A 70,896-nucleotide genomic window follows, 5' to 3' on the forward strand; every position below is an offset into this window, starting at 1 on the left:
GAGTGCAAGAGACAACCGGATTTTTTTCCGTGGTTTCGATGTGTTGGCACACACCCCTAATCCATGTTGTGACACTCACTAAGAGTCTTGTCACCTCCCATGTCACCGAGACTGGGCGCTCACTAAGAGTCTCCGTTCACCATCCCGGCGTGGTGGAGCTCAAGCCACGTACAATCTTCTTCTCCGGGCTCCCACAATCCTTGGCAAGCTCCGCGAGAAACACCTCGATCACCAAGATCGCCTAGGTGATGCCAATCACCAAGAGTAACAAGCTAAGGCCTTCACTTGAGCAAGAACCGATCACCAAGAGCGGATGCACACAAGCTTCTCTCTACTCAAGTCCTTAATCTTGCTTCTTGATTGATTGAATGAACAAGTATGTGAATGATGAAGCTCAAGGTGGCTCTTGACTATAGTATGAGTGTATGGATGTTGCCTGGTGTCAAGAGTGGCAAAATGACCCATTGGAGGGGTATATATAGGCAGCTCACACGAATAGAGCCGTTGGACAAAAGCTGCCAGAAAACTGCGTAGCGCCGGTTAATCCGACGTCCCTCCAACAGTCATCGTCGGTTTAACCGGTGAATGTAAACTGCCCCTTCTGAAAACTAGCCGTTATGACTTGGGCAGATTAACCGACGTATCATCGGTTTAACCGGTGAGTGTAGTTGTCCACTGATCAACTGAAAAACCAAGTCTCTGGACAACTGCACCGACGTTAACTCAAACCTATCGTCGGTTTAACCGGTGAGTATAACTTCTGAAGTCCTTGGAAAAACCATCTCACTGGTCAATTGCACCGACGTCCCATTTCAAACATCGTCGGTTTAACCGGTGTATAGAACTTGAAATACCCTGGAAAAACCAACTCTGGACTAATGCACCGACGTTAAATTCAAACACGTCGGTTTAACCGGTGTATTGACTTGTCCAGACTCTGCTGACTTCGTTTAACCGACGTATAGAAAATTGAGGTCGTCGGTTAAACCGGTGTATAGACTTTTTCTGATTTTGTCTTTTCTGATTTGAGTCTTTAAATGAAATCCAAATATTCTTGAGATATAGTTTGAGAACCACTTATTTGAACTTCTAGAAACCTGAGTGACCATTGTGTGCATCCATTTTCAAATGACCATGTCCACGCTCAAGTTACTTAGCCTTAACCCCTCTTAATAGTGCGATCACTACAAAACTATAAAACCTATACTAACCTAAGTGTCCTCAACCTTATGACACTTAGGACTAGAAAGATCCTTAGTCTTGACATATATAAGAGTTGAATACCGAGATCGCCTTTTTGAATAAAGAAATTGAGGGGCCTCTTTTGACATATGACCAAATGAGCGATAATGATCTATTAAGCTGCACAAACTCATTAGTCACAATAATGGTTGTCATTAATCACCGAAACATACCTTGAGGGCCTAGATGCTTACACGTACCATATTTGTATGCTCAGTAAGGGTCTCCAGGTAGCTATTTATGACTCTGCATTGCTTCCATGCAATGTTGCTTATGAAATATGCAATGCAGGTCCTTAATTGTATCTTCCAATCTGGAACTTTGTTTCTTAATTGCAATGATTGTTGTGCATAACAATTCGGTGACAATGAAGTAAGATTAGTTTATTACAAATGGGCACACTTTGGTGACAATGAAGTAAGTATTTTATTACAAATGGGCGTGTGCAGCTTCTGATTTGTAGAATGTCGCAAAAAAAAGCTTCACGATTTGTAAAATAGCTCCTGTTCCTCAAAAGCATTGATACTAAATTCCTCTTGTTCCTGACAAACTGCTCCTGATACACACAAATATTAAAATAAGCTTCATAAGAAGTACAGTAAGAGCAAACTAAAGATATTAAGAGAAAACTGAAGATATTTTCATAGGTGCTGCACAATCGTAAAATCTTATTACCAAAAATTATATGAAAAATGCTTCATCCGGTCCTTCAACTTTTGAATTCACAGGTGCTACATATCCATCATCAATGTAGTTGTCGCATGTGTCATCTTCGTCTTCGTCAGCCAAGAAGTCATTTGCTGGTGGTTCAGGAACAAAATCAGCAAGTGCTTTTTTAATAACAGATGCATCACCAGTAACACCTTCGATCCCCGACCTAGTCCAATTTGTCAACTCCTCATCCCGGCATAAATATTCCATGTCTTCCACTCTGACGTCTAGTGAGTCAACATCAATTTGTCCCTCATTTTCTGTACGTGCTGACTCTGGCATGGCAAACAAATTCCTAGGCTTCATTCTTATAACAGATAACAAATTTGATTTCTTGTTGCCTTGCACATAAAAGACCTGCTCCGCTTGCGTGCCCAAAATGTAAGGATCATTCACATATCATTTTCGAGTTGGATCAATGTCGATTATCCCATACTGATCCCTTTTAATTCCTTTGCCTTTGCTCTTACTAGTAGCAGGTACGTCATACCAGTCACATTCAAACAGGACGACTTCCTTCTCTCTTGGAAAATCAAGTGCGTAAATCTTTTTAATAACACCATACCATGAGACGTCGGCAGCACTATCATCACCTTTCACTACAACACCACTATTTTGCGTAGTCAGATTCTTTTCTATGTGAGCTGTTCGGAACAAAAAACTATTTATCAAGCATCTATTGAAAACACGTGCACGATAGTCTGGCCCTTGAGAAAGTGCATGTATCTCAGCACTTGTTTTTCCGTCTGCATATAATTTGTTGATCTGCAAGCAATAAAAAAAATATGCATCAACCAGCTAGTACACATGTGCACTCCAAAAGATATGAAAATAATTTAAGCTCACCGTACGCTCGAACCAGCCTACAAACTGTTCCTTGTGACGCTGCTCAACATTTTTAGGTGACTATTTCCTGAGAATATCCAAGTGCTGACTACAGTTTAATAAAAAACAGTTTTAAGCAATCAGTTAATAGAAAAATCAAAAGATGGCACCAAAGCAACCAGTTAATTACAACTTACTTGACCCAGGGAATGGCCTCATCACAATTTGTTAATATCCAGTGCCTCATACGCTGCATAACTACCTTAGGAATGCTCTCCAAGGTAAATCCTTTCTTAGTATAGTCAACTTTGCCAAATATGCTGAGACCACATGGTGGCTCATTTACAGCGGCACTTTCATGTCTCTCTGGACGGTTAATCTTAGTGTCAATGTCTTCCAAGAAGCGAGAGCAAAAGGTCATGCACTCCTCTGAGATATATCCCTCGGCTATTGAACCTTCAGGGTAAGCTTTGTTCCGCACATAGCCTTTAAGTGTACGCAAGTACCTCTCAATCGGGTACATCCATCTATAACATACAGGTCCTCCAAGTTTAGCCTCTTCAGCAAGATGAACCGGCAAATGCATCATGATGTCAAAGAAAGCTGGTGGAAAGACCATTTCAAGACGACAAAGAGTTTCTCTAATCGAAACAGTCAATTTCTCTAACTCTTCAATGGTCAACTCTTTTGAACATATTGCATTGAAGAACCTACTAAGCTGAATCAATGGGATAATGACCTCTTCTGGCAAAATGTTACGGACTGCAATGGGTAATAGTTTTTGGAATATAACGTGACAATCATGAGTTTTAAGTCCAGAAATCTTACACCTCCACACGTCCACGCATCTCTTGATATTAGAGGCATAGCCATCTGGCATCTTCACACCGTGAAGAAATTTGCATAAATATGTCTTGTCCTCCGGATCCAAAGAGTACAATGCAGGAGGCAAAGTGTATTTGTCATTCTTGACCAAAGGATGCTGATCCTTTCTCATGCCCAATTCTTCCATGTCAAGCCGAGCCTTTTCGCTGTCCTTTGATTTGCCAGCCAAGTCAAGCAAAGTCCCAAGTAAGCTCTCACAAATATTTTTTTCAATGTGCATGACATCCAAATTATGCCTTACAAGCAATGTTTCCCAGTAAGGCAGTTCAAAGAAAATACTTTTCTTCCTCCAGTTGTGCCATCTGGTTTCTTCGTCACGTTGCTTCCTTTTTTTTGAGGCCTTCCCAAATGTCACTTGCTCAAAGCTTTCATACTGCTGCAGCACCTGCTCACCAGTTAAGGGGACCGGAGGATCTCTGTTCTCGACTTTGTTGTTGAAGCTAACCTTGTTCCGGCGCCACTTGTGGCCCTTTGGCAAAAATCGGCGATGACCCATGTAACAGTGCTTCGACCCATATTTCAACCATAAATAATCTGTATCCTTATTGCAGTATGGACATGCAAACTTGCCTTTTGTGCTCCAACCAGATAACATGCCATAAGCAGGAAAATCATTAATTGTCCAAAGCAGCACTGCACGGAGAGTGAAATTCTTCTTCACCTTCGCATCCCACGTTTGTACACCTTTTAACCAAAGATCTTTTAGCTCATCAATTAGGGGTTGCAGATATACATCTATGTTATTGCCCGGAGATTTTGGCCCTGGTATCAACATTGACATCATCCAAAATGATTGTTTCAAGCACAACCAAGGAGGCAAATTGTAGGGTATTAGGATCACAGGCCATGTAGTGTATGTCACATTCAGCATCCCAAATGGATTAAAGCCATCGGATGCAAGACCTAGTCTTACATTACGTGGATCCAAAGCAAAATCCTCAAACTGTTGATCCACGTGCTTCCATGCCATTGAGTTTGCAGGGTGTCGGATTTTTCCATCTTCGACCAGTCCCTCCTTATGCCAACGCATATATTCGGATGTGTTCGCTCTCATGTATAACCTTTGCAGACGAGGAGTAACCGGAAAATACCTCAAGATTTTCTGTGGGACTCGCCTCTTTGGTGCAGCATCATCACTACATGACCCCTCCTTCTCATCTGAATTAGATGTTTTCCATCTAGACTCACCACATGTTGGACATGTATCCATGTCAGCATATTCCTTCTGAAATAAAACACAGTCATTGATGCATGCATGTATCTTTTCATAGTCCAGGCCAAGATCACGGACTACCTTTTGCACCTTCTCTAAAGTGTCAGGAACACAGTGACCTTCAGGGAGCAAAAGCGAGAACAACCCAATAATAGCTTCTAATGCATTGTTACTAAGACCATACATGCACTTAATCTGAAATAGCCTGACAATGAAAGATACCTTAGTAGCCTCCTTGCAACCTGGATAAAGTTCCCTCTTTGCCTCTGTTAATAATTTAAAGAATGTCTTGGCACTTTCATTCGGCTCCTCAGATTCAGTACCCATGATCTCTCCATGTATCGAACCACGGATTAGTGACTCCATCATATCCTTTACAGAATCACGGTCACCGGTTCCACCTTCATTGTCAACCCTTTCACTGATGCCCCCAAATGAATCTTTTTCTTCTCCTTCCCCTAGGATAAAACTTTCAGAAAAGCCTCTATGAAGCAAATGAGAACTAACTTCGTTAACTGTTTTGTAGGACATTGAACGACATCTCGTGCATGGACAGGGTGCCGTTTCTCCTCTCAGTGTTCCACCAAATTTATGATCTATAAATTTCTTAAAACCTTTTTGCCACTCTTCTTCTTGTTGTGGCAAGCGCATCCAAGACCTGTCATTGCCAGAAGACATGCTCCCCAATATCTTCAATTAAAATCACACACTAATTAAAGCGATCAAGATCGCCTGCACAAATGACAATGAAAAAGGCATATACTGTAATTAATGATCTGCACAACAGATGATGAAATATATAGAGCTGTTCTCATAAATTCCCAATTGGATCTTTAATGCTGATTACATGTACTACATATATCTCAATTCAATTGGATAACAGTCACTTTATTTAACACACGCACACAAATTGGATGCATGTTTATTTTATTTCCTATTTGATGCATATTGCCTAGAATAACAATCGAACCTCCAAAATCATAGTCCAGATTTGCATTGAAGCCATGCCCGAGCCCCAACCCTTTGATTATTAATTAGTCTTACTGCTAGCAAATTGCACAACTGTTTTGTACAAATCATCAGCCATGAGACATGCATTACTATGAAATAGAAATAAGATCATGAAGCCCCTCACTTCGTCCCTGCTGGTGGCCGAGGTTGAGCTGCACGCCCACAAGCAGAGACAGCCGCCGGCCGTGACGACGGTAGAGGAGTCTGCACGCAGCTTGTTCTTCAAGAGATCGAGGCAGGCCCCGGCGCTAGGAGGAAGACGATCTGCTGCCCGCCTGCCCGACCGCCGCCTGTTTTCGCCCGTCCGCCCTAGCTCGCGATCCTCCACGCCGATCACGACCCTCCCGCACGCATCTTTTTTTTCCTTCTTCAGGCCCACTTGGTTAATTGGGTCGACCCAATTTGACCCACGGCAGTTAACATGACTTATAGTTTGTACATATAGATTGAAATTCGTAAATATATCACAATTGAGCTGTGATGTGGTGGTAAGACATGCTTCTTTGGAGGGAGAGGTTGTGGGATCAAATCCCCCTCTCCCCAGATTTTTTAAACAATATTTTTATCTCTTGTCTAACATACTATGTACAAAAAATTAATGCCACACATTAGCAAAAAAAAATTCTAAGTTTGATCCTTGAGACCACGGTTCAAGCTCCATGTAGGTTTTTTTTTCTTCTCATTTTTAGTTATTGTTCCACATCTATTGTGAAGCAATGTAGCCACATCTATTGCAACGACCCAAGCAACCATATAGCAACAAAAAAAGTTTAGTGGCAATATCATGTTCTTTCTTGCAACCACTTATGTCTTTAGTTGCAGTATACCCACTAGTTTTGCAACACAGTACATTGGTGGCAATATTATTTATGAGTCGTGGCAATATCATGTTCCTTCTTGCAACCACTTATGTATTTAGTTGCAATATGGCCACTGGGTTTGCAACAAAACACATTGGTGGCAACATTATTTACGAATCGCAATGACTCTAAGTTTTGTGGCAAAAACACTTATATACTGCAACGAAAACAATCTTTATGACAACACCAACCTAATTGTGGCAAAAAACATCATCTTCTCACAACCAAGTTTCTGATGGTGGCAAGAGCATCAATGTTTTGCAACCAAATTATACAATGGATGCAATAGCACCTATCTAATGCAACTAAATCGGTGTAGTTGCAAAGGTTTCTGTGGCAATAGGCCTAAAATCTAGTAGTGACGTAAGGTGTTACACAACTCGCGGCCTGAACCTGTCTAAATCTTTGTGTTCCTTGCACCATAGAGTTCTAGAGCAGTCGATCCCTACCTACAAACCTTGCTGCTAAGGGTATCCCTGAGCAGGCTTGGCGGTAAACACCGATAGCTGGCGCGCCAGGTAGGGGATTCAGCGAGTTCATCGGTGAATTCGATGGCCGGATCAAGCGACGCTAACGACGTGCCTCAGGGCACAACCCTTGTTTTCGGTTCCTGGGCATGCACGGCTGACGGATCGGGAAGCTTCTCTAGCCACCTTGTCACGCCCAACTCGCCTAAACCGAAAGCTACCCAACTCGCCGACATCCGCGAGACTGTAGATCTCGACGAAAACAGAGTTCTTCTAGAGCTCAGTTTGGACAACGCAAAAAATATGTCGACTCCGACTCGAACTCTTGGGGCAGTGGAGTTCGGTGCAAACTCTGATTCTGAAAAACCTCACTTTTCCGAAATCCTCGAAAAATACGTGACTTATCTCAAATCGATCAAACGTCCAAAGATTAACAACTCAGAACTACTCGATGGAGTAGATCGAATTTCATGATCAATAGAGTGATACATCAAACTTGCAGAATCCAACCTTGGCTTATCTAAAGTACAGCAGAACCCAGAAGCATTGAACCCACCACAGGAACGGTCGGGTGATATACTCTCAGGGATCGATCGAGTAGACTCAAAGCTCGCCGAAAGCATTAAGATGGCCAAAGGTATTCTGCAAAACACGAAGCAGAAATCGGGAGGAGGAATCTGTGGGGGATCTGGAAAGATAAACCCCCGACTTGTTCGGATGGGACCGTCTTCCTCCAGGATACCTCAGAACCCTTCACCGAAACCTGCTAACGTTCGGACTCCTAAATCAGCCGAGTCCCCATTTGATCAAGACTTTGATCAATTCATGAACAGCCTCGACAACTTTGAACCATTCGATGATCTCGAAGACTGGTCAGACAACGTCGACTTGTTCATGGATGCTATGGCCAATCCACCCCAGCATGTTGACACCCTTTGGGAACTAGCCAAATTCAAAAAGGGAAAAGCCAAAGCTCCAGAACAATCCAGCAAGTCGATCTTCGACAATCCTTGGATTAAAGAGCCTCAAGGACTGACTCCCACGCAATCATGTCTACATTGGATGAATGCGAACGCCCTCCGCATTGAGATGGGCATCCCGCTTCTTGCTCACCCAAAGCACACATATTCAAAAATCGGTGGCCTAACCGATTCCGATTCTGAGTACTCTTCCAACTCGGAGGATGAGCTGGATGACCTAATCCAGTACAGCAAATAAGTCGAGTCCAACTCGACTAGGAATTCCAAGTCCAATCAGGACTCACTCCCAAACTTGGTCATATATGCAACGCCGCAAGGACGGACAGTGAGCCTGAAGGAGACAAAAGATCCTAACGCCTCCGGCTGTCAGCCAACAGATCTACCCTTCCAGTAAAGCACTCCACTAGACCCGTCCTCAAGCAAGCAAATCCAAGAGATTCAATACCTTTGCCGTGAAATCCTCATGGTTCGCATCTCTGAGGTCCAGGAACTTAAGGATGACTCCACGGAGCGTCTCAATCTCGACGACTACAATTCTGATGATTTCGACGAGTATCTTTCCGACAACATGGAAACTACTACCCCCACGATCACAGAAGCCCAAGCTACTACCAAGCAAGATCCCCTGCACCTCCTCCAGCAGTAACGGTCACTGTGCAATTGGAAGAGCAGCACCCAGCAAAAGATCTTTACGAGTGTCGTCGCCTGCTTAACCAGAAGAGGGCTTTTAGGTGTCAGCGCCTCGCCAACAGCTAGCAGGAACAGCAAGGTGACAATTACGACTACTCCAACTGCGACCTCCGCAATGTGATCAACGTTGGTCACGATGCACGCAATGTTATCATCTCAAGGAGGAAGGAGCGTGTGGAAATAGAAGCGTACAGCCCTTCTTCCAACTACTGCATCCTAGCAAAGGCTTCAGCAGCCTTCAAGAAGCACAAGACGGCAAGTACCCGTCCCCAGGGTAAACCGCTCACCTCACATCATGGAGAAACATCTCAGGGTGGAGACAGGATCAATAAGACGCTCCTACAAAAGTGCTTCATGCACCCTAAGAGCTCTTATATGATCTTCGAGTGCAACTCACTCCGCAAGGCCCTTGAGGCACCACTCCTAAAGGAGACCTTACCAGTAATCAAGTCGATTGCCGTATCGACTAAGTTTATCCCCCGAACAATTTTATTCAGTTATGTAAAGCATTGCTCGCATCTACGAGCAAGGGGTAGGTCTTAAGAGTCAGAGTCTGTCATTTTACAATTCCTATAATCTCGACAAATTTCCAATAAAAGTTGATTCCTTCATAAATCGACTACTTGGCTCTCGCTCACCTAGCCAATACCCCATTATAAACATCACTCTAAAAGCCATGCTCTGCACTGGAGCGGCAATCGAGTAGTTTTTATGGTTTACTTCGAGTGTTCTTACAACATTTTTGTCTTGGGTAACCCGACGGGGTTCATCCTAATAGACCTGTCCTAAGAATTACTCTTCCTCGGTTGAGGACACCTTACTCGCCTCGCTCGAGTAAGTTTTGGATACTCTTTTGACATTTTCGTCTTGGATAACCCTACGGGGTTCATACCTAACAGACCTGTCCTAAGAGTTACTCCAGTCCTGGGTAGGACACCCTACTCGCTTGCTCGAGTAGGTTTTAGATATCCTTTCGACATTTTCGTCTTGGATAACCCGACGGGGTTCATACCTAACAGACTTGTCCTAAGGATTACTCCAGTCCTTGGTTTAAGGGCACCCTACTCGCTTGCTCGAGTAGGTTTTGGATATCCTTTCGACATTTTCGTCTTGGATAACCCGACGGGGTTCATACCTAACAGACTTGTCCTAAGGATTACTCCAGTCCTTGGTTTAAAGGCACCCTACTCGCTGGCTCGAGTAGGTTTTGGTTACTCTTTTGACATTTTCATCTTGGATAACCCGATGGGGTTCATACCTAACAGACTTGTCCTAAGAGTTACTCCAGTCCTGGGTTAGGACACCCTACTCGCTGGCTCAAGTAGGTTTTGGGATATTTTTTTGGCATTTTCGTCTTGGGTAACCTGACGAGGTTCATCCTAACAGACCTGTCGTTAAAACCACTCCAGTCCTTGGGTAGGACACCTTACTCGCCTCGCTCGAGTAAGTTTTGGATATTTCTAAAATATTTATGTCTTGGTTAACTCGACGGAGTTCATCCTAACAGTTCTATTTCAGAAATCAATCCAGTCCCGGTATAGGACATGCTACTCGCTGGATCGAGTAGTTTGGGATACTTTCATAAAAAGTTGTATACTACTTGGGTGACCAATCAGGGTCTATCCTAACTGGTCAACTACGAAAACTCCCCAAGGAGCAGAAATTAGTTCTTGATACTCCAAAAGGTTGACACGAGTCTCCTGCTTGCTTAGACTACTAAGGGAGTTCCAACTACGAAGCTTTTTTGCCTCGAGTACTTGACGGGTGCTACTCGCTTGCTCGAAATGCAAAAACAGTTTTTGCTTTCCCTTAGTAATCTGAGTAGTTGTCGAGAGCCTCCTGTTCACCTATCTATCAAAGAACATCTTAAGCTTCTAACTTTCCAAATAAAGAGTTTTTCCCTTGTTGGAAAATATAAGTCCATAAGAGCACCGCTCTAACAAAACATTTCTTTCCACAATGAAATTCGGACTAAGCTACGGCTTACGATACTCTTTTAGTGCTTTTCCCACTTGGTTAATCCTACGGGATTCAATCCTAACCAGTCAGCACTAGAGTTCTGATCCAGAACCATACAACTCGATCCTATTCGAGAATACTTTGCTTTCTAAGGCACCTACGGATACAACTCTTCGTATCCACTATCATGATTGAGTAGGCGCGATGCTACCAAAACTCATGACCTTCGAGTACATTTACTCGACACAACAAAGGATTGTACAATCCAACCATAAAAATAAGTACTTGACATTACACAAATACTCAACATTTATTCAAAAGTACTTGTGGCCCTCACGCCAAAACAAATTACAACCAAAGTTCAAGGAGACTAAGGCTTGTTCAGGGACTCCACTATTTGGTCGGCCACCACGGAGGTTTCTTGTACATACTGATGGAATTTTTCATCAGTACAATCTGCCTTCGCGCCCTTCCCAAGTGCATCAAGAGGAGTCTGTGGCCAGTAGGACTTCACCAACCTGAGTACATGTCCTACGTACTGTCGGGTGGTTGTGGAGATGTACCTTTCGAAACTTTTGGGTACTTTATGAAGCCTCCCTGCCAAAGTGAGTGGTTCGTCTTCATTCCCTTCCGGGATCTCCACAATCTCTGCCACTTCTTGTGCAGCATCCCTCACTTGCCTCAGCTCTACGAGCTCTTGTTGCATCGAGTCCCGAGACTCCGACAGGTCCTTGAGTTGCTAAAGAACTGTCACGGCCTCCCGATTAGAATCTTCCTTGATCCTCTTGAGCTTTTCGATTTTATCTGTGTTTTGGTACATAAGAATCCTTAGATCCAGTACCAAGCTTTCCTCAATCTTTAACGATTTTGAGCAAGCAGTGTACTCGATTCAAAATAAAACCTTATAAACACCAGGCAAAACAACTAGTCGATTGCATCTTGTATGCTAAAGACTAACCTTTCTTGGCCTTGGAGAGCTTCTTAAGCTTCTCCTGAAGGGCAGCCTTCTCGGACGAGAGCATTTTTACTCGCTCTTTCAGAGCATTCAGCTCCGAACCATCCTGGGCTGGGCTACCCTCCTGCCCCAACACTTCCTGCCAAGAAAGTAAAAACAAAGGATCAGTACATACTGCTCGATTCATACTCAAGTACTCGAAATATTCGACTACTTACCCCCAGCAGCTTGAACGCAAGTTCCAACTTCTCTTGCGGCAAGACACTTCCCGATGAGACCTGGGAAGTACTTGCCTGCACCACAGAAATCGCCTTTTTTGGCGCATCTTCAATCCTCCCTACAGTATTCCCTGGATTTTGGGAATCTACAGGGAAAAAGCGCTACTTAATCAAATTAAGAGCAAAGAAGAAGTACTCCATCAGTACAAGGCTTTATAAGTTTACCTGTAGGGATGTCCTCAGGCACCTTCGCATTGCCTCCATCAGGAAGCTTCTCACCACCCTTCTCCTTCGGAAGCTTGTCACTTCCACTGTCCCTCGGGAGCCCTTCTTCGCTCCTCTCAGCATCAGGAAGTGGAGAATCCAGAAGCATGGCATCGGCCATGTCTTCTGCATCGCGAGCACTCATATCAGGAGTACTCGGGGGCTTCTCCACTGCCGATTTGGGGGCTGAGTCGTCCTCAGTATCCCCTTTGACCTCCAGGAGCGCGTCACTGAAAGGAAAAAGTTAACTACTCGATACAGAGACAAATCCTACAATTACAAGTTTCAAGGAACTTACGTAGGAGCCCTTTTGAAGGTAAGCTTCTTCGTGCCAAATTTCCGGGTAGGCCTCACGATGACGGCCTACTTACCCGTATCTCCAGCATTATCTACATTAGAACTACTCGCCGGCAGAGTAGTCCCAGTCCCCTTTGATGGGTCCATTGTGGTGGAAGGGACGGTTTGTCCCACCACAGTATCATCCCCAGATGCTGAAGTCCGTGGCATCTTAGCCGCCAGACTTGAAAAAGCAAAAACTCAAATCAAAACCAGTAAATCGAAGATGAAAGTACTCGATTGCAGATAACTAGCTACTTACCTATCGCTGGAAGTTTGCGAGCTGTAGCGCTTCCTCACCACCAACCGCGCACCCTTCGGATGCCCGGTCTGGGTATCTGCGCTTGGAGTAGGGCTTGGCTCCCTGTCACTCCTTCCCCCAGCCGCTTCCTCATCTGCATAACCAAGGTTCGACATCAGTACTGTTTATATAAAAATATGAACATGCTATGACTTGGTTGACAGCATAAGAGCGCATGGAAAAGTAAAAAGGTCGAATAAGTGCCTGGCAGTGGAGGACTACTTTTAAAATGCTCCACGTCCTCCTACAGAAAGCAAATTCTATCAGAATTATACTAAGGTAAAGTACTCGATGACTACAATTCGACTACTCTTATCAGTACCTACTTCGGAGGACTTGCAGCAGAAAAAGTATCAGGTACAATGGGAATTTTCTTTACATCCCTTAGCAGTCGCTGGACTCGACTAAAAACTTCCTCATCCGAGATCTCTTCCTCCGAGTATCTTGATGAGTCAGTTGTTCCCTAACACTGGAAACCAAGTGTTTCCCGGGCCTGCAGCGGCAGAATCCTTCTTTTCATCCAGTCAAACATGACTGCCTCTCTAGTCACATTCTTTTGCCTTAGATTGGCAATCCGTGAGAGTAGCTCAGGAAGTTGACTCTCGTCGACTGGTTTCTTGTTCCACTCAGACCACTGAATCGGAGGGCCAGGAGTAATCGCTGGGACGCTCTCCCCCTGGCTTTCGACATAGAACCACTTGGGTTTCCAGTCGATTACTTTACTACTAAGACTATAAGGGATATAAACTTTATCTTTTCTCTGTCTAAGTTGAAGACCCGCACCGCCTACTACCAGTGGCGGAGGCAAGGGGGGGCCAGCAGGGGCCATGGTCCCCCCCAAACAAAGTTGCAAAAAAATTTGTAGTACTCTTAATTCTATTCAATCCACTAATCTAATGTTATGGGCCAAAGAAAAACTCACTTGAGCCTTGGCCTTTTAACAATCTAATCACCCTTCCTCTCCCAATTCTCCATCGACAAGCACCAGGGCCCAACGACGTCTCGCCTCCCCTTCACGTTCCCGATCCCTGCCGCATCTCGCGACTCGCGACGCCTCCCCTTCCCAGCGATCTCTGCTGACTGCTGCATCTCGCGATCGCTCTCGCCTCCGGCCTGGCCGCCTCCCCAATTCCCCAATGTCCGCCTACGGCCTGCAGACCTGAGTGCAGAGCGGAGTGCTCGCGATTGTCGTTGCTGCCGGCCGGCGGCCGTCGCCTGTTGGCCAGGGCGCCAATTTGCCGTGCCAGGCAATTGGTCTCACCATAAACTCTGTCATCTATTTTCCTAGGTGAGAAATTATTTCATATTTTTTTATCTTATTTAACTTCTATTTTCCTACTAAAGTAGTATGATACTATGATCCTATAAATCCTAATATCTTGAATCTGATTGAGCTATTGATTTGTAAAGGGCATTAGGGCAATCATGAACAAACGTAAACTAAAGACAATTGAATCTTTTTTCAAGAAGAAAGACAAGGTGAATGAGGTAGTACAAGGACAAGATGTTCATGTTTCAGATGATCCATGCTCTGAGTCTGAGTTAGATGAAGTTGCTGCCTGGATCGCTGAGTTTGGCACTGAAGAAGAGGAGGAGCAGGAGGAAGCTCCAAGTCAGTCACTGCATACAGTTACTGGGGTTAATTCTGAAGAGACAAGTGTTTTATTAGTAGAACGAGATCCAGGAAAACGTTGTCAAATTTCGGATTATCCTCCTGAGAAACAAGATCAAGTTATTAGAGCATACATGAAACATGGTCCATACCGATTTGAGTTCAAGAATAAACTATACCCTCTTTCAGGACCAAAGAAACACCAACGCAGGTTTCAAGCTCATTGGTTCAAGGCATTCCCTTGGTTAGAATATTCGCCTAAATTAGATGCTGCATTCTGCCTTCCTTGCTTTCTATTTTCTAAGAAACCAGTTGGAAAAGTAGGATCTGATGTATTCACAGTGAAAGGTTTTAGGACTTAGAAGAAGGTTAATGATTCAGACAAGTGTGCCTTCTTGACTCATCAGGGAAAGGATGGTAACTCTGCTCATAACTATGCTGTTCAATGTTATGATAATTTAAAGAATCAGCCAGGCCATATTGTACATGTGATGGAGAAGCAATCAGATGAAGATATTAGAAAGAACAGACTGCGTCTTAGAGCATCAATCGACGCAATCAGATGGTTAGCATTCCAAGCGTGCCCTTTCCGAGGGCATGATGAATCAGCAGCCTCAAATAACCAAGGTAATTTCCTTGAAATGGTAAAACTTCTAGCTTCATATGATGATGAGGTCAAGGCAGTTGTACTAGGCAATGCTCCAGGGAATGCTAAGTACACCTCACCAGATATTCAAAAAGAAATCCTTGATCTTATGGCCAGTAATGTGCAATCAGCAATTCGTGATGAAATCGGTGATGCTAAATTTTGCTTGATTGTCGATGAATCTAGAGATGAGTCAAGAAAAGAACAAATGGGAATTGTAGTTCGCTTTGTTGATAAAGATGGCTTCGTCAGAGAGCGTTTTCTTGAGCTTGTTCATGTTCGAGATACATACTCTACAACTCTCAAACAAGAAATATGCTCTGTTTTATCTAACCATAAATTGGATGTAAAAAGTATTCGTGGACAAGGATATGATGGTGCTAGTAACATGCGTGGAGAGTGGAATGGATTGCAAGCAAAGTTTATGGAAGATTGTCCTTACGCATATTATGTTCATTGTTTTGCTCATCAACTACAGTTGGCTCTTGTTGCTGCATCAAAAGAGGTAACTGATGTTCATAATTTCTTTGAACATCTTGCTCTTGTAGTCAATACGGTTGTGTCTTCCAGCAAGAGAAATGATGACCTCAATGCCAATCAAGTTGCTGAAATTGAGCATCTTATTGAGCTTAATGAGCTTGAAACTGGCAGTGGGGCTAATCAAATTGGAACCCTGCAATGTCCTGGAGACACTAGATGGAGCTCTCACTTTGACTCAATTTGCAGCCTTTTAAGGCTTTACAAGCCAACATTTCTAGTACTGAAAGATATTGCTACTGCTAGAGGTTCAGGGACTTCAGCTTCTGGACGAGCAAAGGCTGCTGGTGCTGTGAAATTAATGATGTCGTTTGACTTTGTTTTTATTTTGCATGTTATGAAAGAACTTATGGGTATCACAAACCTCCTCTGCAAAAAGTTACAGCAAAAATCCCAGGACATTGTCAATGCTATGGATGATGTTGCCACTACTAAAAAGCCGATTCAGAATTTAAGAGATCACGGTTGGAGTAGCCTTATCAGTGATGTGACATCATTTTGCAAGAAACAAGACATTGCAGTTCCAGATTTGAATGCCTTTTATGCAGACTACATTCGATCACGTGCGCAAAATGAGCTAACAGTTGAGCATCACTATAGATATGACATTTTCACAGTTGCTGTGGATCAACAATTACATGAGTTAAATTCCAGGTTCAGTGAACAAGCTACAGAGCTTCTTGTTTTGTATGCTTCTTTGGATCCTAAGGATTCGTTCAGTTCACTCAAAATTGATGATGTGTGCTTGTTGGCTTCAAAGTTCTATCCTGCTGATTTCTCAGAACAAGAAATGGTTAATTTGAGGCATCAGTTACAACATTATGAGCTTTATGTACCTACCAATCCAAGGTTTCAGAATTTGTCAAATATTGCTGATCTTTGCCGTCGGCTAAAAGAAACAGGAAAATCAGATGATTATTATTTGATTGACAGGTTATATAACACCTATTATTCTCATTTTTAGTTGCTTACTATTTTGTCACTATATTTCAGTTTGTAGATATTAATTATTTTTTGTTGTCACTTGACAGATTGATTCGGCTTGTTCTAACTCTACCGGTTACAACTGCAACGACAGAGCGTGCATTCTCCGCAATGAAACTGATTAAGACAAGACTTCGGAGTAAAATGGGAGATGGCTTTCTAAGAGATTGCTTGATACTCTACATTGAGAAAGAGATTGCAATAAAGTTCACTACCGAATCACTTATTGACGGCTTCTGGGACATGAAGTCACGCAGAGTTCGACTCAAATGAAAAATGTTAGTGTCGCTAAACCTTTTTTTCATGTATTGTTTTTATGAATCGGATTATGCATTTGTGTACTTAAATGTGCTTTGGGTCTACATACATAGCGAATATTTGATGAAATATACTCATTGTATTCGTATACACAATATACTATGTTGATCGGGTTTAGTCGGCCCCCCCTATTCAAAATTCCTGGCTCCGCCCCTGCCTACTACATCTAAAACGTAGGAATCCGGCTACGGTTTAAGGTGGAAAAGGAATCGAAAGAGCTCAAAATGGGGCTCGATGCCCAGAAAAACTTCGCACAAATGCACAAAGATTGAAATATGAACAAACGAATTGGGGGTCAAGTGATGAAGCTGGATCTTGTAATAGCGCAGGAGCCCAGAGAAGAAAAATGAACAAGGAAACTCCAATCCTCGTTCCAGATAAGGAGTAAAAGCAACGATTTTGCCTGTATTCTCATACGGACGATCCTCACCCAAGGCAAGACGCCATTGGATGACGGATTTCTCCAGCAAAAGACCAGCAGAAATTAAGGTTTCTAGGTCAGATTTAGAGCACTTACTTGCGATCCATCCCTCTTCGCGGGTTGGTTCCGCAACCGCTCCCTTGCCCTTGCTCGGCTTCTTGGGGGCCATCTGGAAATCAACGGAGCACTTCACGTGCATATACTGGCGAAACCCTAGGCGAATTGGGGAGCAAGAGAGAGCAGAAAGATTTAGATCTGGGGGCTCGAAGGTAAGAACAGATCTAAACAGTAACAGCAAATGGCTGCCAGTGGGGTAAAAACCTACTTACTGTTTTATTTTATAATGGCGGTGGCAACATGGTAAAACACTTAAAAAGTCAAACAGTCTGTTGCCAATCATGGAAAAGACGGGATTTTCTGAGACATTCCTTTTTTCTAAGATTACATTGTAGAAAAAGAAAACACTCACAACCCTTGACAACGACTCGACTCTACTTCCTTCAACTAGGATTACATTCTGGAACAAGGAAAAGTACTTGACACAGTACAACTACTTGATATTACAACTTGAGTACTTCTTTCTACTTAAGCTTTACAATGACTCGGACCTACATGCACAACACCAGGATCTCTTGGAGCTTCTAGTCGACGCCTGCGATAGCTAGATCGGCCCGAGGCCATAACAAAGCATAAACATGTTATTCCCATCAAGGGAATAATGATACTCGCATTCTGGGAGAAAAGTTTCAAGAGTTTGGAGGCAGATTACAGTAATTGACTCGCAAGATCTCTTGTAGCATCTTGCGGAGAAATTTCTCCTTCTCCCTGAATACGTTGTGACAAGATTAAGTCTCTTTACCAGAGATGTCAGTTCTTGGGCACCCAGAGATAGACAACCCCAAGGATGTGACACAACGACCCCAAACCTGCCTCATTGGAATATGCAAAGACATGATGTCCAAAATGGATCCGATGAGAGCATTGGGGTTGCAGGATGAGGTAGCAGGGACTTATCTTGTCACTCGCAAGTTCTCTTCTAGCATCGTTTGTTGGAAAGAACTATACAAACTTCAGGAGGGCGAGAGCAAGAACACCAAATGCAAGCCATAGCTTCAGAATACTGGTGCTTTTAGCAAAGACCTCTCTCCCACATTTTTACAACCGCAAGGGACTGTACTGGAGGACAACCCGTGACGCTACAGTGGCAGCATTCACGAGCGTAATAATGTAGATTTTCCATACAGTACAAGTCCCATGTAAGCACACAGTAAAAAGATATACATCCCGGGTTTTATTTCTGAGGATATTTCGGGTGCAATCAGTGTGGCGTATCTAATCGAATTATTTTTCTGGGATTTTTTACTCGAAAAAGAGGTCTTTTCGGATACCGAATCTGATGAATCCTGCAAAAATTCTGAAGAGTAAAATCTGATGCCATGTCTTGAATCTTTAATTCCAAATATTTGCTCGGGGGCTACCCGCAATATAAGGGACTTTGATTTAAGGCTCGGGGGCTACGAGATATGTGCATCAAAAATTTATTTTTCAAATTTTTTGGAAAATAATGAAGAAAAAAGACTGAAGTGACCCTCAGTCTGATTCTGCGATTCAACCTAAGGCTCGGGGGCTACTCCATATGGAGCGCGAGTATTTCGCGCACCATATATGATCAAGATTTCGGGGCTTGAGCACCTCACAGCCTCGGAGCAATCGGAAGTACTTGGAGGACTACTTGACGTGTCTGAAGGAAGGCCCAGAAGCAACCAGAAGGATGTTCTGACTACTTGAAGTACTCGAAGACGCCCAGCCAAGTACTTGATGCCTGCAGGACTCGGCTACGAAAAGCTCGGGGGCTTGTCAAAGCTGGGGCAGCGGACTGTTTATAGGCATAGAATGTTCTAGAGTAAGGGATAGCTCATAGATGTACCTTACCTCTTTTGTAACTACCCGAATAGATGTAGAACTAGCTGCAGTACAAAGGAAACTACCCGATTGTGTTGTAGTAGGACTCCAACTGTACTCGGCTAGGACTTTCCATGTAACCCTGTCCCCCCGGATATATAAGGACGGGAAGGGACCCCCTCGAAACACATCAACACCTAAGGCAATACAAACAACCACACAGGATGTAGGGTATTACACAACTCGCGGTCCGAACCTGTCTAAATCTTTGTGTTCATTGCACCATCGAGTTCCAGAGCAGTCGATCCCTACCTACAAACCTTACTGCTAAGGGTATCCCTGAGCGGACTTGGCGGTAAACACCGACACTAACGAAGCCTTTTTCTAACGAAGGCCCCTAACTAACGAAGCTAATTTTTGTCAAAGGATGACTGACAAAGCCAATTTCGGACGAAGGCCCCTGACTAACGAAATCAATTTCTAATGAAGGTCATGTCTGACGAAGCCAATTTCTGATGAAGGCCATGACTGACGAAACCAATTTCTGATGAAGGTCGTGACCGATGAAGCCAATTTCTAATAAAGGCCATGACTGACGAAGCCAATTTCCGATGAAGACCTTAACTGATGAAGCCAATTCCTGTCGAAGGCCATCACTGACGAAGCAAATTTCTGATGAAGGCCATAACTGTCGAAGCCAATTTCTGATGAAGGCCATGACTAACGAAGCCAATTTCTGATGAAGGCCCATGACTGACGAAGCCAATTTCTGACAGACATGACTGACGAAACTAATTTCTAACAACGGCCATGACGGATGAAGCCAATTTCTGACAAAAGGCCTATGACTGACGAAGCCAATTTCGAAAGAAGCCCCATGACTAACAATGCCAATTTCTGACGAAGGCCATTACCGAGGAAAGTGATTACATGGACTATCTTTCAACAGGCTACTTCCCAGGAGGTGCTTGTGGCGGCATCTCGGTTCTTGGAGCGGGTGGCCAAAGAGTTTTTTACCCGGTCACATGGATGGCAGTCTAGAGGCTTAGGATTGACAATCATTAGTATGTCCCTTTACGTTTCAGACTTTTTTAGGCTGTGTGCCATTTGGCATAGGTCAGGAAAGATTTAAGTCGTTGTATCACCTTGACGTCACTTCTTGAAATCAATAAAACTAATAAGGACACATCTACTTCTATTGACCGCAATAAGGAGTCAGGTTGCACCACATATCTACTAAATACAATGAAAGTAAATTCAGAATTCAGAGATATCATAGCTGCATAGAGCCATGCATAGAGGGGCGAGGTTTGTTCGTCGTGGCTTCAGAATGAACACACCTAGCTTTTAAGTGCAGTGTTAAATGAGCTAATATGAAAGATACAGTAGCATGTGTTTTCATGTAACACCTTGCATGCTAGCTTCATGTTATTGGGCTAATGACCAGGAGCTGGCTGTGCAGAGCGCGCTTGATGTTCTAGTTACAAGAAACAAGCGACAACACCGGCCAACCAGCCGCACAAATGGAACCACCAATTTCGCCGCTTCCGTTCCACCAATGGAATAACCGTACCGTTTCATTCTCCTGAACAAGTCTACTAGTTGGCCGCTAAATAAGTTCATCCATATACCATGCCTGTAAAACAGATCCTCCTGCAAGTTGCAGCAATGGCTCCCGTAACCTCCATTCTCTTTGCCGCCCTTAGTGCTGCTGCTACACTGACGTCATTTACCGATGCTGCCTCCTCGCCGTCCCCGCGGCTAGCCGTCCCGCCCCCGCCATGCGTGGCGCCCCCGTCGGCAGCGGCGTTCCTTCGCGCGCGCTGCGCCACCACGCCGTACGCCGTCGCCTGCTACGACACCCTCATCCCCTACGCGTGCACGTTCCAGACCAGCCACATCAAGCTCGCCCGTGCCGCCGCCGATGTCAACTTGGCCTGGCTCCGCGGGCTTTCCACGCGCGTCAAGGAGGTTGTAGCCCGTGGCAGTACTGGCGCTGGGGTTGAGGCGGGCGCGCTCCACGATTGTGCCAGCACGGTGGCATCGGCCGCCGGCCTGGCCAAGCAATCGGCGGCCGAGCTCGCCAGCCTCGACGCTGCAGGTGCCGCGGCAGCGAGAAATAAGGTCAGGTGGTCCATTGCCAACGCGCAGACGTGGCTCAGCGCCTCCATGACGAACGAGGCGACGTGTGTCGACGGGATCGGGTTGGCAGGCGCTGCCGCGTCGCCGGTTGCGAGGGAGGTGGTAATAGGAGTTTTGAGCGCCAGGGAGCACACGACCATTGCCCTCGCGCTCGTCAATGGCATACCGGTGCCGTCTTAGTGCAGTGACGATGAACTGCTGCTAGTCGTTCCATTTCTTTGTTCATCAGTTTAGTCTTTGACACATAGACAATAATCGACGACAGATTTTGCATACCGAAAGGTTTATATAGTAGTTCTGCTGTAATCTGGATTCTGATCTTCAAGATATATATCTGCAGGGAGGAGGGAAATTTTAACTCCTTTTCAATTTAGTATATACATTGTATTACTACTGACGAGCTGTTACAGATTTCTAGTGCATTGTCGCAACATATATATTTGCTTGCAGAAAGTGGATTACCCGCTACCAGTTAGAGGAAAGAAGAAATGATTGAAGTCGCTATGCCACTGTATCTGAAAAAACTGATTTACAGACCACGGTGTCTCTCTATTTATACAGGATATGGACAGCCACTTTTACACTTTACACGATACCCCATAACTACTACTCACTCCATTTCAAATCGTTTTGGATTTTATATGTATATATATCTTGCTACATGTATACACATAATGAATCTCTAAATGCATAACAAAAATTTTATATTTAGAAATGCTCAAACGACGTATAATTTAATGCCCCCACAAGTACGGCTGCAACAGCCAAGTGCACTATTAGTTCTGGGTCGAGGCACTATCCGACACTAACTAATAAATGCCGCAAGGATTAGTAAGAGGTCGTGGTATGTAAGACCCGGTACAAATCTGTGTGGCACTTATTAGTATGGGGTCGTAGCATGGTCTGGTACTAATGATCAAACATTTACTACTAGAAAATAGGTTAAAGGTTTAGGCCAAAAGTATCCGTTGTTGTTGGAGCCGGTACTCTTGGCCTCGACCGGATCTAGAGAGGATATTTGATACCCAAACTTTCTCGGCGGCATAGGCACAGATCGTGACACGACCCAGTGCTATTGGTGCTGACATTAGCATCGGATCATGCCATCACACGGTGCTAGTAGTTCCACAGGCCACATGCACTAGTTGGTCCCATTATCCGGGTGCTAGTGAACCAGAATTAGCACCGGGTCGTGCCTTCACCCGGTGCTTCTGGCCCACATCTATAAATAAAGCCCCCTCCCCACCACCACCACCATTGCCATGAATTCACTGTATGGCAGTCGAGTGAGGGGAAGGGGGAGGGAATTTCTATTTTTTAATTAGAAAGGTTAACCATTTTCTCCATAGCTTAGCAATTAATTTTTTAGATGCAGTTAGCACACTTGATTTAGATTACAAATGTGATAATTATTTTTATATGTAGTTACCACCTGATTTTTTTATACATGTGATTTAGTTGTTATATTAATTTTTAAATGTAGTTATTAGCACCTAATTTAGTTTATGGTTGTTATATTAATTGTTGTACATGTAATAATTAGTTTTAGATCCGGTTAACATCCAAATCAGTTTTTAATTGTTATAATAATTTAAATATTAATTATTATGAATATCATAATTATTTATTTAGACGTAGTTACCACTTGGGTTAGTTTACTATTGTTTTATACATGTGATATTTTTGTAGCTGTAGTAAGTAAGTGATTTAGTTTGTAATTGTTATATTAACTGTTACACGTGTGATAATTATTTGATTAGAAAATTTGTTATATTGAAAGTGGAAAAAATGTAATTGCAGTTATTTTTTATTATAAATGGATTATTTTGACACTATAGTGATATATTTATTTATGCTCACATTGAACCATCGAGAAGTTAAAAAAATTTTGTTTCGGAACATTTAGCTGTCGTTAACCTTGAAACTGTGGTGATGACACTGCTATTCGGGCCAACATTGATATCGGTGATATGGTGCGGCACAAGGATGCAATGAAGGTGTACGGTCTTGGTCCCAATGAAGAAATCATCACCTTTGAGCGAGGTGAGATGCCACCATTTGGACCAAGACCGTACTCCATCACATACCGCACCGTATCACGGATATCAATGTTGCCCCCAATGATAAGTCATCACTGCAGGGTCAAGGTTACACATACATGTTTCAAAACAAATTTTTTTTTTTTACTTCTCGATGGTTTTTTAGCAAAAGTGAGCCCAAAACAAAATTTTGAACCTTGGTTGCATCCATGGCAAGGGACAACGAGTAACTGGGCCGCCGCCACGTTAGGCCCAATCGTAAATTTAGGAAAGCCCAAACCGCGCCGTGGCCCGCGTCGAGTCTCAAGCTACGAATTTGTGTATTTTTTTTTCTCCGCTGCAATTCCTATTCCCATAGTATGTTCCGGAGCGAACTCTTCAGATTTTTATTCACGACGATTTCTCATTCCAATTCCAGCTTCTCCTCTGCGTGTACATACATGCACACTACAGAATCATTTTCGGGTTGACACGTCATCCGGTCCTGCTTCTCTTCCACGACCACCAATCGTGGCGCCGATCGATCAGGCGCCCAGCTGCCTGGCGTCCATCTCGAGGACGGTGCTTAGGTTCATGGGGCTGACGTAGTCGAGCGAGCCGCCTATGAACTGGCTGACGATGATCCGGTTGGCGCGCTCCGTGGGGTGGTACGGGTCCCAGAACACGTAGCGCCCCCGGTCGGCGCAGAGGCTCGACGCCGCCGTGCACAGCCCCAGCCCGTTGTGGGGGCCCTGCCCGCAGCACGCGTCCTTGGCCGTCGCGAACCCGTACGCGCCCGGGTCGCTCACGAAGTCGAAGTGGACGCGGAACGCGTTCGCCGCGATGAACGTGCCGGCGCCGTACCGGCGGTTCAGCCCCTCCAGCGCCCGCGCCAGCAGCGGGTTGAACAGCGACGCCGCGCGCATCAGCTCCGCCGCGCACTCGCCGTTCCGGCTCCGCTGCGCCAGGATCGCCGGCGCGCACCCCAGGGGCCCCGTGCCCGTCACCAGCACGCGGCGGCAACCCATCGCGTACAGCCTCTGCGCGCGTGCATACGTGTCAGTACCAGTCGATTATATATATATAAATAATAATAATAATAACAAGTAGTAGCCCATATATATATGTACACTCTTGTACGCACGATGAGGATCTTCCTGTACTCGGAGACGAGGTAGCGCACGTAGTCCGGGAGCGCGAACTGGCGGGAGCGCAGGGAGAAGGGGACGAGGTAGTAGTTGTTGACGAAGTCGTTGCCGCCGAGGGTGATGAGCGTGAGCGAGCGGCGCACCAGCTGCCGCGCCCGGGCCGCGCCCACCAGCGCGCGGAGCCTGCGCTGGTACTCGCCGAAGAACCGCAGCTGCCGGCTCATCCTCAGGATGTCCACGAACTGGATGCCGGTGTCGTTCAGGATCCCGACGCCGGCCGACGCGAAGTTGGCGCCGACGAGCAGCTTCTGCCCGCGGAGCTCGGGGCTCAGGTACGGAAGCGTGGGCTCCGCGCCGAGGTGCTCGCCTGCGACGACGACGACGACGACGACGAACGACATGGCGGCACAGACAGGTTAGCGCGGCGGCACCACATACAAGAAGCTGCGACGGGAACGCACGACGACGGCGGCGCGCGGCCACGTACTGATGATGTCGGGGATGTTCTTGCCGTTGGAGAAGCGTCCGGTGGCGCGGTGCGTCGGGAAGTCGATCCCGTACGGCGGCGAGTCGGCGCGGGCCGTGGTCATGAGGTAGTTGTTGTTGCCGTTGTCCACCAGCGAGTCGCCGAACACGAAGAAGGCGCGGGTGCACTCGGACGGCCGCGCCAGCAAGCCCAGCAGGGCGACCACGGTCGCCAACCACGAGAAGGAGCTCATCGTCAGAGGCGATTGGTCCTTGGAGCGGGTGAACTGTTCGCTCATGGCTGGCTTCATGCGCATTGGCTCGATGGTTGTATATATAGCATCGCTAGCTCGCGGTAGGGTGGACGGTGGTGCAGGCCAAATGGTGGCATCAGACGGGACGGACCTATTAATCGGGCCACAATCTTAGATCCGCACCGCCGCCCTCCGCATACAGTTTATTCATAAACCTCCAAAGCTGCTGTAGGCACGTTCCTGCACGCCCATTCCCCTCTCAGTCCATCAGCATTAATAAGTTTGCAGTACTAGTGTACTACTACCAGTTTCTCTGATCTCGGCGTGTGTAAATCGGGATATAATTGTTCGTAGAGTATTTTTTTTTTCAAAACCAGATGCATCATGTTATCGTTGCATTGAGATGGATAAAAAGTTTAGGATATATGCAGCTATTGTCAGGTATCTAATATCTTCCAACTGTTAGAACGAATTATCTTCATTTTATTTGCCTATTGTTTTCAATATGTTAATCGAAATGCTCGCATTCACGAACAGACACGTTTGAAAGATTGGGCCGCATACGAGACTAACAAAGTCGCAAGCTACAAGTGATTTGCTCTCTATAGGCAGGGGCGGATCAAGCGTGGGGGCAAGGGGGCCTCAAGCCCCCCTACCCCCATGAACTCCATGGAAATTAGAGGAGAGGAGGAGGGAGAAGAAGAGGAAAGAAGGGAGAGAAGAAGAAGAAAGAGGGGCGGGAGGAAGAAGAGGAGGAAGCGGCCCCCCTGCCGGTGATTCCAGCCTCCGCCACTGTCTATAGGCACATTGACATCACATATCGCTGACGCTGAGAGGCGTACCACTGAAAGAATAATTAGCCCTCCATAACCCCTGCTCCATACTAAGTTACAAACCAACGTACATATGGTGTTCATCCCATTCATATATGTACGAACCCACAACTGATCACTCGTACGAGCTCATTAACCTCGAATAATTGTAAATCTGCTCACTCGTGCTGATGATGTTACATGAGTTAAAAGGACGGCGGTAAGATATACTCCAAGTTTAATTCTTGCCTCGCTTAATTGGCAATTCATACGAGTTTTTTTTTTTCTTTGAGAAGAGTGCATTCAAAGCTGAAGGCTGCACCACCTGAACTGAGGCCTTCAAAAAGAAAAGACGTTCCCGAATTTTGCTTTTGGAAGGAAAGCAGCACCAGATCGTACTAGTTTCATTATACGTACGTAGACGAGGGTGCCATGCTCAACTGCTCCTGGATCTTGCCCAGAATTGAAGCGAGGAAAGGCCAGGCCGTTGAAGATTATCGGCTATTCGTCAGTATTTGAATGACCAAATCTCTCACAGTAACCACCCTTTTTCACCAGGAGTGGCTCGATCGTTTTCACCAGCAGTAGGGGTGGTAATGGGCCATGGCCCTAATGGCCTCTTCACAGCCTAATAAAGCCCTTAAAATTTTTAGTTCAAAAATACATATGTTTAGAGCCCGGTCCTTTTAGGACCCGATCCTTAGATTTTCTAGTTCAAAATGTTGGGCCCTTTTACCACCCCTAACCAGCAGTGGCTCGATCGATTGCTTCTGACTGCAAGGTTATGTATGGCCAGCCCAGATCCCAGCAGAATCCACCGGGAGCTGGTAAAAGAACTGCATCGATACGGGAATGCAGATGGTCGAGCTGTAAACCGCCGGCAACGTAGCTACATCCGCCGGTCTCGGAACCCGAGAGGTCAGAGGTCCCTGACATGTTGGCAGCAAAGACGTAGGAACCACAGTCCACAGGTCCCTGACATGTTGACACAAACCCTGCCTCGGAGCTCTCATATTTCCTGCACCTCCAAAATCGCGTTCCCAATAGTCGTGCCATTGAATGGTCCCGCTACAACCGCCCTGTTTGCTCGCTCTCGGTGGCTGGCTCGAGCCGTCGCGTCGCGGCCGGCGCCCGCGGACAGGGACGCGCCAGCGCCAAGGGTAGCAAGCACCGATGTGCGCCGGCCTGGTGGTGCTGGATTGATGCCTTGATGGACACTTCGTACCGATCGCCCCCTTCGTTGCGCATGGTACCAACTGAAGTTCCGGCTCCCGTTCGATGGAAACGGAAGACTAGCCTGTGCCCGGGTGGCCAGAAGTGAAGCTGCTTCGACGGCAGAGAGCTGTGGCCATTGTACTGACGGAATGCGCGAAACTAGCGATCCCAAAAGAGGAATTCAACAAACTCCACTCTGAAAATTACACAAAGAATTTCCACCTTTGCATCCATTCACCGGTCGATGATGCAAGAGCAAGCAGAAAGGAAATCCACGATATACCCACCGCCAAAAAAATTGTGGTTTTTCAGTGCAGAAAGTCCGGCACAAGGTGTCAGAATCCAATTTTGATCTACCGCTCCAGCTCTCAACAGCTACCGTTTATTATTCCCACACCGGTTCCGTTTGGAACTCCCGAGAGGTCCTCCATCCGCAGACTCAAAATTGGGTGTGGTGCCTTAGTAGTCCATTCCACCCATGCCTCCCATTGCCGGTGCCGGTGTCTCCTCCTTGGGGATCTCTACAATGATGGACTCCGTGGTGGTCATCAGGGATGACACGCTGCAACAGAGCAAAACATGTTAACACCTAAGCATGGAAAGCAATCATCACCACGACACCACCTAACTAGTGTCATGGGAACAGTAAAGAATTCTGGTCATGAACTTCCAGCATGACAAACAGTACTGAATTCAAATGCTAACAGTGTAGCTTCAAGTTTCGACTGTTGGGACCAGTGGGAAATAGTTAAATATTGATCGTAGACGGTTTACCTAGCAGCATCAACCAGGGCAGTTCTGATCACTTTAAGTGGGTCAATGATACCGGCCTTCACCATGTCAACGTATTCACCTACACAGTTTATTCATGACCAATCAGCAGAAACGCAGAATCAGTTCGACATAAATGGAGCACAAATGTTGAGACATCCTACCTTTAGCAGCATCATAACCAAGGTCAGTGTTTCCTTGCTCCAAAAGCTTGCCCACGACCACTGCTCCCTCCACACCAGCATTGGAAGCAATAGTGTGCACAGGGGTCTGCAAAAAAACTCCAGTTGTCAGCTCAGAACAAGGGTAAAAGAAGTCAGGAAAAGAGTAGTTTTGATTTGTTCTTTCTCCCTAACCTTCAGGGCATTCTGAATAATCTGTACACCAATCTTCTGATCGAAGTTCGCAGTCTGCAATTTATCGAGCTCCTTTGATGCATAGAGAAGAGCAACACCGCCGCCTGGACACAATTGAAGATTAACTATATCAGGCACAATAACGCAACAGGAAATCACAAAGATCGAAGGAATTTTTTATCATAAACAACCTGTGCAGTTTATGTGATACATTACCTGGCACAATGCCCTCTTCCACAGCTGCTTTAGTAGCGTTCAACGCATCTGTCACTCTATCCTTCTTCTCACCAACTTCAGCTTCGCTGGCTCCTCCAATCTACACAATAAGCACAAATCAGCAACTACACATGTATCAGTTATCACAACCAAAATGAATGTTTTGTAACATGCATTTTACCATTAGTAAGCCCTTACAAAATATGGGTCAATAATCTATTAACCTCACCTTTAGAACAGCAACACCTCCAGAGAGCTTTGCCAACCGCTCTTGTAGCTTTTCCTTGTCGTAATCAGATGTGCTATTCTCAATTGCAGATCTAATCTGTAACAGAATATCAATAGTTTTCAGAAACAGAAAGTTAACAGTAATCTACAAGTCAGCACAATAAGGTAAATATTGCACGAACCTGCTCTGCCCTCTCTTCAATGGACTTCTTGTCTCCAGCTCCATCAAGAATAACAGTGTCATCCTTAGAGACCGTCACCTTCATTTAAAGCAGAATGTCATTCAATTCTGTTGGTGTATATGTGAGCCCATGTATAGAGGCCCATGTATAGGATCTATATATCCCACCCTTCTAGGGTTTGGAGGAATACAAGCCATTATTCTCTCCTACAAATTCTTGTAGGTATCATCAAAGCTTACTAAATGTGAAAAATGATTGAAACTAGCACGATACTGTAAGATCTTTATTAGAATTAGAACATTCTGACTTCAGTCCCAATATTCCAATCCAAAATTCAATCCCATGATAGAAAATACTGGAAGTTTTCTACAAACTATACCTTTTTGCATGTACCCAACATGTGAGGCTCAACATTCTCAAGGTTCATTCCAAGTTCTTCGGTTATGACCTGAATCATGAAAGACATGCAGATCAATATGTGCTATTTTGAATTCCATAGAAACCAATGAGCAACATAAATAACTCCTAAACTTACTTCTCCTCCAGTAAGGATAGCAAGGTCTTGTAAGTTTGCCTTCCTGTTTTCCCCAAAACCAGGAGCTTTGACGGCACAGACCTGAATGGCATTCCAATTAGAACAACAGAACAAATAATTACCAATCACAGAAATTGACAACCAACTGACCTTGATGCCAGCACGAAGCTTGTTAATAATCAGAGTGCCCAATGCTTCACTTTCCACATCTTCTGCAACAATTAGTAGAGGCCTCTGCTTCTGTTCAAAGAAAAGCATGAAAAATGGATCAACAAAGGCCATAATGAGACAAATATTTGTTACAGCTATAAAATAAACAGGTTACCTTAAGGGCCATCTCTAAAACTTTAACCACTGCATGCATGTTCGAAACCTTCTTGTCATGAATCAAAATTAATGGGTCATCCAGTTCCTGTGATATAAAAAATAAATAGAGCTAAGATATTCCTGTGGTGCATACAATCAAAATTCTAGGCCAGGCAAAAAAAAATAAGGGCACCTACACATTTTTGGGTTTTTGAGTTGGTAATGAAGTACGGAGAGATGTAACCTCTGTCGAGTTTCATGCCCTCAACAACTTCAAGCTCATTGTAAAGGGTGTTACCATCCTGTGAAATGTTTCAATAAACAAGTTAAACAAGCATATTGGAAACAAGAGCAATTTCAGGAAGCTAGTGAAGATAGCAAAGACAACAATGAACCATACAACACCATAGCATGCGGCTCTACATGTTATTGGGATATCCCTAGAGTACACAAAAAGAGTGATGATACAAACTGGGAACCAATTAAAATTCATGTATTTATTATTAGTGATTGTTATATAACCACAAGACCATTACAACCACAAGATGTGCCCGAGTTAATTTGTGCTCACAGGTGAAGCCATAAAGTTGTGATTTAGTGCAAGTGAACAAGGACATTAAAATTCTGAGGGTGAAATAGCATAAACAAGGTTAACTTACCGCAATGGTGATTACACCCTCTTTGCCAACCTTCTCCATGGCCTTGGCAATTAGCTCACCAATTTCCCTTTCCCCGTTTGCTGATATTGTACCCACCTTTTACAGCATCCAAAAAAAAAACTTAAAAACTGAATAAATGGACATGATGAACGAAACAGAAACTAAATGGAGCTTTGCAGATATACCTGTGCAATCTCTTCTGACGTGCTAATCATTCTGGCCATACCCTTCAGATTGGTCACAACAGCATCAACAGCCATTGAGATTCCACGCCTTAAATCCATAGCATTCATTCCAGCCGCAACAGACTTGCACCCCTCAGTGAATATTGCTTTTGTTAAAACAGTTGCACATGTGGTACCTGAAAATTTGGGATAAAACCAGTGATGTCATGGTTAGAATCGCATTGACAAGTTTGTTTATTGCAGGCTGGTCATCAAAATCAAATTTTGATTATAATTCTCCAAGTAAATTATTTATAGCTACAAAACCAAAATAGTGTCAAATTATATCAAAACATAGTTACTCTAATGTTTATACACTCTAACATAACTAATCGACTGAGATATACAAAGTTCATTTTTTACAAAACAAGATATGCCTTGTATCTTTATACAAGGAGGAGATACTATTTACTAGTATAGAAGAAAGATAAATCCTTTGGAAACAAGCAACTATATGGCATGAGCGTTTGCAAGTAAAGATTACCTCTTTGCTAAAGATAAGAAGGAAAAAGCACATTGAGAGAAAAATGCAAACACCTGACCGAAACAAATGTCACAAAATAGCAAAATCACAAAGAGCAGTACTAAACATATTGGTACTATAATTGCACTAACAATGAGACCATCATAATACTCGGGAAGTCAGGAATACTTCTGCACATTGCTTGGAAGTAGGTAAGCAGCCAAGTAACTTTACAAATGCCATGAGTTACACACAACAATCCAAATTCAGAACATAGAATGGCATACCATCTCCAGCAGTGTCATTAGTTGCATTGGCAACCTGCTTCACAAGGCTCGCCCCAACATTCTTTACTCTATCCTTGAATTCAATGCTCTTAGCAACAGTCACACCATCCTTTGTGACTTTAGGTGCACCAAAGCTTTGTTCAATAACCACATTGCGACCCTGCAGAATGCACAAGTTTAAGTACAAAACAAACAAGTACTGCAACGGAATTACAACAGATTTGCATCAGAAACTGCAAGTATATTGCAGTCAGTAGACACATGCGATTAGCCAGGGAAATTTGGTGATCATTCTGTTTTGGACGTTTGTGTTTATAGAACGTGGTTATACCTTAGGACCCATCGTCACTTTGACCGCATCAGCCAATTCCTCAACACCCCTCAGCATCAGAGCACGAGCCTCAACACCAAACTTGATATCCTTGGCCGCATAGTTTCTGGTCCAGGCAAGTCTGCTCCCAACCTACAAAGTATCACAACACAACTGAGTGCGATGAGCACATTCAATCGGTAGGCACTCAACCAAATAGCGTATCACGCCACTAGGTTACAGGACATAATAACAAAATTCAGAAGGCTCGACTCCAGCCAAGATCAGATCAAATTGTGCCCGCCAGGGCAATCCAAAGCGTGAACTCAATGTTTAATAGCTAAGTAGAGCACGGAGGTGACAACACGGCCGTCAATGAACGTAAACCCCCACTACACTAGCGAAAACGCAGGATCTTCCTCTATTAAGCAATAGGGCTACATCTCCCCCCCCCCCCCCACCCCACCCCAACACAAACCCACTCAATCCTAAGCAATCCAAACTAGCATAGAATCACCACCAGATTCAACTAAGCCCTGCGCGCCGAACCACCAGGCAGTCACACCGTCATTACAAAATCTGGGAGCAGGCTCTTGACCAAACCCCATCTAAGCATGGACAACCAGCAACACGAGAGTCCGCTCTCACCTGGCGAGCGGCGGCGCTGCTCCCGGCTTGCCGCGCCTTGGAGGCGAGGCTCGCTGCCGCGCGGTACATGGCGCGAGGGTGGAGGCAGTCGTCGGCGAGCGAGCGTGAGTTTGGGGTGGGGGTGGCGGCGGCGGCGGAGGCGAGCGGCTTCGCTGCTTTGTTGCGGAGGGGGAAAGAGGACGCGAGGCGTCCAGGAGGTGGGGGTGGATGGATTTTAGAGGGAGTGCGGGGAGGCGAACGGAGGGTGCGCGGTGGCTCCAGAAGGATCCACTAGGGTTTAGGGTTTTACTGGCTCTGTTGGTGGGCGTGCGGCGGTGGTGCGGGCGCATCGGCGGCTGCCGCGGGCCTCCAAAGTGGGCTTTGGCCTTTCTGAGCTGAAGCCCGGGAGTTGTGTTGCGTGTTACGGCCCACCAACCTGAATGTCATGCCACAGCGAAGCGAAGGTCGAGCCAAACAAGTAAAACCATCTCAATAACGACAGGATCTATCTGTGATTTCCGCTCTCCAGTGCCCACCACCGCACCACGGTTGGGTTGCTTTGATGCTTAGCAACCAGCCAGTAGCATGTGGCAGCTCAAATTGCTCCGAAACTTCATAAAATCCTTGATAGCAAACAGGCGTGAAATTGTATTTAGAATCGGATACCTTAGATTTGTTATAAATACATCATAACTTGAACCAATTTTGCAATAGAGTTCGGACCGTGAAGGCATTAGCAGTTACATGCATATATGGTTAAAAGAAACGAACCAATTCTATTTCATTCCATCATTTAAATTTTTTTTAGAAACGGGAATATATTAATATTCCAGCCGCTGCATGAAACTATGCATATAGCTGTTCATTATTACACTCAAAGTTTTTTCCGAACATCAAAAGAGACGACTCAGTTTGAGAAACAAGCATAGAATTATCTATAGGAAATTATATAACTAAAAGACCATCCATTGGAAGCGAAAAACTCCATAGCTGTAGTTTCAAGCACATAACACCCCAGAGTAACATGATGTCGCTCGTTCTCCTTCTGCAGCAAAGCCCAATAGCGGATCCAGTGTATCCCTCGGAATATTACCTGCAAAGGAGTAACAGCTCTGGAGTTGTTAAAAACCATGTCATTTCTACTTAACCAAATTGCCCAATAGACAGCCGAAGCTCCAACCAAAATTTTGTACATAAGCTTCTTATTAAGCCCAATTAACCATCCATTAAACATATAGAGAATATTCATGGGTGGTGTAATATTAAAAGAAACATGTACAATCCTCCAAATAATTCTAGCCAATTGACAATCAAAGAAAAAATGTTGAATAGTTTCATCGAAATTACAAAAACAACACTTTATACTTCCCTTCCATTGTCGACGTGCTAGATTATCTTTGGTTAGAACTACTCCTTTTTGTAAATACCAAATGAAAACTTTAATTTTTAAGGGTAGTTTCAACTTCCAGATGATATTATTGTACGGCACAGCCAAAGGTGCCACCAAAGCCCTATACATAGATCGAACTCTAAACTGGCTATTTTGTTTTAACGTCCATAAAAAGGTATCCTTTCTGATCTGTTAACTGAACATTCACAACTTTAGCTAATAGGTGAAGCCATGCTTGTAAGTTATTCCCAACTAAAGATTTTCTTAAGGCTACATTTAAAGGATTCGACCTAAGGACCGTTGACACTGTTGCACTCTTTTTCCGTACAATGTTATACAAATCTGGATAATGAAGTTTAAAAAGAGTGGTCTCCAGCCAGGCATCCTCCCAAAAATGAGTTTGAGACCCATCTCCCACCATGAATTTGCCCATTCTCAAAAAATCATTCTTGACTTTCATCAAGCTAGACCAGAAATGAGAATCACCCAGCATGTATTCTACTTGTGTGATGGTTTTGTGTCTCAAATATTTATTTCTTAAGAGCCTTTGCCAAATTCCATCCTCATTAATACTCATTTACTGAGTAAACATCTATTCTGTAGGTCAAGGTCTAAGATTCCTAACCCTCCTTGATCAGAGTACCCCCCCCCCATTTTGTTAGTCTATATTTTTTCTTATGACCATCGCTCTGCCAGAAAAATCTAGATCTATAATAATCCAGTCTTTTAAGACACCACGAGGTACCTCAAAGAAAGAAAGCATAAACATAGACAAATTACTAAGGACAGAATTAATGAGAACCAACCGCCCACCTACAGAGAGCATTTTGCCTTTCCATCCACTCAGTTTCTTTTGGAATCTTTCCTCCACTTATTTCCACTCTGAGTTTCTAAGCTTTCTATGATGCATTGGTATTCCTAAGTATCTAAAAGGAAGAGCACCCATATCACACCCGAAGATTTGAGAGTACTCCCTCCCTAGATCCCTAACTTCACCAAAGCAGAACATCTCACTTTTATGAAAATTGATCTTAAAACCAGACAACTGCTCAAAAGCACATAGCAAGAGCTTCATGTTCTTGGCCTCTTCTAGATCATTTTCCATGAAGAGAATCGTATGATCCGCATATTGCAAAATAGATAAGTCATTTAAATAACTCGAGCTTTTATCATATTTCATATAAGAGTAAAATACACTGCCACTGCCCAAGAATGTATCACTTAGGTTATTTCTGGGTCCATAAACTTCTTTTTAAATTGTTCATCGTAGGTCCACACGTATTCATGCATGCACGTAAGAGCAAGTCTTATGGTCTCCGCCGACTGCTGGCGGTAAGAGTGCCATATCACCATGTATGGTGGTGGACCCAGCAGCATTTAATGTGTGGCAATGAGAGCATCCACTGTTTCCGCCGGCTTCGAGCAAGCGTTTCGCGACGCCACTCTCTCTCTCCCACACGTAGAATCTCGCCAGCTTTGCCCACCCATAATACTTGCTCTAACGCTGACCTGGTATGCTGATTGGAAGTTCCCGAGGTTGCCAACATGGATTATGATGGGAATTGATATAATTGACCCTAGCTTTCTTCTCAACCATGCCATCTCTCTCCTATGGTCCTCCTCTTGGCCAGTGGTTGCTTGTCGATCCTGCCATTTGCCAGGGCAGCTGCTCGAGGTGCCTCCCCGCTACGATGACCAGGGCCGCATTAGAGATGTGCCTGGTGTGTGATGTTCGGTCATGCGATAGGCCCGCTAGTGGATGTCGTGGGCAGGTCAAAGGGCAGCATGGATGGCCCAACCTATTTGGATTCGCAAGATTGAGAGAAGAGGGAGATAAAAGAAACAGAAAACGTACCGTCAACGTGCCATGTCAGCATTACAGATCCATATATGGATTTCTAGTGAACAACTTAACAAGTTTTTGGACTATAAATGGAAGAAGTCTACGTATCCCCCCCAAACTATTGAGATCGGATCACTTAACCCCCACAACTATAAAACCGGATATCTAACACCCCAATCTATCTAATACCGTGCACTCAAAGCCCTTGGGTGGTTTTGCTTAGCAGTTTTGCCACGTTGGATGCTGAAGTGGCCTCCTGACGTGTGGGACCCACTTGTAAGCAACACATGGAACCTTTCTTCTTCCTCTGTTCTGCCTCCTCTGTTCTTCTCCCGTCCACCATCCGCGCGAGAGCAGGATGGGGCGATGCCGGTCGGCGCAGTCAACGGCTCCAGGGAGCCCGCTCGGGCTCCTCGACGGCACCGCATCGACATCCCCACCGGCCGCCCGTTCCCGCCGTCGTCCCCGCCTCGGCGGCGGCATGGGGACGACCAGCATCAAGGCATGGTGGAGGTAGGGAGGGGGGAGGCGGAAGGCGGGCTAACTTCAGCTTCGCAGTGGTGGGCCCGGCGCTCGCCGGCGCAGGTGTCGTTGGCGCAGCCTTCATTGGCGGCGGCATGCAAGGCAGATTGGTGCACGCGTCCTCATCGACGCCCAGCGAAGGGCGGCACAGCGAGAGGCCGCACAGTCGCCATCATATGGTCAAGCAGGAACGAGGTGAGGCGGGGTACGATGGCGAGGGAGCTTGGGATCTCGCCCATGAAGCGGTTGCCGGAGAGCACGATGATGGTGATGCGGTGCAGCTATGCAAGGGCGGCGGCGGTGAGGCTGAGGATGCGCAACTCGGCGAGTGGCGCGAGGAGCGCAGTGGTGAGGGGCCCGGTGAGGTTGAGTCCCTCAAGGGCAAGCTTGGTGGCGCGGCCGGCAGGGGCGCACCGGCAGCCGCCGAGCCAGCCGAAGCAGAAGGCTCGGCGCGGTGTCGGGGCACCAGGGGAGGTAGTCGGAGCTGTGGATGAGTCACTTATAAGTGGGTCCCACATGTCAGGAGGCCATGTCAACATCCACCGTGGTGAAACCGCTAAGCAAAACCGCCCAAGGGGTTAAATGCACAGTATTAGATAGATTGGGGTGTTAGGTATCCGGTTTTATAGTTGAGGGGGTGAAGTGCTCCAACCCCAATAGTTTGGGGGGATATATAGACTTCTTCCGACTAGAAATACACTTTTGAAGTTGATGGATCTAACTAACACAACCCTCACAAATTTAGGAACGGCAGGTGCATTTTAATCCTCATAAAAATATTGTCAAGTGGGCTGACTAACAGAAGATACCATGCCACTGCGCCATGTGTCAAACTATCGACTTCATGTTCCTTCTACTTGCCGCTACAGACATACAACATTGATAGATTGCCATACAAGATATTCTTTTTCCAGGGGAGCTCAAGGCTATGAGTGGTATTGCGCCGAGTGATTGTCATGTGTGTCAGATCAGGCGAGGGCTGGGAAAAGGTTCCCTGGTCCAAACATATTACTCGGTTGGTTGTGGGAGTGCAGAGTTTCCAGACTTTTTGGATGCGAGCACCTTGTCCAAGGTTTCGTCAGGCACCTTGATTCCGTTTGTCTCCATTTCCGCAACTACTGCGATGGCGGCATCGATTTCCTCCAGATCAAGGCACAACAGGAATACTTCATCGTAGAGTGGGCTGAATCCAGCACAAGGAAAAAAAAAAGGAAAGATACATTAACCATTCTACACCAGATCAGCATTTCTTAGCAAAAACACAAAATCATAGAGAGCATACTATGAAGAAAATATAATTTTACCTTCCGAACTTATAACCTAGACTATGTGTTGTTTGCAATATAGGTATAAAAGCGGATGGGAGTGGCGCTCTCATAGCAGCACGCAATATAATGGCACAATCGCCAATTGTCGGAGTACCACCCAGCTCTATTACCTGAAAGGCCACAAAGCAGTGATCGAAAGTTTAGACAACCAATAATTTAAGTGCGGGGCCACCTCAGAATGCTGTAATTGCTAACAAGCAATGTATTTATATAACTTGAAGGCAATTGAAGAACTGAAAGAATTTAAGTTCATCATCCAATAGTATCTGCAGTGGTTACAGGGGTAAGAATACCTTATGCATTATCTTGATAGCTAACTCAACCTCCCATTCTTGTGACCACTTGCGTGGCATCTTATTCTTAATTTCTCTTTCCCATGTCCACCCCCATGCATCTGCGGTGGTATACATGTCTGATACATCAAACATTCTCTCCTCGCGCATAACCTTAAAGGCTTCAATAGGATCTTCAGGAAACCAATCTTCATCATCATCAATCTACAGAGTCACATCCAGCAAATATGCCTCAAAATCTACTGAAAATTCAGCCCTACCAACACATCCAACTGACATAATGATAACAGAAGTCATTTCGAAGAAAAGATTCAAATGCTCCTCGATCTATAGTGATTACAGTCAACAAATTCTTAGAGTTGTAAGTTAAACTATGTGATACATACTTGCATCTCGTTCAGATCACCATTTATGTTCTACTTTTTAACATGGCATGCACCATTGAGAATTTGAGATGAGTGTGTGCTTCAAATAAATAACCAGTAAAAGAGAGCTAGCAATACTAGAAAGGTCATTCAGGATAAGCCATAAGTTTCCTATGATGGCTGATCAATATAAAGACAAATTGCACATGCCAAAGCAATAATTCGATACCTCGGGCATCCGCTTTGATTTCTTTGAAGAAACAGGCGTCTTTTCCAAATCTTTCAATAACTGGACCCCTATCATTTGAAGATGTTGATTGGGTCCTTTTGCTGGTTTATCTTTAGTCTCATCACCGTCTTGGTTTTCAGTTTGTTCAACAGCCTCTTCATCGTCTATCTCATCTTCTTCTGCTTCTTTTGTGGATTCATCGTCATCATCATCTTCATCATCATCCAATTCATCATCTAAATCTTGATCTTCTTCATTGCTATCTTCTTCACAAAGATAGTTTCGAGTTTCTCCCAGGAAACGACGTTTCCAGAACTCTGTGTTCCCGTCTTCTGGCTTGATTCTTGAGATCAATTCATATAACCCTTCATCAACCTATCAGACAAGTCAAATTACAAAAATAAAAATGGAGGTGACATTTAGTCAGTACTGTCAGTGGCACAATCACGGAGCAGCCATCTAAGAGATTTACAATAAACATTGTCATGTTGCATACCTCTTCCTCATCTTCTACAGGAGGAACCCAAAGTGGTATACCACGTGAACGATTGATTCTCCTAGCTTTTTGAACTCGTTGGTAGAGTACTTGTCTTGTTCCATCAGTAGGCAATCCTTGAGCTTCAAGCTCAGTTTTCAACTCAGATACTACCATTTTGCTTGCAGCCTTGGGCTTAGCAACATTCTTCTTTGGCCCTACAACTAACTTTTTTAATCTTTCGACAACTCTACGTACATCGTCTTCAGATACATCACCCAAAATACCAGGACCTTCATTCCTCAATGTAATTAGGAGTTTGCGATGATATAACTTCAATTCCTCAAAGCATCTCTGTTTAAAAGATGTTTCTATTGGATTTGAATAGGCAAATCCAAATTCATCTGGATCTAGAGGAGTTTTTCCTCGGCGAGGCACCCAACGTTTGCGCTCTCCTGTAAGACCTCCTTCTTCAATATATCTTCAAGTACAAAGGCAACATGAGTTAAAGAGATTTTAAGTTTGCAATAGGAAAGGAGTTAAACAACAAAACATGCAAGTATTAGATATTCACATCTCTTTAAGCAGTTGCTGCATCATGACTACATGACATATTCAATGTTGGCAGCAATAATTAATCTTCAAAATCTTCAATCAGATTGTGTTCTTATTTATTAGCACTGTGAATCTGCATTTACACGCAATAGAGCTCTCGTGCCAAGTATCAAACACATGTATTCTTGCTAATTATTCTGTACGGGGTAGCTTCAAAAGAAGTGAGGACATTAATAAGCATCATGGAGAAGGAATGATGGATTGAAGTGCTGACTACAAGGCAAACAAGAATGTGGAAACAAGAGAAAATTAACAGACTCTACAAATAGATTTTTTATTATGCAACTGAAGAAAATTGAGCATGGAAACATCAAGGATAGGTCTAAGACAAAGCTGATCAACGGACTAGCAGAGGTATGGACATCAAGGTAGCAACTGGGTGGCACAACTGTAGCTCTGATCATTGACATTTGATGTACTTTATGCAATTATGCCTAGTCCAACTGAGCAGCTGACTGAACAAAACACAGGAACCAAGGGAGTAGACAGGGGTTGAATGAAGGTGAAAAAAAAGCAGCTGACTTTGGCGGTTGTGTGCAGAATAATGAATTTAGAGAGTCCAACGAGGCAGCACAATAATAGCAGCGGTAAGTAATCCTACAGCTGTACGGTGCCATGTTTGTGACGCAAGGAAGCTAGCTCAGTTAAGCATGTACAGTGGTGTTGCCTCTTCAGTTGTCTCTTAAATCTCCACATAAATTTAGAGAGTACAGTAATGACAATATCTCCAATTGGTTCTCTGGAGGCATCTCTATGTAAATCCAACAATATTGGAACTCGTTAGTTGCATATATATCTGTTAGCTGCATTGGATTGCATTATTTATTTGATTACATACTCCTTTAATCTTGTTAGGACAGTAACCTCATCTATACAAAGAGAGGAGTTGTAGCACTCAGATTTCAGAAGGCAAGCTAAATATGAATCATGTTTCAAATATATTAGCTCCCTTTTCTTTTAGCCAGGTCCCTCCTACCTACTGTGTGCTCTTTTTCTCATGTGCATTCTCCATTATACTACCACATAAGGAAAATAATGCTTCGCACATGAGTATAATATACTACAGGGTGAGGGAAGCAAATTTTGCACTATGTTCACCATATGTACCCCATCATTCAGGAAATTTAAAAAAAAAGATAAGATGCCAATGCCATGCAAGCAACTAAAACAGACTTGTGTAGAACAGTAACAACCCAAAATTTCACAAAGTCATACCTGGCCACATAATCAATTTCGAAACCAAGATCAGCTTCTTCTTGTAATGGTTCTATCCAGGAGCTTACCAATGTGCGATATTTCCTGTTTAAGATCATTGCTCTGGGTGCGATACTTTGGTTATCATCAGCCATTGCTTCCAATGCGTCAAGCAACTCAACAGGTCTTCCTGGTTATAAAAATAAGTTACCTGCTCAGGAAAGTACTAAAAGTTCACGATAATGAAAAGCTACTAAAAGTATAAAAGACGGATATTTGATGTGGTGAGCAAAAAAAATGTGGAAGGATGAACTGTCATCATGTTAAAGTATAACTACATAATCTTCATTACTCAACAGTGTATTTTATTTTTCTGATGTTATTGTTTCCCTAGCATGAAGACCGAACCAAAATGAAGTCTGGTGCTAAGCAATCATGAAGATCATAGAGAAGAGTTTGGTCTAACAAGTGACAATATTAGAATTTTAATAGTAGTATGATAAGTAGAATGCAATGCTCTACAATACATTACATAAGATACAACTGTTCATAAAACCAGAGCAATAGAAGAATCTAAAATAACAATTTCATCTATTCAAGACATCTAGACCTATTAGTTGAATACATGCACCTCCAGATACAACTGGTAAAGAAATGAAGAATCGTCACAAACATAAACATGTGAATGCTTGTCAGGCACCAAATTTCTTGGTGCAGATTTTATTTTGCATTTCATGCTTTCTCGTACCAAATGGTGATAATTATTCAGAAGGGAGATTATATAAAAAAGAAAGATATTTCATATGGGGTCCACTTTGTACTGTTCTAAAAAGGAGGCTATTCTACTAAAAATACTAGTCAACAGAAACCTGGTTTATAATTATTTTCTCTATAAAATGGATCCTTTGACTCCTCCAGATAACAATTCCAGACGTTGAAGAAAGTAAGGAACATCATGAAATCTTTCTTTGTGGCAAATCAATAGAGCAAAACCAGGTCTCTGTGTCAGGTGCAACATTCCAAAAGGACAGATCATAACTCATGAACAAATAACTTGACAGAAACAGGAACCTTGCCACTCCTCTTAACTGATGTGTAGAAGGTTTATAGCTCACCATCGAGGCACAACGATCGAATATAGAGAGAAAGTGGATCACCACAGTTTCCTTCATTGTAAAGAACTTTTGTTCCTCCGGGAATTCTCCGTAAGGCACGAAAATGCCTGATTGATTCATTAACCATACAGTACTTTGTAAAGCATTCCACTAATAATCTGAAAACAATAACTGATCGTCAATTCATTGCTTTCCTCAAAGAGAAAACATGGATAGAATGTGACTGTGACTATTGGTATTCAGGAAACATGTGTACACAGTATAATTGCATCCACCAAAGAGGCTCAAATAGTGACCACTAGTATATGCTAGAAGGTATTGCCCTTACGCGTAAGTTCTTGCATTAGGCTGAATACATTTGTGGTCCTCCACCATCATCCCTAGTAATTCTGCCACATCTGCTGCCCTGAAGACCAAACACATCATAAAAGATAACAGAGGAAAGACAACAAGAAGTACCATTACAGATGTGAGCTTTGCCTGTACGCATCATGGGACTACAATTTACATTAACTCATTGGACCCTACAGATCAGATTTGATTCTAAGAAGAAACAAATAAATGATTGTGTTGATTGGATGGCTAGGTTTACAGTAATAACAGGATGAAGAAAACAAATAGTGAATAACTATACACAATTATATATGGAAGTAAATATATACCTATCATAAGACGTTGCTCTAGTAAATGCTTGTATAACCCAGTTATATGACTCGGTATCAGGTTTCATATAATCTGGAATCAGAAGGAAAAATTAGCATCCACAATGTAGAGTTCCAAGAAGCAACAACACATAGGTCAGCAGATACTTCTCTTTCTAGTAAGAAAAGCATGAAGAGGTTCATGATCCTGTTTTATAAACATGTTTGTGGACTTGTGGTCACATTTTAGTTTTAGAGCTCCTCACACATCAAATATAATGATATGCCCTTAGAAACAACATAGAACTATAATGTCAAACAAAAACGTTTCAAAATCTAAAAAGGGCAAGCAGTTTTTCCAATGGAAGCTAATTTTACAACAAGGTCAAACACTCTAAAGAAACATCAGGTGGATTTGTTTCTGTGCCGCATGATATGAGGTGCTTCCATCCAATAGCCTCATGACAATACAGTTTCCAAAACAACAGCTAGTTTTACATGTACAAATAATAAACATGTAAAAACAACCAGCCTATACACAGTAAGAAAACATAGCTAATATTGAACATGTCTTCTGAAGCCAAAACAAACTATCTATTGCTATCCACTGAAACTATGAGTACCACACCGGCATGCACTCAATTAAGTGTCTGCACATGCAAAACCGTGACAAAACCAAATTGGCACAGAAAAGACAATATGTAGCATACTTCAAGCCTTAGACATGTGTAACACACTAACACAAAATCATCATCTCGTTAAAAAACTAAGACATGTTGATAAAAATATAAAATGGATGACAAAAACAATAAACCATAGAACAAAACTGGTTTAAACGATCATCATACCTTCACCTCCATATTCCATGTTTTCAAATGTTGCAAAAGCAACTTCAGGAATTCCACAAGTAGCCTGCACACAGTGAACTTTCATTGTATTACTGCATTATATTTATGAAATATAACCTTAATGCTCATGCAGAAAAACATGTTCCTAATGATCTGTGGCTCACCCTATCTTGCCAAAAGTGTTTCTTTTCTGAAGCTTGCCTAACATATACATTCAATCTTCAATGGTTTCTTAACCAGTTGATATCAGCAGGACTAAATCACTAGAGGTATCACTACTATTTGCAGTGTTAGTGTTGCCTTTAGGCTTGATCAAATACAGTGTCTCACTTTGTCAAAGATCTCATTAATAGGCAATATACTGTGTATAAGAAAAGCCATTAAATATAAGTGAAGTAAAAGTGCTTGCAGTGGCACCATCATACACTGTATAGCAGTCAATACAAAACCTCGAGGTCTAGAGAACTAGCTAGGTAAGAGTAACCACTAACCACCACCTTTGCTGTTACAATTTAATTAGAGGAGCGAAAGCATCTTGTATAATCTTCAAAGTTGTGCTTTGCACAAACAAGTTATAGTCTTTTCACAATATAATTGAAATAGGATCTATATCTTCATTTTGAGTGAACTATTGACATAAAACAAAATTAAGACAGACAGCCAGAGGATTCCTCTAGGTTAAGTGATCAACCAAACAAACAAAAGTAGAAAAGAATATCAAACTGCAGTTATCTGTGAATGTGCAAATCAAAATTCAAGTCTCACCTGCACACTGAGAAGGCAATTAAAATGGAATGTGGTTGCCATTCTTCCAGAAGCCTCCATTTGATACGCGACTGTCAGAGCATTGGAGTGATCTCCAGCTTTGCAATCTTCTTCAATCAGAAGATCGTAAATTTCATCAGTTCCTCGTAAACCACCTTTTGCCCCTTTGAGAAATACTGTATTGGCATCCTCCAGATAATGATTCTTGACTAGTTCCTCTGCTTCAGATCATGAAAGCTACTATAATCTTCCCAATAACCAAATATGAAACATAAGTCAATTTCCATACCTACAAGAATTAGCCAAGCCTTGCGAATATCATACTTATATCTCTCCATAGCAGCAAGAATCTCCATGCCCCTTGTAGAAAGACCCTTCTTGGCAAAAATACGGACCAGGGCCACAAAAGTTTCATGCAGAGGTCGTACTCCAGAACTTAGTTCCCTTCTAAGAGATTGCATCTGCATTAAGAAATGGTATGCCACAAAGAAAGATTTGCCACAAAGAAAAATTTCATGAGTTATGATCTTTCCTATCATTGAAATAAACTTAGAGCTAAAGATCAACTAATTTATAGGGCTTTATTTTAATCTGAAGCCACCAAAGAGAATCTAAACACAAAATCTTACTACATCGACAACAATCAGATCATGTTGCAAAAAGAAATGATAAAAAAGTAGAATTAGGTCTTCATGCCCATTACTCTGCCTCACTAATTGCTATAATTACATGGCACGCAGCCTTATAGGCAGATGAGTGCATCGAACAAGTAACTACATGCTATTTCGAACAAGTTGTTATTATATCACATAAGCTGAAAGGCATAGTGAACCCTTGCATGTATATACCTCCAATCCATTATGCATCAGGGTCACAACCACACAACAAATTACGGGATTGCTGGATAACAATTGAATCTACAGCTCTGTAAGGCTGCAGAAGACAGGGCTAAGGCCCGAGTACATTGCAGCCCTGCAACGCACAAGCCCAATGCAAAATTGTTACACCAAAGCACCTCCGTTCTGTTTCACAGTTCTACATTTGCACTAACAAAATCAAGAGCTCGTAGGGTGACAACTCTGGTAAAATAACACCGACCAACAATCCACAGGCAGCTCGGCGCTCGAAAGGGGCACGCGCATTTCATCAAACACCACACGAGGCCTTCCCTACCTGTGCGGTAGGCCAGTACGTAAGCAAGTTAAGTGGGGAGACCACTTACGGCTCCTTCGGCGTCGCCGGCGAGGACGTGCGCGGCGACGAGGCCGTGGAAGGAGCGCGGGCCAGGGGAGAGCCCCGCGGCCACCATGTCATAGATGGTATCGGCCACGCCAGCGGCGTCGGCGGCCCGCGCGCGCTCCGCAAGCTGCTCCAGGAAGGCCAGGCGCAGGCCCTTCTCCACCGCCCCAGCGGCCGCAGAGCGGTCCCCGCCGGCGCCCCCGCCCTCGGGGGCACGACGCCTCCGCGTGCGGCGCTTCTCGGCGAGCGCAGATGGCCGCACGGGGCAAGCGGAGGAGCGGTGGAAGCGCGCGGCGGTGGTGAGGGGAAAGGCGGAGGACGCGGGCGCCGGGGTGGAGGTGGAGGGGGTGGTGGCCATCGTGGCCGGGGTTTAGCGGAGTGGCGGAGTGAGGGTTTTGGATAAGGATAGGTGGATTTTTTCAAGTTTCGGAGGGAGAGGGCAGAAACAGCAGACATCTCATTATTGGTGGATCCATCAATGTTGATTATTTGACTTTACACGAATGCACGATTAAATGCTACTAAATTTATTTTGGAAGGTTTTTCAATATCTCATTATTAAAAACAATAATAATTTCGTCCCAAAATATAAGCATTTGTTGACTTCTGACCATTCGTTTTATTCAAAAAATTTGAGAAAAAAATAAAAACAATTTACATATACTTCAAATATATACGATGATAAAACATGTCATAACAAAATAAATAATATTTATACAATTTTTTTGAATAAGATGAATGATCAAACATGATTAGCAGAAGTCAACAAATACTTATATTTTGGTACGGAGGTAGTATATTTCTACTCCATAGATATTGCTACTGCTAAAATCTTGTGTTTGCGGTAAGAGGAATTAACTAGCGACCACTTGATCAGCATACAAAGATAACTAGGTGATACCCGCCCTTAAATAAAATTTTAAGGTGAAATTTAAAAGTAGAAATACTAAGGTGATTGCATGGCAAATTCACAAAATTGTTGGAAGACATAAATAGATGGTCCTATCCTAGTGGATAGTGATGTGGCGCCTCATATAATGGGTTTATATATGATGTGGATATATAGGTTGCATGTTGAGAGAAATAGATGATATGAATTTGACTTGCATGTTATTCTTTTATCGGATTTGGTAAAAATCGATAAGCTAATAGAAGAAACACCAATAGAATATTTGATCACATTATAGAAGAATAGGTGATGAAAAAAAATAGCATATGTATACAACTTTATGTTAATATATTAAAGATTAAAAGTACTGTACATTGTAAAGATGACATGGATATTTTTTTCTTTTGGATCAGGTAAAAATCGATACGCTAATAGAAAAAAACACCAATAAAATATTTGATCACATTATAGAAGAACAGTTGATGAAAAAATAACATATGTATATGATTTGTATTAATAGATTAAAGATTAAAAGTACTGCATATAGTAGAGATGATATGGATGTTTTTGTAATTAATAAGAAAGCATGAATAGATTGTATGGAAGAATTGCAAGTTAGTGTGACATTTAGTGGGGAATGATGTGGACATCTTGCATGAAGAAAGGAATAGTTAGTTGGTGTCATCTATATTTATATAGATAGGAGTGACTGAAAAGAGAATAAATATGTTATTTAATTTTGGACATCAGTTAGTCTGGATTGGAATCACGTGGGACAATAGCGTTTGCCATTTTCAAAGCCAATACTTAGCACAATTTCACGTTGTTCGAAAAACAAACAATTTGGTATGTAATTTCCTCTTTTTTCGATTTCTAACTAGAAATCAACATCACGCTTATTTGAGTCGGCCACCGGTAATTTTGTGTGTAGTTCAAAATCTTCACCGTGTACTCAAAAAATAGTATACAAGTTTTATCATGCATTCGTGTCATGACTTGAAACTATGTAAAAGATAGGAAGATTTCATCTGGTCTGGCTACACAAAGTTGCAAAGTGAATGTGAGACAATAATACAGAAACATATGTAAATGTTAGATTGCTCTAAGCTAGCTTATTGATTGATGAAGCTATAAGAAGTTGAACCTTTCATGAAAATTTTGCCTTCAGATATACATTTGTAGTCTACTCTTCTGCAGTAGTATTACTAACAGATGCATATGCTCGTCATGAAAATATCCTATGGTACCCGGCAATGATGGACCATAATGGATTATCTTGAGTTAGAACCATAATAATGCTAGAATTTAGGAGCATGTGGAGATGAGTTTCTAGTTTCTTGTTCCCCCAGCTTGGATTTTTCTAAAGAAAGAGATGGACAAACAACATGGTTGGATTTTTCTAAAGAAAGAGATGGACAAACAACATGGTTGGTATTTTTTCAATTTTAAGAAACTACCATTTGACGAAGCTATAAAATTTCCAGTGATTTTTTTTTCATTTTCATCTTACTACCAAACCCAAAAACTAGGCAAAACATAAATTTGTAGGTCTTGTGTTGTAACTAACTTTCATGATAAATTGATAAATGCTCTCATGTAAGACTACAAATCAGCCATTTTGATATAAATATCAACCCCTTAAAGCCCTTATAGTCTTTGTTGGGGAAAAAACACAAGTGTTCAATCAATTCTAATAAGGGTGCAGGGGGGGCACATGCCCTCTCTTCATACCCAGTCTACTCCTCACCAGAACGGGACAACACCTATATTAGCTCTTGGAGGCAGATGTCACAGTCTGCTCCTCACCAAAATAGTACAACACCTGTATCAGCTCTTGGAGGCAGAGGTCGAGCCAGGCAAGCATTGTGCGGCTGCGTGAGGTTGAACTAATAGTCAGCTGCCTTCTGCCCTATGGCAAAGACACGAGAAGAGGTGATTGTCCTCTCTACCACATCATCCTCAAATATCTTGTCGTGCATATTGACATCAGCGCGGTTCTACTCACAACTGTATGGTAAGAGACAGTGTTGGGAAAGAAACTCATCTTCTCATCATAGTAGCTGATGATGCATAGGTCACGGAAGATAGATGCACCAACCCTAAAACCACAAAGCCGGCATGTGTCCTTGAATTCTCCTTTGATGTAGCTCTCGCAGGCAAATATTCTTGAATCACAATGGCACTGCGCGATCGCGTACACTTTCTTTGTCTTGCTGTGGGAATGAGCAGTCAACTGCTGGCTGCTATTGAACAACAAAGGGGGACTTTCTTTGCCTTGCCGTGGGAACGAGCAGTCAACTGTTGGCTGCTATTGAACAACAAAGGGGAGGAGGACGCTCTCCTCGCAAGAAATGCTGATGTTAATAAGGGGGAAGGGGGGCACCTGCCCCTAACTCACCCCCCTACCGATAAACTGGAGGAAAAGTTTTTCCTAGTATATAGGGTATAAAAATTTAGTTTTATGATTTTGAAGTTATGATGTCCAAAGCTTTTGAAGTGATTATTTAAAAAAAACTAAGAATTTAGGCACAAACTATTGAATACATTAATTCAATATATAATGTTGGGTATTCTAAAGTTTTTATAAATTTGGTGTGAACATTTGGTAATGTGATTTGAAAGATATGATACACAAAGTTTCAAACTATAATTTAAATTTTCTTAGATTTTGGTTAAAATATTAAATTTGTTATTTGAAAGTTTAGAATGTCATTGGAGTTTCGATACAAACTTTTGATTAGGTGATTGAAAGTTACAATATGTAGAGTTTCATATATTGTTTAAAAGTTTTCATATCCATATCCATGTACAAAAGTTTTGGATTTGCTCATTATTAAGATCTTTATGATTTGGTATTTTCAACAATGTAAACATGTTGCTTCTGCTTTGTAAACGACAAAAAAAAAATTGGATGAAGTCCTCTCATTTACATTTATCTTTCTTTTTTTGATTAGGAACGAGCATTGCCCGTGCACTCCTAAAATATATTTTTAATGAAAGTAAAAACATCATGATATTCTTAAACATGTAGTGTGGAACTGAAGATACTGTTACTGCAAAACAAATGGTTAGAAAAGTCATGATTTTTTGTTTTATTGCATCCGAAATATATATTAAACCGCTTTATTTTAACACAATTACTAAATGTTAGGGCTTTTGTGGAGCTCGGAGCTACAACACGCGGTCTACCAAAATCTGCATGTGTTACATGTGTAGACCAAAATCAGTGGTACTACATCAGAGCACATCGCATGCATATTAGATGATGTTGTCCATTGGCACGGAAAGCACAGTAATCATTTGACCGGTAAAGTGCCTCTCAACAGTACCCCCGCCCGTAACGGAGTACAAACGGGACTAGCTGTAGGACAAGTGTCCCTCCGATCCTCCCCTACATACATACTCTCACACCTATCCAATCCAAGTAGTAGGGAGGAATGGAGGATTGAGCCGAACTCGCAGTGATCGATGTGTGGTCATTCCCAGTTTTCCACCATGGATAAATGAACCGAAAAAAGAGTCAAAAAGAAGTTCGTTGCAGCTGGGCTGGGGACCCCTGCTCCACTCCAACGTTCAAACTTGAAAAGCAGTTGGAGCCCCTCCATCGTCTCCGAGGAATCCACCCTGAAATTGGAGGTCGTCGTTGCCGGCTGATCTCCTTTTCCGCGGCAAGGTCTGACCCCGAAACGGCAGCAACATCATGCTCGTCGCACACCGCACAACCACTCAGCTGCAATGCCTATAGACTGCTGTCGGACGGACAGAAGCACAACCAGCTGCCGACTGAGCAAGAACAGAGCAGTAGTAGAATTCATCAGAGCACTGCTGCGACACTGAACATGAGAACAAGTTCTAGACAGATGGGATTGTGCATCACTTGTCATAGATGCCGGAACTTCAACTTGAGTTTAGCTAGCTGCTGGATCACCAGCAATCGAATTCAAACCCACCAGATCAGACCTCTTCAAGCATGCTGAAAAGTGAAAAGAAACTTCAGATGTCTTGCTACAATCCCCAGCACCCACCAACGCTCCACTTTGCTTTGCCAAAGCTTGAGCTCCCACTTGCATATTCAACATCCAAACATATGCAGAAGTCTCAATCCGCACTAATGACACACCAAATGCAGGCAGGTGCTGCAACATTTTCTTCTGACCTAATAACTAACCACAGGACGGCAGCATTCACCAGTAATTATGTAAGGAAAATGGCCCCATTAGATCATTGTTTTGTGATTTTGGTGATTGAATAACAACATAATCAATGAGACTAATGAGTTTGTCAAGTGAACAATTATAGATCACAGGGATGAAGCAAAAAGGCCAAGCAAAGCAAAACACGAAGAAATAACTCAAAGAAATGTTGAATTGGACGAATTCTACAGAATTCAATAGCACCGGTTGCACCGGTGACCTAGCACCGGTCTATCCGGTAGGCTTCGGATAAACCGGTGCCCTTTCCCTGGTGCATTGGACAGAGCGCGTGGAGGTCAAGTCAACAAATCACAGTTGCACCGGATACACCGGTGGTGCCTAATTGGAGCACCGGTGCAAGCACCATGCTATAAACCAGAGAGCATGTCAAATAGCGGAGAAGAAGTTTCTTCAGCACCGGATGAACCGGTGGTGCACCAGTGCAAAGCACCGGCGTAATTCCACGTTAGAAGAATGATCTCTTCAGTACTGGTTGAACCGCAGTCAAGGCACCGGTCTAACCGGTGACAGCCACGTTAGCTGTCAGAAGGCCAACGGATAGTGCAGAGTCGTGAGTGACCGGTTGCACCGGTGCCCCCTCACCGGTCTATCCGGTGCTCTGCGCAGAAAAGCCCCAAAGGCTACTAACGGCTCTATGGACTTTGTGGCTTATATATATGGGCTTCCCTGGGCATTTCAAAGTTGCTGGAGTTACTACAAGTCTCAAACACACCCAGAAAACCCTCCAAGCCAACCCAAGTGCATGTTGATCATATCCTTAGGTTCAGCACTAGCTTTGAGAGTGTAAGTAATAGATTAGCTCTTGAGTGAGTGAACAAGTAAGACCTTGAGCCCTTGTGCTGTGGTTCTCTTGTGAACCAAGAAGATATCTTGGTGCGCCGGCACCTTGGAGCTTTGAGGCTCGCCGGCAACGTCAACGACCCTCCGACTTGGTGTGGAGCGGCGTGGACGATATTTGTGTGGGGGACGTGGAGACCTCCATCCTTTGTGGAGAAACTCCTTAGTGGAAATCGAGATCAAGGTGACCGTGATTGAGTTCACGGGAGAGACTTGATTGCCGAGAAACAATACTTTTAGTGAGTGCTTCAACAACGTGGATGTATGTGTGCCTTTGTGGCTAACCGAACGTCGGGATAAACACACGCATCAAGAGTTTGCTTCCTCCTATCCCGCGCTTTACATTTCCGCATTTCATACTAGTAATTCTTGTGCATTTACTTTCATAGAGTAGTTTTTTGATACGAAAGGCTATAGATTGCTTAATTTTTTTGGGATAGAAGTTTCACACTAGAAGAATCTTAGTTGCACATCTAAATAACATGTTTTAGTTTTATATTGTGCAATTTAGTTGGAGCCATATGTTAAGCTTTTAGGTTGCCTAATTTACCCCTCCCCCTCTTAGACTAGAACACACGATCCGATCACTTTCAAATTACAAGATGAAAATCATGGATGCTTTCCATGATGCGATATTTTTCCATCCATGCGTTCCAATAGTCCGTTGACTCCAGGGTAGATATAATGTGCAAAGCTGAGTTCCCAGATTCCTGTCATAACCAAACACTTGCAAAAGAGAAACCACTAGAAAAAAAATGCTGAATCTGCACATCCTGGTGCAGATTCAGTCTGCCTCCTGTTCCCTTCTTCAATTCCTCCCATGGCTGCACATCCTGGTGCCGCGGGGAGCCGGCGACGCACCCTCCCATTGCCAGTGGCGCTCACGGAGGGGGACCCAGCTTCGTGTGCCCTTGCGTCAGATTGTGGAACCGCCTAGTCCTTGCGCCTCTTCCTCCTTGGACCAACAGGGTATGGTGCGACCGAGCGGCTAAAAACATAGCCAAGCAAGGTGGCGGGGCACAGCGGCACATGCAAAGGTTTTATCTTGTCCCCATGGTCGGCGCGGCAGAGTAGCTCATTGCAGGGAGGTCCTTCTGCAAAGCAGGCCTCCATCAGCGCCGCGTTGCTGCTATGGTCGCTCCGGCTTGGGCTATGTGCTCGGGAAATGTCGGGAGAGTGCAGAGTTGGAAGACTTAACCAATGGTTCGATTTAATCCGGTAGAGATCCAACGGTTGAGATTTTGAAATTGATGTGGCCCAATCCCGGCTTGAATTTCCATCCAGGATTCATTTGCCCGAAACTTTAGGCCTTTGGTGAGCAATCTCTCTTTTTTCTTAGGGTGTGTTTAGTTGGTGAAAAAATTTGGGTTTTGGTACTGTAGCATATTTCGTTGTTATTTGATAAATAATATTCAATTATAGACTAATTAGGCTTTAAAGATTTAGCTCGTGCTAATCAGTTAGACTGTGTAATTAGTTATTTTTTCAACTACATTTAATGCTCCATGCATGTATCCGAAGATTCGATATAACAGGTACTGTGCAAAATTTTTTGAAAACTAAACAGGGCCAAAGTTTCACTACAGCTACAGCTACGTCATCTACCATATGCTCGGAAACCTGAGTACCTGACAGCTGCTCATGTCCATGAAAACCAAAAATGGCTTGCCTAAATTTGGTGCCAAACCAAAAATAAATCAAATTTCTTCATGCTTTATCGGTGTATAAAATAGCAGGCCATGAAAATTTGCGGAGAGCTCTTCTTAGCAGCTATAGCCCGTTATGTAGTACAACAATGTTATAACTGTACTGGTCCGAAAACACTAGCGGCGCTATATAGCGCAATTTTGTACATTGTTTTTTATTAATATTTAGCTTGGTATGCATTTTTAGCAAACAATACTCTGATTTGTTGTTAGATACTAATGAATGGTGATTAAGTGCAATATTATGCACTTCTATGTCCGAATCCAGCAATCTATGTAGGTGTTGTCGGTCAAAACCCACCGGCGAGTAGCGACAGGCAACATGAAGAGCCAGGAGGTCGCCGGGGCGCTGGCAGGTACTGCTTCCTCGGACAATGGCCCGCAATCCGGCACATGCCGAAGATTCCGGAGAACGTAAGGCGTGCCACCTGACCTATACCTGATCAGGAAGGTGCTAACGTGCTTTAAAACGATTTGCCTGCATGCACAAACACGTGTAAACATTAGTCCGAGCTCTACGCAAGGTGTTAACTCTACGCAACTAATCCTCTATAACGAGAATTAGGTTAAGATCAAACATGAATGCATAGAGAGAACATGATATTCGCAGATGGTAAGCAAGAAAAGCATAATGAATCTACTAAAAGCCATGCTATGAACATAAAGATAACTAGTACTACTCGCCATAAAAAACGCTTCAGTACGAGTAATACCAAGGTAAAGGCAAGAATAATACTGCCCTGATCGCAAGAAGCGATCAGGGCAGCATGTCGCTTACTTGGATGAAACCCTAGAATTAGGGGTGGCAGTGCGCCGAGAGTTGTTGTTTGCAAAACGTGATGACGTCCTTCTTTACGAATATCATATGGTACATATTTATAGTCCGGAGACTTGGGAAATAATCTAAACTAATGTGTCCATATCAGACTCTATCTCTAACTCAATCTGAACTAAATCTAAGGATACATGGCCCACATGGCCCAAATGCTCACGCAGGAGCCGATTCGTAAGCCTTCTTCAATTTCTTCATCAACCCCAACTCACTCGTGGCCCATAATTAACCCTATTAATTTATGGCGATAACAGTAGGTAGCACTAATAATTCATCCAAAGCCTTTCAAAAAGGGAGATCACAGCCAAAGAGGTGCAAGCACTAAGGATAAGCAGCAGGTAGCAGTGTTGCATTATTGCATTTGCTACATACTGTTTTGGATCAATTTTCCTTGTATTCCTCCAAACCCTAGATAGGGTGGGTAAATAGTAGCCATTACATGGGCCTAAACTGTACACTCCAACACGCCCGCAGTCTGAACTACCGACGCAGCGGAGTTCAAGACTGGAGACACAAAGAAAGCACACACAGGACCCACGCCCCCCCCCCCCCCGCAGCCACAACTAGCCACCTACTACGTTGAGGCTGGAGCGAAACTCGGAGAAGGTCAAGGAGGGGAGACCCTTGGTGAAGATGTCGGCAAACTGGGAGGTGGTCGGGACATGGAGGACCCGAACATTGCCGATAGCGACCCGGTCGCGAACGAAGTGCAAGTCAATCTCAACATGCTTCGTTCGCTGATGTTGGACGAGGTTGGTGGAGAGGTACACGGCACTGACGTTGTCGTAGTAGACGAGCGTGCTCTTGGCGAGCGGGCTATGGAGCTCCGCCAAGAGCTATCGAAGCCAGAACGCCTCCGCCACGCCGTTAGCGACAGCATGGTACTCCACCTTGGCACTGGATCTGGAGACCACCGGCTGCTGCTTGGACGACCAGGAGACAAGGTTGCCGCCCAGGAAGACGGCATAGCCGGAAGTGGAGCGGCGAGTTTCCGGACAGCCAGCCCAGTCAGCTTTGGTGTAGACAACCAGCTCAGCAGAGGGAGAGCGGTGAAGAATCAGGCCGAGGTCAACAGTGCCACGGACATAGCTGAGGAGACACTTGAGCGCAGCAAGGTGTGACTCCCGGGGATCATGCATATGGAGACAGACCTGCTGAACAGCGTAGGTGAGGTCCGGCCTGGTGAAGGTGAGGTACTGCAAGGCACCGGCCAGACTCTGGTAGGCAGTAGGGTCAGCCACAGGATCACCCAGATCAGCAGACAGCTTCGCCTGAGTGTCGACAGGAGTGGAGCAGGGCTTGCAATCAGTCATCCCAGCCCGCTCCAGAATATCGAGGGCATACTGTCGCTGGTGAAGGAGGAGGCCAGATGGGCGAAGCTCAACAGTGACGCCCAAGAAGTGGTGGAGCTGACCAAGATTCTTCATAGCAAACTCCTGCTGCAGAGAGGAGATGACGCGCTGAAGCAACTGCTGACTGGAGGCTGCGAGCACAATGTCATCGACATAGAGCAACAGATAGGCAGTCTCATCCCCATGGCGGTAGATGAAGAGAGACGTGTCAGACTTGGCCTCGGTGAACCCCAATGTCAACAAGAACGTGGCGAACCGGGAATACAAAGCCTGAGGAGCCTACTTCAGACCATAGAGAGACTTGTTGAGCCGGCAGACCATGTCCGGACGATTGGAGTCCACAAATCCCGCTGGCTGAGAGCAGTAGACAGTCTCTGACAGAGTGTCATGAAGAAATGCATTCTTCACGTCCAGCTGGTGCACAGGCCAAGAGCGAGAGAGCGCAAGCGAGAGGACCGTGCGCACCGTAGCGGGCTTCACCACTGGACTGAAGGTCTCATCATAGTCCACAGCAGACCGCTGGGTAAAACCCCAGAGAACCCAGCGAGCCTTGTAGCGCTCCAGTGTGCCATCAGCCCGATGCTTCTGCGTCCAGATCCATTTGCCGGTGACCACATTGCAACCAGACGGACACGGCACGAGATCCCACATCTGATCCATCGCGCGACGCCAGTGAGGATCTGCCAAGGCGTCGCTGACAGAGGAGGGTACCGGAGAGACCCGCGGCTCCCCCTCTGTTGCGGAGAGAGTCGCGGCCTGAGACGCCATCCGCCGAGTCACCATCGGATGGATATGTAGAGAATCCCGATGGACGACTGGCAGGTGGTACACCGCCGGCTCGACTCGAGAGCGAACCGGCGGGGGTGGCGGCGACGACGACTCCGGTGTAGGCATCGCAGGACCCTCCGGAGCCGGAGACAGCGCCGGAGACAGCGCCGGTGACGGCGCTGACCGACGCCGGTACACCTGCACCGGCTTAGCATACAACGCAGGTGCAGGAGGAGGCACCGGGGCTGCGCGTGGCACAGCAGGAGACCTCGGGGCCGCGCATGGAACGACAGGAGGTCCTGGTGCCACGCGTGGCGTGACTGCAGGCATCGGGGCCGCGTGTGGCGCGACAGCGGGCACCGGGGCCGCACGTGGCGCAGCAGGGATCACCGGAAGTGGTGCGGGTGTGCCGGGAAAACCTGCAGGGAAAGGGCAGACAGGTAAAGGTGGCTGAACCACCGGGTCAGTCAGAAAGAGGGACTCCAACTCGAGGTCAAACACGATGTGTCGGGAGATCAGGACGCGGCAAGAGGTGAGGTCAAAGCATCAGTACCCCTTGTGGTCAGGGGAGTAACCAAGGAAAATACAACGAGTCGAGCGGGGCGCAAGCTTGTGAGGAGCAATGGCGGAGATGTTTGGGTAACATGCACACCCGAAGACCCAAATGTGGTCGTAGCGAGGTGGGGTACCGAAGAGAGCGTGGTGTGGAGTGGGAGCAGGAGAAGCTGTGGAAGGAAGGCGGTTGAGCAAGTAGGTGGCGGTGTGGAGACTCTCAGCCCAGAAGCGGGGAGGCCGAGAGGCCTGGATTAGAAGGGTGCGCATGACGTCGTTCGTCGTGCGAATCATCTGCTTAGCCTTGTCGTTCTGAGGAGAGGTATATGGACAAGACATGCACAGCTGAACACCCCAAGAGAGGAAGAAAGAGCAGGAGGTGGAGTTGTCGAACTCACGCCTGTTGTCACACTAGACGGCCCTAATGGTGAGGCTGAACTGAGTGGACACCCAGGCGAAGAAGTGGAGGAGGGTGGGAAAGGTCTCTGACTTGGCGCGCAAAGGAAAAGTCCAAGAGTAATGAGAAAAATCATCAACCACCACCAGATAGTATTTATATCCAGAAATGCTGGGTACAGGGGAAGTCCACAGGTCACAATGAACAAGATCAAAAGCATGTGTCACATGCAAAGACGAAGAAGAAAAAGGAAGTCTAACACGACGACCAAAGCTGGCATGCATGACAAAGGTGCTCAGCCGGAGCCCTAGTACAAGAAACATCAGTACTACGACTAAGCCGAGCCAAAACGTCGCGGCCGGGGTGACCAAGCTGGCGGTGCTAGGTGGTGGAAGACGGCGTCGTGGCAAAAGCAGCAGACGAAGAGAAAGTCAAAGGCGAGGTAGCGGAAGCAGGAAGGCGAAGGGTGTAAAGGGGCCCCGAGCTGTCACATCGGAGGAGCGGACGCCGGGAAGCCGAATCCTTCACAGTAAGACCAGAGGAGTCAAATTTGATGGAACAAGAATTGTCAGAAGTAAACTGGCGAATGAAAAGAAGATTATGAATCATTTAAGGAGCAACAAGAACATTAGAAAGGCGGAAAGAACCAGGAGCAGAACCCACGGCGGTGACGGGAAGACAGGACCCATCACCCACCATGATGGAAGAAGGACAAGAGGGGTGTGGGGGTCAGATAGAAGAGAGGATACCGGTGTCTGGGGTGGTGTGGAAGAAAGCACCCGAGTCGGCGATCCACTCAGTGCTGAGCGGTAGAGTCAGCCCCATGGTGCTGAAGGACTGCGCCAGCGCGGTCTGGTCCCACCCCCCAGGCCAGGTGGGTGGCTGGCTGGGCTGAGCGGGTGGAGTCCAGGATGACGCGAACAGGGGAGCAGCACCGGTGAACATGGCCGCCGGCTGCTGTGGGCGAGAGACCCCTCCCTGACCCTGGAACGGCCACATCGAGATGCGCCCTGACCATGGGTTGCTGAAGGATGGCCAGGCGTACCTCCAGGGGCAGGGGCAGGAGCGGGGCCCCTAGCAGAGCCACCACCGGTACCAGTAGCACCAGAAGCAGGGTCACCAGTACCGCCAGCAGCACCCCCCCCGCTGACAACGTCCAGCACGCCCCCCTGACCCCCGGTCTGGCCGGTGGGAGGAGCACCAAGGAGGGGGGTGGCTGGCGAGGCGGAGGAAGCCGGTGGAGTAGCCACGAGCGCGGAGGAGGACGAGCCGGTCGCGGGACCCCTGGTGATCTCCTCGAGAACGAGGTCGTCCCGGACCTGCAGGAAGGAGGGGAAGGGCTTCTGGTGCTTGATCCATGTCCGCAGGTGGTCATAGGTGGAGTTGAGACCCCGCAGGACATTGAGCACCAAGATCCGGTCGGGCACCGGGCACCCGAGGTCGTGAAGAGCATCGGCCATGCCTTCATCCTCCTGCAGAACTCCCCAACGGAGAGGTCCCCCTGCTCGAAGGTGCGGAAGGTGGCGTCGAGCTGGAGAGCGCGGGACTCGGCGTTGCCGAGGAACTGACCCGCGAGCGCCAGCCAGGCCTCTCGCGCGGTGCCGCCGTGAGTCCTGACGATGTCCTGCAGATCTAGGGAGATGGTCCCAAAGATCCAGGATAGGGCGATGCTGTCGAGGCGCAGCCACACCACATCCCGTGCCTCGACCGGTGTGTCGAGGAGGATGTGGTCGTCGAGGATGTAGCGGCGGAGGGCGAGGAGAACCTGGTCCCGCTAGCGCCCGTAGGAGGAGGACGTAGGGTCGAGGAGGACGGAGACTAGGGTCTTGATGTTCTGGACGCCGACGGCCTGAAGGTGGAGCTGGGAGACCATGGGATCGGTCGGGGCGGGCCGGGGTCCAGAACCCGAGGGGGAGCCTGGTGGGAAGAAGAGGCGGCGTGCTCGACGAAGGGGACGGCAGGCCGGTGTGGAGGAAGTAGTGCTCCGCCTCAGCGACCTGGCGAGCGAGAGCATTGGCCGTGGAGCGCTCGCTCTCCCAAGCGAGGGCAGCCGCACGGACCCACTCCTGAGCAGCCGCGGCCTTGGACTTGGCGGCGAGGAGGGCCGCGGCAAGAGCAGCATCGGCCGGAGCAGCTCCGGTGACGAGGGGCTGCGTCCCGCGGAAGGCGGCGGCGGCGAACGGCACGTCCATGGGATGCATGCCCATTCCGCGCCAAGGAGGAGGAGGAGCGAAGGCCGCGCCGTCCGCGCCCGCGCCCATGGCTGCGGCGGCGGCGGCGCCCCCCGCACCCGTGCCCGTGGCCATGGCGGCTGCGGTGGCGGCGTCGCCCGCGCCTGCGGCCAGGGCTGCAGAGGCAGCGGTGGCGGCGTCCGCGCCCCCGCGCCCGCTACGCCCAGGGCGGCAGCGGCGGCGGTGCTCGCCCCGTCCGCGCCCCCTGCAGCCAGAACGGACGGATCCACGCCCAGGGAGGCCGGATCCGTCGCGTCGACGTCCGGTGACGGGTGGGGCGTCGGCGAGTGGGACGGTGCGTCGAGGTCAGTCACGGCGACGAGGGCGGCAGCGGTGGCTGCGGGCGCCCAGGGGGCGGCAGGCCAAGGAGCCGGCGGCCATGCACACAGGACAGAGGAGGAGATGGCGCCAAGGGCAGAGGAGAGGGGAGGGAAGGAGGGGTGGCAGCGGCGCCAGGGGCCGGCTTGCCATGGTGGGCCCGGCGGCGGGCCTGGCGGCTAGAGGGAGGGAGGGGAGGGAGAGAGGAGAAGGCTAGATACCATCTTTTGGATCAATTTTCTTTAGATTCCTCCAAATCCTAGATAGTGTGGGTAAATAGTAGCCATTACATAGGCCTCTAGATGGGCCTAAACTGTACACTCCAACACATACCTTAAGGTACGTAAAGGTTCATCCACGCTATTTTACAGACGCACAAGTTTTAACAAAATACTTTCAAACCACTACGAAGGGCTTATCACCACGATATATAGTCTCGCTGAACCACCCATCACACAAGCAGAGTCATATAACTCAGGCGCTTCTATATTACAGACCCACACACCCAAGCTTAACCTTAGCTGGCGTTCAAATATCAAACATAACCTCCTGCTGCACACGCCAAGTTTCTACCGGTGCAAGATCATGAGACCACGATCTGCTGTCGACGACTTAGCTGCAGAGAAGTGTGTTCACCAGACTGGAAACAGAGGACCGGTGCATCCTTTCTTGTCAGCGTCGGGGATGCTGTTGTAGCGGTAGAGGTGGTTCGACAGCTCCCAGCTCCAGTCATCCTTCCTCGAAACCTTCAACGGTGGCCACCGGTTGATCCTCACCTAGTGATCCCTGATTTGCCCATCACCGACAAAGCTTGTGATTACTGTGTAGGCGCACTGATGGCCACCCCACACAGTGTCATGAGGGTCTGCGCTGTGGTAGCCATCAGGGTGGAAGTAACGCCGCATAGGCGGACCAGTGTGCTTCCATGATGGATCAAGATTCCTCCAGTATTCTGGTGCTGCCTGCAAGAACAGAAGAATAAGTTCTTACCGAGTGTAGCATGGTTGGAAAACTCCCCATAAACCTAGGTTGCCATACTCCCACATTTCATCTCAAAACATATTTAAAATTCTTATTAAAACTGTAGCATCAAATTCCTAAAGTTTTCAAATATTTTTTCCAGGAAATCCATTATTCCAATTACAGTATCAGTAATCTTGTAGTAACATAACCAAATCACAATTTTCTAGCAACAAAAGTGCACACACATTCCCATAATGGCAGAGCAAAATAACACATCTACATTTATTTTCTACATATATTTATTGCATGCAGTTTCTCAAGAAAATGTTGATATTCAAATACCCCCCTTGAGGCTTTGACCAAATGTAACAAAGTTTATAACCTTTAATTGCCACCACGAAGATATATGCATCAACTCTCCCTCAGTGCGTTTGGAAGCTACAACATCTGAAGAAGATAGAGAGACCCTGACAGTTGACATGATCCCATGCATATCAGACTCTGGTCGACTAAAACCACTTGAACTCAAAACTTGTAGAGTCAGTTGTACAGCAGCAACCACTAAGATAAAACAAAGGAAAGGGTCCATTTTACTCCCTCGAATCATTCAATTTGTCCATCTAACCCCCTGAACAAAATTATGACTTGATTTAGTCCCTCAAACAATCAGTACCAGCTTAAATTACCCCCTAACCGGTTTTGCACAGTGGTTTTGATGATATGGATGCCAATGTAGAGCTATTTTGCCATGTAAGCAGCATATGTCACCTCTTTCTTCTACCACGCCATCTCTATCTTCCTTTCTACTCCATCCATGAAGAGGAAGTAGCACAACGATGAAGTTGACCCTGCACAGCGAGCAGCAGTAGCACGCTGATCATATGCCAGCTACGAGCCTCAGGGCACCACGTACCTAACCTCTGCCCCCAGCTGCTTTGGCTGATGTGAATACCAATCTGCTGCCTTCTGTGTTTGATTTGTGTTGTTCCCTTTTAGAATCATCTGCATCGACCAGGCAGCCTGTGATCTCTTGAATTCGTGGACACAAATCCAATCTGATTGCACTTTGACTGCACCGATTTGGTTTAATGCTAGTCCACCTCCTGTAAGACAACTTTCACAGAAATCAATTTTGTTTATGGTGCAAACTCAATTTGAACTTCATATTTGCTGGCAACAACCATTTTTATTACTGAAATCAATTTTGTTTGAGATGATGCGCTGAAGCTCTTCAGTTATGAGATGAGGAACCGAAGCTCTGTCTGTTGCTTTGTTTTTCCAGCAGGAGGGATCGAGGGACTGAGCGCCTACTACCTTTGACTTTGCCCACGGCAATGAAGTCACCTACTCACCTTCAATGCCACATGCACACCCACACAGCTGCTCTTTCACTGTCAGTTCAAATTTCAACGACCTCATGCAGCAACAATGCCTTGGGCATAGCCATTTTGCATCTGCACACTCACCGTGACACGCAGCTATCCCAAGACAACTTGAACATGGGCAGGATGTGCTTGACTAGGAGACTGAAGCTACACTGGTAGGTTTGTGGTGCATCTGCTCAGGCTTAGGCAACAATCCTGAGCTCTTCCTGGCTGAGGCAGAGGCGGCAAAGAACAAGATGGCTTGCCAAGCTCTATCAGTTGTGTTCTGCATCTCCACTCAGGACAGGCTGCTATCTGCCAGCAGCAGCAACTGCCAACGTGTAGTTATCTGTGTCGGGAGGAAGAGACGACGTAGAGGAGAGCACGCGCCCTCGCTGTTCCCCTCACTCCCTCAGCTTAACTGCCACATCAACTAGTTCACAGTGGCAGGTTCTGTTGACACGGCAAAACCACTTCCACATCAGTAAAAACAGGGTCTCAAACCAGGTTAGGGGGTAATTTAAGCTGTTATGGATTGTTTGGGAAGTGATCAAGTCACAAATTTATTCAGTGGGTTCGAATTTTTTGGGGGAAGTAAAATAGACTTTCCTAGGGCACAATATGCAATGACATAGTTCATACTTCAAAGTTCAAACAAACAAATGAGCACCAAGTTAGAGAAACTTACTAAAGTGAAACGATATTCCCATGCATGATCGCAGAGATCCTCTTTTGTGATCCGACTCTGAATAAGAGAAGATTATAATTCATGTCGAGAGCAATGAAGAAGTGAAATATGAAATATGCTTATTGTTTATTCAGATGAAGGATAAATTAAAAAGATGACCAGAGAGAACTTCCCCATAATCATCAATGTATATATGAATGAAATAAAAGAAAGAAAAGAAAAGATGCATAATGTAAATAATATAATTGGCCTCATTCCCAGAATCTGGACAATCCAAAAGATCATCTTTGTCAGTGCCAAGGTACAAATACTGATAGTACATGAGCACAAGACATTCTGCATCCCACTGCAGTTCATCCACTGCATTATTGATCCTACGAGTTCATCCACTGCATTATTGATCCTACGGATGGAAAAAAATTTGCCGGTACTGACCCGTTTGCCATCCATGATGGCCATTGAATAAGTAGACAACTTAGATCCAGTGCGGATCGATGTTAAACGAGGAATATGTGCCTTTCCCGCCATCAGTTCAGCACACTGCGAACAAGACAATGATCAGGAACTGCTGTGTATCATGAGCAAAGATGCTATATATAGAACAGTAATGTCTGCCACAGTTTTCTTTTGTCCCCTTGTTTTCTCCAATCTTTCTCCAATCAGGTCTGTCTAGTTTCAATTTTGGTAATTTGCCTTTTTGCTCCTTTGCAGTAGAAGGAGATGCAATCAAGTCCCCATATTTTTTAATTTTAGTATTTTATATTGTATTGGAGGCTCTAACGCTGAAATAGGAGTGTTCAACTCTCCTTTGTTTCAAAAACATATTGGACATCTCACGGTAAGTCAGTGACACAAAACATGTCAGAGATGCAATCAAGTCCCTATATTTTCAATTTTAGTATCATATATTTTATTGGAGACTCTAGTGTTGATACTAGGGTCTTCAATTCTCTTTTGTTTCAAAAAAAAAAAAATTAGGTAACACGTAGCACCTCAATATGTTGACATTAGTGACTATTTTGTCAATAATGAGAGTGAAAAATTGATGAAAATTGGAAAACAGATTTCAAATATTAACAAGGTTAAGAGCAGAGATTTCAAAACATCAATATCTCAAAAGTTCAGATATCATCAATATAACCAAGAATACAAACTATTAGGGATTGTAAAGTAAAACAAGTCATTTAATTACTAGCAATGGCCATACAAGTGCATTACCAAACCATGCCCCATCATGAGTTTAAGAAAGCTGTAGACATGGGTCCCTTTGAGAATATCCTCCTCCATGACCAATGTCATATTGGCATAACAAACATGATTAATGTTTTGGGAAGCATATTCTTTGCAGAAAATCCATATGAATATGATTAAGAAAATATTACAACAAAGAGTCAAATAAAATTTATCTGAAACAAAAAACACATTAAAAAATTGACAGTGCTTGGAACTGCAACATTCAAACATTAAAATAAATTGGAAAGAAAAAAATAAAATGCACATGTAAAATTTAATTAAATTAGACTCAATGGGAATATTTCCACCATCTTATATTGTTTGCTATGTCTAATTTGGGACAAAAGAAAACCAGTTAACCTTGGTCCAGAAAACAATTCTTTCTCTACCAAGTCAATGTCACCCAAGGCTTCTTTCTTTGGAAACATCACATAAATTTGCTAGATTGCCAGTTATCGCCCTGCCATGGACAGAATCAACAAAATATTTGAGAATTGAGAAGACCATATATTGATATTCGATACAATAGTGAGTGCACAGGAGTAGCTCCCATGGAAAATAGGGGCCTACGCAAAAAGCCAAAAACTACAAAAGCAGAAATAGCGCCCAGTACCTATTACTTGTGCAGTGTCAGTAAACTATGATGCAGGTCAAATGCATGTCCTTTGCACTTCTAGCTAGGAAAATTTTGGGGATTCCTTTACTCCAAACCAGGAATATCCTCAGCCTCATTCCTGATCCCAGCGGACTCGAGCACCAGGTGCTCGATCGTCTGCTCGAGGGAACCGGAGGCTTTCAATCCCTCACGCCACCGACAGATCAATCTGTCGAACAGGAGCCACAAGACACCCCAAGCCGCGCGCGAGCGCGCAGGCCAACAAACGCGAATTACAAGGAGCGCGAGAGGGGCAGCGGGGGGAGCGTCCGAACCTTGGGTGCCCAGAGGCGGTCGTCGGCCGCGGCCCCGCGCGGGAGACCGCGGTGCATCGTGCCACGCTGCGCGCGTCCAGGAGCTCCATCACCCGCCCCATCACCTCCTCCCCGAGCGCCTCCACGGGGCCGCCCGCCCACCCCACTTGCCGCTTCCCCAGCCCCTCCCTCCTCCTCAAACTCCTCCTCCTGCTCCTCTTCCGCCTCTCCCACTCCTCCGCCGCCCGCTTCCGCTTCCGCTTCCGCTCCGCCATGCGCTCTCGCCTCGGGGGAGTCGTCCGACTGACTGGTGTGGTGTGGCGAGACTGACCGCAACGCGAGTGAGTTGGTGCCTGCGTGGGAGAAGTGATGTCCTCGGAAAAGAGTTGTAGTAAATCATCCATTAATTACTGTTATTATTGGATTCATTGTAAAAAGTTATATTCATCTCTGAAAATTTTTTGCAAATAGACTTCATTTAATCTTTCATGGGGAGACCAAAAGAAGTGCGCTAGAATCCTAACACGCGAACCAAGGCCTTTGTGGCCTTGCGGGAGGCCGTTAGCCCGTTATTCGCTCACTAGTTACTCCGTTGGTAGGCACAGGAAAGAGTTTGTGTTAAAGTGAGCATTTTCTTTAAAGCCGGATCCGTGAGATAAATTTTCTTTCGGATGGATAGAGACCAATACATCTTCATATTCTGGACTCCACCTGCACATTTAGGTATGCTAGCTTCAGCACATATTCCACTCACACACAGGGCCGGCTCTAAGATTTCAAGGGCCCCGAGCGAACCCGACTTTATGGGCCCTTTAGACTAAATATTTTTTATTTTGTAATACTATACAGAAGATAATAGTACTAATGATGTATATATAATTTTTTAAGAACAATGGTTACAGTACAAACTAAACAAATGGAAAATAAAACGAGTATAATTACCTTAAATAATAAATAAGCTCCATAACTCGATCAATAATAATACTTTATTCCTTCGCAAAAAAACTCATTCGGGCATTTTTTGATGTAATATCATTAAGAATAGTATCAAGATCAATGTTGTCAAGGTATCCTTCTCAATAATGCACCTACCTAAGCCATTCAATCTTTGTTATAACCTCAAATAATTTTTTCGTTGCTTCAAATATCTAACATTGCTAATAAATAAAATAAAGATTGAAATAGAATTACCATGCAGCGGCCAGCGGAGGTAGAGACGCAGGTGCCCAGGCGGCAGGTGCACGTGCCCAGGCAGCACGGGCTACAGGGGCGGCAGGCCAGCAACGGCGCCGTCGCGCAGACTTTCATAGTTTCATCTGGCGTCTAATTAATCTCCTCCATCTCGTCCGGCGTCTGCCCATAGTCTCCTCTCTTGCGGGGCAGGCGGCGCGCGATCCATGTGGGGGACTCGGAGGCGGAGCGTCTGGTTTCAGCAAGCAGCCATTTTCTTTCCTGCGACTTGGGTTTTTGTTTTTGACCAAACATCATGGTCTGCAGCCTACTAGTACTAGACTACTAGGTACTGAAAATTTTGGGCCCCCTTCCTCCCTGGGCCCCCGGCCGTCGCCTCCGCCGCATGGCCCCAGAGCCGGGTATATTAAAGTCTTGAGAAATTTTTTTATACTATGGTGAGCCCGAATGGCTCCTGGAGCCAGCTCCTAGGCCGGCGACCGGGGTTCGATCCCCCGCGTTGGCACCGGGGAGGCCCTCTGTTACCTCTCCTAGTGAAAAAAATCCCTTAATTACCGCTGAAAATAATTTTTCATTTTATAATGCCATTGCTGTTAGTTTTTAGCTAGAGCAAAAAATCCCTTAATTATCGCTGAAAATAATTTTTCATTTTATAATGTCATTGCTGTTAGTTTTTAGCTAGAGCAAACCATGATAACGTTAAAATAGATGCATCTCCTTCCATTACGACGATTTTACCTCCCTCGTTCGCAACCTTCAATCACATCTCATCCTCTACCCAAAAAAAACCAATGGGTTGTTTTGGTCACTCTACTCATTTTTTCTATCCTCTAAATCAAGAAATCATTATTTTAACAACTATGGTGTCATTTAGCAAAAATGCACATTTAAAGAGTATTCAGCAGCAAGGAAAAAATTGAGTAATATCCTGCAACAAAAATAACATTATAGATTGTTCGGGCACAAATAACCCAAAAATCAACTGTTATCCCTAGCAGCCATGCGTGAGGCTAGTGAGCAGCGTCGGGCGAGCGTACAGCGCCGCGCGGTGACCCCCGTGCGGCGCCCTCGTGCCTGTGCCGAGGCCTGCCCGTGGGTTCCTGGCGCGCCGCGACCTACATGCGAGCGAGAGCCTAACGGCGGGCGTGCGCGCCGCGGCCATCCATGCGAGCACACGCTGCGATTTCTCACTAATCTACAAATTAAAATTATCTGTACATAAATTGTGTACTGGGCTTGAAATTTGATTAGGACCATGGTGATGCAGTTCGCCGAGAGCGCCGACCCTCCCGGCCACTGTGAGAACCGTCCAATTTAATATTATTTTAAGCGACCCACCAGTCATTATTTTTCAGATGAGAGTTAACACATGCCTGCCAGAGAGCGTGTCACGTGTTACCTCACATCTAGAGACACGAATAACCAACACGTCATTCGCCTAAAATAATACTCCCTCCATCCCAAAAAACAGGGCGTATAGAGTTTTGGATCCTATCCCAAAAAACAAGGCATATTAGCTTTTCTCCCCTAATCTGGACGCATGTACTCTTCTCCTTGGTTTGGTATCCTATTAATGACCTGTATCCTGTTAATGACCGCATGCATGTTTCCTTCTTGATGCAATATTCAAACGGTCACTCCAGAATTTGCTCAAAATAAACAAAACCATCCCAAGATGTATTCTTATTCTTGACCAATAAGACAGGTCAAGAGAACGAGCCATCGAGCAAACAGAGCCATAGCTAGTGAGAGAGGCAACGTGAACGAATTGGGTTCCTACATGGGGGTGTATTTATAGTGTCCTGTGACTTGCGTTCCCTCCAAAGTTTTGATGTTCAAAAGGACTGCATGCAGCCAACATGTGGCGCCAAAATTTTCAGGCCCAAAATTCTACGGGATGGGAGATTAGGTGGAACAAAAAATTTTGCTCTCCTTGCATCGGAAAGGACTGCATCCAGGCCAAGGAGAGACGCCAGATTTTTCTCCCTGCCGATCGCTCTCCTTGTATGCCGATCACTCTCCTTGCATGCAGCTCATTGATTACCTTCCATTGCATGCAGAATGGGGCGTCGTGGACTGGGCTCCGTTAATCCTGCTTAGGGGCACCGAGGGAAACAAATCTTCTCTTGAGACTTGCGCTAATTTTCGTGCCAAAAACTATACGCCCTGTTTTTTGGGATGGAGGGAGTATTAAATCCGGTAGTCCCGGTATGTGCTCCAACATACGCTCAGAATCAGCATATACACATACCGTTTACAATCGAATACATCGCCAATGAACCACAAAGAGCAGTTTTACATTACCTGAGTTCAAAACTTAACATTACCAGTTCAACATAGAAAGGTTCAAACTAATCTCCATTACAAGCCTTGGGCCCACGGAAGCCATATTATACAGAAACTTAAAGATTATTATGTTTACATGCTCTCACGAAGCTCGATTACGATAAAACCTACTAAGATGATGATGTCTTGCTCAAGGACACCATCCCAACCTCAACGACCTACTCTTCCCCCGCACCTGGAACGGCGGGGTAGAAGTGGCCGAACACCACTTCCGGTTCACCTGCAACTAGGGTTAGAAGCACCCTGAGTACAAAGGTACTCGCAAGACTTACACGATTAAAATAAATAAGGATCATGTAAAGGCTCAAGTAAAAACTTTAAGGTTAAGTAATTATTGCATAAGCATGAACTCTCTAAACTAACACCTAGCACAATTAATTAATGTTGCCCGAACCACCATTAAATTTTAGTAGAACATATTAAGAATAACATAGTGATTCCCGAGTTACTAAAGCCCACTTCAACATGACCGTAATTCTACGAGGAGTTCATGGGATAAAGAGCGTGCTCATAACCGAGAGTGCAACAATTCGAATTGATTCAAACTTTGCAAGAGTGTACTACTTTACCCACACGGCGCAAAGACCATGCGACTCACCAACGTTTCAGTCACACATATTAACGTGCACGCCATGATTACGCCTAGATTCCAGCGCCGATAGGTGGACCCCGCTTTGCAGTCGCACATAGGAAACCGCACGCCAGGATTACAGTGGGTGGGCATTCTCACATGTCGGGGACACAACAGTTTATGTTTTCAAACAGAGAAAACGTTTTCAATTGCAAAGTGAAATCTCCATTGTATGTACTTCACTGTGTATTTTGCAAACTTTAGGATTTTTCAATCTTATGGTTTGTCATGAAATGCTATTTTAAAAAATTGAACCTACATACGACACGTTTAAAATTGAACCTACATTCGTGTAAGATGACTACGTGCATGTGACCTATGCTATATGGTCCTTATAGACCAAATCCAATGAGAGTGGAGCATGTAGTTTATATGGTGCATTTAAACAGTCCATCATATAATTCTATATGTTCATGTGTGACATATTGGCCTATACACCAAATTTCTTTGACAAATACACCTACATTGGAGAGTTATTAGGACTTAGTGTCTGCAATGGTAGTAAGGTACAAAATCAAACTAGAGTCTATGTGCACAGTGAAACCCATGACATAGATATTGATTATATACGAAGTTAGAAAAAAGAATGAACTGAATCGGACAAGAAATGAGAAATCTAACCACGTTTTAAGTTTTTGTTATGAATCAAAACACAAAATATGTAGATCCATGAAGAACTGATGAAGACTTGGCCATGAACCCGGTGCCGACAGGTGGGGCCTGCGTTTCAGTCACACATACGAAAGCGCACAGGAGGATTACACCATGGACCTTGCACCGACAGGTGGGCCGGGCCTGGGACGGTGGGTCCCGCATGTCGGGGACAAAAGGTGTTTCTCTTTTGGATGGAAACAATTAACTGCCGAGGGGCGCCTCTCTCTACCTCCTACTCCCCTTTCTCCCCCAAACAGTCCCATCACTTCAATTAATTCCCAAGCCACGCTTCATCTTCATCGGTAACTTCTCCACCTTCTCCTCGCTTCCTGTGCACGCTCCACCGCCGTCGATCGACGCCATGGACCCCAAGGGGAAGCGAAAGGCAAGCATCCCGTCCGCAAGCTCCCCTCCTCACTCCTCGTCGTCGGTAAGCTTTTGGCAAAAAAACCCCCTGCTGTTAATCTTGATTGGTGAGATCGATTTGGATTTTGTGTTCTTGATTTATGTCCATTGCATGTTGCAAGTCAAGCGGCGGTTCCGACGCGTCGCCAGCGTTGTCCGTCCGGCGCAGTGGCTATCCCTCGCCGCTGGCGAAGCGGCATTGCCCTGGCATCGACCCGGCGGCCTCGGCGGTTATGCCGCCGCCGCCACCGCAGGGTTCTGGTGGCGATGGCCCCAGCTGTGGCAGTACCGCCCAAATTAATCCGGCTTAAGTGCGCTAACCATCTCCATAAATGTATTACAGGTTAACACACACTTCAAACGGAGTAATCTGGTAGTGTTGTCGGGTAAAATCCCGATTAAACCACTTGAAATAGGATCGACAAAGCAGTTCAGAGAATACAACATTTCGCAAATTTTACAGCACAGAGTATGAAACTGAATTATTATTACAAACCGAGTTTGAATTTATAAAAGTACAACAGAGTTCAAGTGTGGCGGAAAACGAACGATAGTCTACCGACGAAACAAGACGTCATGATGGAGCCCGTACATGACGTCATCCATATCCTCATAAGTACCACCTGAAAAACAAAACCACAAGCAAGGCTGAGTATACTAATACTCAGCAAGGCTTACCCGACTAAGGGTATACTTAGCCCATTACCTAGACATGCAAAGCTTTTGGCTTGAGGGGTTTGTTTTGCCAAAAAGCATCTAAAAGTGAGTCCTTACTTTCATCATTTTAGCTCAAGTTCAATGTAGAAAGTATTAACTAGGTTTGCAAGAATATCTAGAGCAAGCATGGTATATCAAATTAACCCTCCAAGAATAGCATCATCATTCCATCCTCATTTCAATTTCTTACTACGATGTGACAAAGAGATCAAGGCTCTCATCTCCGCGAGTCACGGCGAATCGATCCGATTTTAAACCTTGCAAGGTGGACCTAACACACAT

The 70,896-nt window shown here is 45.0% G+C and overlaps 5 protein-coding genes and 1 pseudogene across 7 annotated transcripts; 2 read left to right on the top strand and 4 right to left on the bottom strand.

Moving 5' to 3' along the window:
* Positions 1-14,524: 14,524 nt before the first annotated feature.
* On the top strand, positions 14,525-17,042 carry LOC120687348 (zinc finger MYM-type protein 1-like). Its single transcript, XM_039969319.1, has 2 exons — positions 14,525-16,645; positions 16,744-17,042. The coding sequence occupies exons 1-2, from the start codon at positions 15,021-15,023 to the stop codon at positions 16,967-16,969; spliced, it is 1,851 nt and encodes a 616-aa protein (XP_039825253.1). The 5' UTR covers positions 14,525-15,020; the 3' UTR covers positions 16,970-17,042.
* A 3,963-nt stretch (positions 17,043-21,005) lies between these two features.
* Positions 21,006-21,659, top strand: LOC120688891 (pectinesterase inhibitor 10-like). The gene has a single exon (XM_039971244.1). The coding sequence runs from the start codon at positions 21,006-21,008 to the stop codon at positions 21,657-21,659; it is 654 nt and encodes a 217-aa protein (XP_039827178.1).
* Positions 21,660-23,824: 2,165 nt separating this feature from the next.
* On the bottom strand, positions 23,825-25,413 carry LOC120689844 (GDSL esterase/lipase At5g33370-like). Its single transcript, XM_039972270.1, has 3 exons — positions 25,133-25,413; positions 24,642-25,012; positions 23,825-24,537 (listed from the first exon to the last, which is right to left on the bottom strand). The coding sequence occupies exons 1-3, from the start codon at positions 25,407-25,409 to the stop codon at positions 24,043-24,045; spliced, it is 1,143 nt and encodes a 380-aa protein (XP_039828204.1). The 5' UTR covers positions 25,410-25,413; the 3' UTR covers positions 23,825-24,042.
* Positions 25,414-27,594: 2,181 nt separating this feature from the next.
* Positions 27,595-32,830, bottom strand: LOC120689842 (chaperonin CPN60-2, mitochondrial). Its single transcript, XM_039972269.1, has 17 exons — positions 32,577-32,830; positions 31,950-32,081; positions 31,619-31,778; positions 30,830-31,005; positions 30,645-30,740; positions 30,183-30,287; positions 30,005-30,091; positions 29,830-29,919; positions 29,680-29,760; positions 29,524-29,592; positions 29,145-29,222; positions 28,964-29,059; positions 28,735-28,834; positions 28,519-28,622; positions 28,327-28,432; positions 28,166-28,244; positions 27,595-27,953 (listed from the first exon to the last, which is right to left on the bottom strand). The coding sequence occupies exons 1-17, from the start codon at positions 32,643-32,645 to the stop codon at positions 27,851-27,853; spliced, it is 1,731 nt and encodes a 576-aa protein (XP_039828203.1). The 5' UTR covers positions 32,646-32,830; the 3' UTR covers positions 27,595-27,850.
* Positions 32,831-37,043: 4,213 nt separating this feature from the next.
* On the bottom strand, positions 37,044-45,804 carry LOC120687860. Of its 3 annotated transcripts, none has more exons than XM_039969936.1 (13): positions 45,401-45,804; positions 44,468-44,639; positions 44,179-44,399; positions 43,414-43,477; positions 42,587-42,659; positions 42,253-42,330; positions 41,925-42,082; positions 40,831-40,999; positions 39,022-39,481; positions 38,526-38,900; positions 37,932-38,135; positions 37,615-37,748; positions 37,044-37,493 (listed from the first exon to the last, which is right to left on the bottom strand). In XM_039969936.1, the coding sequence occupies exons 1-13, from the start codon at positions 45,773-45,775 to the stop codon at positions 37,319-37,321; spliced, it is 2,658 nt and encodes an 885-aa protein (XP_039825870.1). In that variant the 5' UTR covers positions 45,776-45,804; the 3' UTR covers positions 37,044-37,318. The 3 variants fall into 3 exon arrangements, with proteins under 3 accessions (XP_039825870.1, XP_039825871.1, XP_039825872.1); XM_039969937.1 differs by having other exon boundaries at positions 44,179-44,396; positions 45,401-45,803; XM_039969938.1 differs by lacking the exon at positions 45,401-45,804 and having other exon boundaries at positions 44,179-44,396; positions 44,503-44,639.
* Positions 45,805-59,738: 13,934 nt separating this feature from the next.
* Positions 59,739-65,020, bottom strand: LOC120690230 (annotated as a pseudogene).
* Between the last annotated feature and the right edge of the window lie 5,876 nt (positions 65,021-70,896).

Source organism: Panicum virgatum, chromosome 9N (assembly GCF_016808335.1).
Source record: "Panicum virgatum strain AP13 chromosome 9N, P.virgatum_v5, whole genome shotgun sequence".
Lineage (NCBI taxonomy): Eukaryota > Viridiplantae > Streptophyta > Magnoliopsida > Poales > Poaceae > Panicum > Panicum virgatum.

What these genes read in the sequence shown, in the direction of transcription:
- LOC120687348 (XM_039969319.1), top strand. Translation starts at nt 15,021, where the DNA reads ATGGAGAAGCAATCAGATGAAGATATTAGAAAGAACAGACTGCGTCTT. An exon ending in GATTATTATTTGATTGACAG is followed by an intron (nt 16,646 to 16,743) that starts GTTATATAACAC and finishes GTCACTTGACAG; the next exon opens with ATTGATTCGGCTTGTTCTAA.
- LOC120688891 (XM_039971244.1), top strand. Translation starts at nt 21,006, where the DNA reads ATGGCTCCCGTAACCTCCATTCTCTTTGCCGCCCTTAGTGCTGCTGCT.
- LOC120689844 (XM_039972270.1), bottom strand. Translation starts at nt 25,409, where the DNA reads ATGAGCGAACAGTTCACCCGCTCCAAGGACCAATCGCCTCTGACGATG. An exon ending in GAACATCCCCGACATCATCA is followed by an intron (nt 25,013 to 25,132) that starts GTACGTGGCCGC and finishes TCGTCGTCGCAG; the next exon opens with GCGAGCACCTCGGCGCGGAG. An exon ending in AGTACAGGAAGATCCTCATC is followed by an intron (nt 24,538 to 24,641) that starts GTGCGTACAAGA and finishes GCACGCGCGCAG; the next exon opens with AGGCTGTACGCGATGGGTTG.
- LOC120689842 (XM_039972269.1), bottom strand. Translation starts at nt 32,645, where the DNA reads ATGTACCGCGCGGCAGCGAGCCTCGCCTCCAAGGCGCGGCAAGCCGGG. An exon ending in GCAGCGCCGCCGCTCGCCAG is followed by an intron (nt 32,082 to 32,576) that starts GTGAGAGCGGAC and finishes GATACTTTGTAG; the next exon opens with GTTGGGAGCAGACTTGCCTG. An exon ending in TTGAAGAGAGGGCAGAGCAG is followed by an intron (nt 29,060 to 29,144) that starts GTTCGTGCAATA and finishes ATTCTGTTACAG; the next exon opens with ATTAGATCTGCAATTGAGAA.
- LOC120687860 (XM_039969936.1), bottom strand. Translation starts at nt 45,775, where the DNA reads ATGGCCACCACCCCCTCCACCTCCACCCCGGCGCCCGCGTCCTCCGCC. An exon ending in ATTGCCTTCTCAGTGTGCAG is followed by an intron (nt 43,478 to 44,178) that starts GTGAGACTTGAA and finishes CACTGTGTGCAG; the next exon opens with GCTACTTGTGGAATTCCTGA. An exon ending in GAAATTGATTATGTGGCCAG is followed by an intron (nt 39,482 to 40,830) that starts GTATGACTTTGT and finishes TTGTACTTGAAG; the next exon opens with ATATATTGAAGAAGGAGGTC.